General features: G+C 45.1%; 1 protein-coding gene across 1 annotated transcript; it reads right to left on the reverse strand.

Moving 5' to 3' along the window:
- Positions 1 to 8,894: 8,894 nt before the first annotated feature.
- On the reverse strand, positions 8,895 to 34,517 carry LOC120913178 (blue-sensitive opsin-like). Its single transcript, XM_040322940.1, has 5 exons — positions 33,991 to 34,517; positions 23,750 to 23,918; positions 19,761 to 19,926; positions 14,333 to 14,572; positions 8,895 to 9,664 (listed from the first exon to the last, which is right to left on the reverse strand). Exons 1-5 carry the CDS (start codon positions 34,376 to 34,378, stop codon positions 9,539 to 9,541), a joined length of 1,089 nt encoding a protein of 362 aa, XP_040178874.1. The 5' UTR covers positions 34,379 to 34,517; the 3' UTR covers positions 8,895 to 9,538.
- Positions 34,518 to 72,089: the final 37,572 nt, after the last annotated feature.

Raw genomic sequence — 72,089 nt, forward strand, 5'->3', positions numbered from 1 at the left:
AACCAGCCCATATGGGCAAAACATAGGTACACTTTTTACACAGGTTAGTTAGAATAGGTTTATTGGAGGAGGGGAAAGACATTTGTAAGACTAGTACGTGTTGGCAAGAATACTATTTTAAAGCTGAATTCTATGAATTTAGCAAAACGTGCAGGCACACTATAAGTTAACCCCAATTAGGTGCATGTCACCTCCACAAATTCACTCCTGCTTTGAGAGGAGGAAAGCACAGAGAGAGGCTATTCCAGCCTCTCCCCTGAGCTGCCCATTCACAGAAGCCTTTGTATTTTGTGAATAAGTTCACATAATACAAATGTTTCTGTGAATGGGCAGAAAGAGGGGGGGTGGGGGATGGAAATAGCAGTTCGAGGGACTCTGTTGGGGGAACGGAGACCACAGTGAGCAGCATCAGTTTATATTGCTAGCGCACAATAAACCTGTCAGATGAGAATAATAGATATAAGTCTACTAGGAGGCAGGCACCTCGTTAGACTTAACTTGTATGGCATGCCTGCAGTTTTTACAAAGTAGCTGAATTCCTGGAAAGAAGCTTGAAGACCATTTTAAACAAGTACAGAAAATGCTTGGTGATCTTGCCAGAAAAGCACTGTCACTGTCAATAACTATGAGCTTAAAAAAATAAAAACCCAAAAGAACTATATTATTAATATTGTGTAAACTACTAGTCCCAACAATCCCCTATGTAATTGAGATGAACATATGCAGACACTCTTGAAATCCAGCCTGTATGACAGCCATGGTTGCTACAGTGATAGAATAGAGAAATTAGTGTAGACATTAAGAGCCAGGTGAGAAAATGGGAAAAGGAAAGTTAATGCAGCTACCAGATCTAAGGACTGGTAAACTGAAATATTTAAACCACTATAGTTTCCCTTTAAGCAAAAGCTATTTTATCATGTACAATTTATTTATTGCCCACTTACCATGTGATGTTTAGTATATTACTTCACAGATGGTGAATTTTATACATATGGAATTATAAAGGGACACAATCATTTGTAACTTCAGATCATTGTGATCCCTGTTATGCTATAATACGGTAAATAAAAAGATACAACATCACATATGGCAGCCTACCAGCTTTCCTTTTTCTAACTAGTATCTAATACTGATATTAATATGACTAATATTAGCTAAATGCTAATATGTCACTGGTTGGCTCTTTGCAATATGCAATTGCAGTCATTTATTTTTTATGTAATTATCCTGTACTGTTTTTACTTTGTTTTAAAGTGCATCTCCATCTGTCTTCATACATTTACCAAACACAAATTTATAACAACTCCATATTTTTAACCAAGTTAATTAATACTGAAAAGTAATAGCAAAATAATACATATTAAGGGATGCAATAATGTTTTTTGGATAATTTTATTTAAATAAAAGATGTGTACAGCCTATTAATGTTAAATTAAAACATTAATAGGCTGTACACATATTTTATATTACGATTCTCATCATTCCTAAGTAAACTTTATTTTAGAAATAAAAATTTGATACCGGGTGCTTCCGAAACACTCAAAGAGAATTGAGGGTTTTATAATAAGATCACCCAGAACCAGTTAGTAACTTATAGACTGTCTCTCTCTAAATGAGACTCCACATGGCTCATTAATGAGCTAGAAGCAGGAATGGGGCTGTATTTCTCCTCTGAATCTTATTTAAGTATGTGTGTATTCTGTTCTCTGAACAGTAGATCCAAATTATAGGCTTCACAGCAGAGAAGCGAAAATGCTGGAGGTCTTGGCGGCCGGTGGACAAGTGCAGTAACACAACCCCCCTGGTTGGTCAGTCGGCGGTTGGTCAGGTGGTTCTGTTGCACTTGCCCCATCTATAGTGGGCAGCCCTGCATCTCCCGGGCTTCATCGGCAGCTTCCCTTTTTTGGCGGCGGCTGCTTTCCCTTCCCCTGCTCTCCACGGGCATTGCGGCGGCTTCCATTTCCTCCCTCCTTGGCTGCCTATTGGGACTCTTCTCTTTTCGGCCATTCAGAAAACGGGTCTCAGACCTGCTTCTGATTGGCTGGATTGAGGATCAGAGTTTCAATAGCGAATATTAATTCGCTGTTGTAACACCTGGGTGGGCTCCTGGCGCAATGCTCTGCGCCACAAGCGCCCACCCTATTTTGAAGCCTATTAGAGCCTCTGGCTCTAATCAGGTGCGTCAAAAAACATGAAACCCCCACCTTGCCGCTGTAATTCACATGCCTGGTGTCCTAAAGGGGCCGGACGCATGAATAGGGGGTGGCGGTGTCCTGAAAAATAGCGGCCGTGGATAGAGGGAGTGACGCTCCAGCGCCCCTAATGGACAGGCCGCCACTGCACAAGTACACCCTTTGCTGACAGTAAATTGGAAATTTTCATATCTATATGAAAGATTTCACATTTGCCAGACTTAAAAAAATAACTGCTTTAAAGCGTGACTCAGTGTTTGCCAAAAATCATCTGAGTTACCTGACATTATAAGATTTGTCAAAAAAAATATTGAAAACTGTACAGTGTACATGTAATTTCTATTGCAATAATAGTGTGTAATTATTATTACTATTATTAATAGGAAGAAGGAAAAATCCATTATAATTATTGTTCTGATAGCTCCACGCAGAAAACATTATTTTGGACAGTTGCAGTTTAGAGTGGGAGATAAAAAAACTTTAAAGCATCATTTGCCTATATGTCTTATCTTACCAAGTCAATTCTTTGTCATGTTACTGTTTTAGAGGACTGACTGCTTTTAATAGATTGGGGTGTTAAAGCTCTGAGTGAGATGTCTACTTTCTCTTTTTACATGTCACTTTCACATGGCTTTACCAAAAAAAAGACAGTATATTTTAAAATGTTTCCTGTTTCTGTCTTTCTTATCCAATGCCTTTTTGTTACTCCCAAGATAGAGTTGTTTTAAAGTGGCAAATTGAACACTCCTTCGAGTGGACATTCAAATGTATATACATATTCTCAACAAGCAATAAATATGCTTTAAAACAAGCTCTCGCTTACCTTTGTAGCTGCAGGCAGAAATTATTTTCAGTTTAATTTCACAAGCTCTTAACTCACCCTACTTCTTTTCCCGGCAGTGACATGGTAGACTGACAGCCTTCTAATCTGTAATGAAAACATAAACCATGTGCACAGGAAGAAAGGTTTGAGAATCAGAGTCACGAAATTCAAATTTAAGGAGTTTACTGTTTTGCTGTTCCTCTTTTGAACTGAGAATGAATTGCTCCACAGCGTTTGCTGCTACAGAGGCCTGTGGAGGTCGGTTTTTTAAAGAATATTTTTTGCTAATTACAATATTTAAATACGTAAAAAAATAACTAATATTAGATTAATCAAATTTTCAACAAAACGGTCTATGGGCTTTTATTGCATAAATATGAAGAGTCCAAGATAATTACTTATGGAATTTGTTCCAGGTTTGGAAAGCAAAGAGTGAGATTTTGCAAAAAAAACATATGTTACTTTGGTTATAGCTAGACTGTTTTAATTATATATGTTTAAATGTGATGTATCTGTATAATATGCTAGTTATATAGTCAGGGCTGTTGGCTGAATACATTTGATTAAACGTATTTTACTACATATCCAAGATTACATTCAAACGTTACCACCAATTTGTGATACTCCATAAAATCTTCATGTGATTAGTCTGGTTTATCGGTAACTTAACAGTTTCTTTATATAACCTTTCTTCTAGTCCTGATGAGATGGGGGTAGGGGTTGCCTTAGAACCTCTAAAATGCATTGACAGTTATTATTTGACTGTGATACTAAATAAAAAACAACTTCTGAACATAGCACAATGAGCTCCATATACAATATCCCTAACCATACTGATATGATAGCTAAGTCAAATGACCTAGTTTGCTTAGATATGCATTAAGAAATACCAAAACATGACCACAGATTCCCACAAAAAAAGGGGATTCAGAGCTCCACACCATTTTACACAACAATAAAATGTTGCCAATAGTTAGGACACTCTGGGCCAGATTCTGGTACATTTACGGCGGCGTAACGTATCGCATTTACGTTACACCGCCGCAAGTTTTACGGCAAGTGCTTGATTCACAAAGCACTTGCCTGTAAAGTTGTGGCGGCGTAGCGTAAATCCCTCCGGCGCAAGCCCGCCTAATTCAAATGATCGGGTAGGGGGCATGGATCGACGTCGCACCGACGTAATTTTTTGAACGTAGACGTGAGTTACGTCCTTTCCTATTCACGGACGACTTACGCAAAAAAAAATTAAATTCGATGTGGGAACGACGACCATACTTTAACATGGCACGTCTATCTATACGCCACGAAATAGCAGCTTTAACTATACGCCGGGAAAAGCCGACTTGCGATGACGTAAGAGAATGCGACGTCCGCGCGTACCTTCATGAATCGCCGGAAAAAGCTAATTAGCATCCCCAACGCGGAAAACTACAGAACACCACCCAGCGGGCGCCGAAGTATTACACCTACGATCCGAAGGCGTACGAAGCCGTACGCCTGTCGGATCGAAGCCAAAAGCCGTCGCATCTTGGTTTGAGGATTCAAACTAAAGATACGACGTGGCAAATTTGAAAGTACGCCGGAGTATCAGTAGATACTCCAGCGTACTTCTTCTGTGAATCTGGCCCTCTATTTAAAAAAAAAAATACATTTGTCTGGAATTGAGATTTAACAATTAACACACTTAAGCTTACCCTAAACCCTGTTGCCCAATTTATAGCTCTTTGGCATGTATTGTCCCGGAGACAGTGGTGTTTTTTACTTTCTTAGCTGCTTACTCAAGCCAGTGAAGGAAAAATATTCTTTTGACTGGCTTCCAGCATTTAAATGGCTTGGTTTATTTATTTCACACCATTTTCTGTGTTGTCCATCTTGCTAAGAGAAATTTCAAATGCATTTTTAAGCAGGCTGCACAGAACACAAATGTGAAAGCACTGATTTGTAAAGGGACAGTAATAACGGTGATCTCTCACAGTATCACATATTTATTTATATCTATTACTGGTTTTTGAAATGTGTCCCCAGTCTATGAATTGCTCCTACAGCATGTCCCCCAACTCATATTGCAAATTTGCTGTCTCAAACAATCTCTTGCACTGTGGTCTTTGACCATCCTGTTGCATGCCTGAAGTTTTTGACAGCTTTTCGTAGCATTACATTCACTGAATATTATGTGAGGGGCTGCAATTGAGGTCCCCTTTATCATGAGAGTTAAAGCTGATCTTCCTCTGATTGCATAAGGTAGAGAGGCGGGTAGATGATGCCACAATCTCTCAAACAGGTGCAGGTGTCAGATGGCCTTCTTTATGACCGAGGACATCACCAGTTGTTAGAATGCTGGTGGCTGGCCTGCACGGTCTCCACGGTTGTAATGTTGCACAATGAAAACCTGAATTATGTAGCAAAACGGCAGGCTTGATCCACCTAGTGACTTCTACACAATTTTTGGAAAATTTTTAGGCATTTTATCATGGCACCCCTGGCACCCCAGGATTCCTGGTTGAAAAAAGGCTGGTGTAGAAAATAGTTTATTTGGGCCAGCTTGGTCGAAACAACCAAGTTAAAGTGACAGTAAAGGTGGAGATCAGCTTTAACCACCACTACTCTAAACCCAGGCAAATAGTCTATACCTCCTAACATCTGACCCTTTCATTAACCTAATCTAACTCTAAAAAAACTCCTTATGCATCATACTTCCTTCATCTTTGCTGCTACACAAGCTACCCAGTGGCAATATCCTAAAGCTACTAATCCAAAGATAACATAACGCTCTAAAGTCCAACTCCAGGACTGGGATTTTCAATGCGTTTCTTATTTCAAACTGATAAGTCTTAATTTAAAAAAAAAATTGCCCGAGCTGCTCATGGGCTCCAAGCACACGTGAATGGCCTTTTGTAACAGTTACACTTCTTTTATCATGTGATCTTTTATATAAACTGACATTAGAGGCACCATTATACTGTATTTAACTTTACATACAAGGCAAAAAAAAATGGTTTCTTGAGTGTTGTAATCTCCCTTAGGAGCCCTCCACGTACATGTGATGTTACTGATTCATTTTTATTTAGTATTTTAGCATGCATGATAGACTTTATTAAGAATAACACAACTGTTTCTAGATTTTTTTTCAGAAGTTACAGAGTATGCTGTTACATGGACCCAGCAGAGACTACCTCTTTTTCTTTAATTAAAAATGTGTTGTTATCTTTCACCTATCTATACTTCTGTTGCAATGGGATAGTGGTCACCCTCTCCCAGGGGATCCAGGTAAAATGCCCTTTTATTATCTTTTTATTATGGTTGCCCTGGATAGAGCTCTAACATATATATTTGCTCTGTTCTAAAGCTCTAAGTTTTGTTTCTCTCTGGTGCTTCGTTCCTCTGTTATCATCTCAGAAGTTTTCCCAACACATGAAATAAAATTTGCGATGGGGAGGGAGCTCAGCACACAGCTTGTCTATTCACAACACAGCTCTGTATCCTTCCTTTGCTCCTATTTGCTGTATGGAGTTGAACTGCAGCTCTCCACCCTCTCCCCTGTGATACTAACAGATGCAGAAGGAGTTTAACATGATTCTGAAGAGAAGTGAAGACTGCCAATAAACAAGTAAAACCTATGTAGGAGGATTTGTTTCATCTCTGTGGATCATCTAAAGTCAGTTACCGGTACTTCATTGGGTGCATGAGAGGGTTTACAACCACTTTAACATTCTGGCCAATAGAATGCAATACTGCCAGGTGCGTGAACGTGTGATTTTACCACATTTTTCTGCTGCTAAACTCCTGTAGGAGGAAAGGAATCAAAGAGAATACAGTGTGCATGTGATCTTAAAGTCATCTGAGTGTTTACTATGTAGAGAAGAGTTGGACAAACAATGCAAGAGCCACTCCTTGGACTTCATTTTATGAACAAGTCATAAACAACAGGCTCGTTCAGTTTGAGAGCACATAGCATTATCTGTTAAGCCTAGTACACACCACTATTTTTTTTTTCCAGCAATTAGTACAGCAATCTTTCCTACTGAGCTATTGTGTTCTGACAGGGCACAATAGCTCAGTAGGGGAGATTGCTGTACTAATTGCCCCACCCCAGAACACTCCATTCCGCACTCTCATCCATTGGCTATTGGAGATCGCTGACCGAGAGGCGGTCGGCAGACCTTTTTCGGTCATGAGCCTTTCACAGAAGCCAGCCGAACTGCAGACTTCTGCTGGACGGCTGCCATACACAAAAGCCGAATTTCTGCTGGTTTCTATTGAACCGGCCGATGCCAACCAACATTCGGCCTGTGTGTACTAGGCTTTATAAATGTACTGCTAAGTGTTTAGCTGGGGTTGTGAAGGCTTTTTTTTATGCACAGAAAATGTATGTTTTCTCTATGCATGCATGCATGCATGAATTTCCTCTTGATGGTCCAATTTCTTCTCTAAACTATATTTATTTGACTTTAATAAATTTTGCTCATTGTGGGTTTATTTAGGAACAGAGGCTGACGTGATTCATATGCAGAAAAAATGTGCATGTACTAGTAAAACCTAATAAAATAGAGAAGATTAACAAGAATGGAAGAAACTCAGACAGCAGACAGCTAGCGTGACAGATGCATCTGATACGTTTATTTAATGAAATTACAATTTTTAGTCACTAAACTAGATCCTACAGAAAAAGAAATAGAGATGTAAGCTTGTAAGCCCTGAGCAAGAGTTTATTTACAGTTTTAAACATGGTATTTTTTTCTTGAGGTCATGCAGAACAGTGCCAGCATTACAGAAAGAGAAGGGTTATTACGATGGAGTAATGGTTCATCCTTGGCATATTATTACAATTGCCCCCACAAGAAAGGAGTAAATAGGAAATCTAGAAGTAGCATATATGCCATAAAAATGTCCTGAGCTGTTTCAGATGTAGGTGTGTTCATTGTGATTTCTATTCCATCATAAAAATAAGAATGTCTTTCCCAAGATGCAGCATATGTTTGGCTTTTTCTCTTCAATCATTCACAAAGCTCATGTGAATTGGTCAAACCTAACCTTGAATTGGTGTTCTTGGAAAAATCAATGCTCTGGTGGACGGTGAGCTGCACAGGTATGTAGTGCTAACATGTGGTGTCTGTCATCCAGCATTGATGTTTTGAAAGGATGGGAGCGCCACATCAGCTTGTATAGTCCTTTGAATATTTTGCAACAGGCTGTTGTAAAAAAAAAAATCTTTCAAAGGACTATACAAGCTGATGTGGTGCTCCCATCCTTTCAAAACTTTAGTGAACATCTCAGAAGGTCCAGCAGGTCCGCAGGGTTACTAGTTAGCAGCCTCTAGGACCACCAGCCACCCATCACGTTTTAATGTATAGTATCTCCATAGGGTTCAGCGCTCCTACATCCCCAAGATCGCCATCCAATATTAGCGATTGTTTATATTACAAGCTGACAATACATGTTTACATCAAGTCTCATTTTAGGTTTTTTGCATCACAAATTGTATCAGATACTATATTTTGCAGATATAAAGGCCAAATATAATTTCCATGTACGGTGATGATATATACTGCTCAAAAACAATGACTTAAATTGGTTAGCCATCTGTAATAAAGGGAAACAAAAAACTCTCCAGCGAGAGAGAAAAGCCCAGTGATGAGTTTTCTCTCCCTCAGACCTATTTAGAACCGATTCTGGTGGGTCAAGTGCATTTTATTTAGTGTTCTTCATTCAAGAAACCCCTGACTGTCCTTTACAATCTCTCTGAATCCAGATTAAGATCCCTGCTGCCAAACACTTGCCCCTTTTGACTGGCTTTTCCATTTATTCTTTATGAACGTGTAATTACTTTACACTTATGAGTATAAAAAAAAAAAGCATTATTAACATTCTTATTTTTTTGCCCTGTCTAGCCATCTGCTGTAGTTTTATGGAGCACCTCATCTTTGTAATAATTCCTTACCTAGTTAGATACATCTGGGGGTTTCACTACAATAGAACCAGTGCAGGACAGAGAGGCGTGAGTTGGTTACAGAAAAAAATAATAATGCCAAGTTAAAAACAATATATATAATGCCTCTGCATTTATTAAACCACTTCCCTTGCCGAAATCAGTCCTCAGAAATAACGTTTATCTTTAGCTCGAAGACCTCATATTGTGCTACATATAAAATCTACAAACCAAATGGAATGCCAAATGTGACAGCTTCATCTCATAGGGAGGGACATGAATTTTGGGACATGTGATAGCATTATATGCTTCAGAAATTGGAATGATTTCTAACTCATACTTCATGCCTCTGTGTCATTTTATACCTTCACATGGCTTATAACTCAGAAGCTTGGGTCCCATGTTTTCTGTTGACGAAGGTAAGGGATTAGGGAAGTAAATTATAAGGGGTTAATGGCTACATGGCTGAGCTGAGAAAATTATTTTAAAGTTCATGGAGTATGGGTTACTGGAGGATAGCGATGTCACCTGGAAGCATTTGAGGGCACATAACCGTGGCAATAAACGTGGTAGAACAGCAGCTGCATGTGTCTGACGTTATGCAGGAGCCACCTGGCTGCTGGACACAGAGGACACCTGAGTAGATCCAGAGGCAGAAGTGTCCTCATCATCGCCAAGTGGATTCTTTCCACAGAAGATCAGCTTCATCATACAGGATCGGAACTGGAGGAAGACAGCGTTATGAAGGGTAGTTACAAATATTTATCAGTTTGCATAACCTCAATGTATGTAAAGCAAGAGATACAAAAACATTTAATTTTCTCATTTCTATTATTATCTCTTTACTGGTGCAACTACTACAGCAGCTCTACACTGAGAAGCGTGTACTGGGTGAAATATTTTTGAAAAATAGATAAAAAAGGTTTAAGGTTAGCATTGTCAATGCAGTTTTGGATACACATGCTCAGATCCAAGTTCTACAAATTGGAACACATTCTACAAGTTTGGAATCATCTGTATATAGAAACATAGGGCCAGATTCTCGTAGACTGGCGTATCTTAGTGGTGGCGTAACGTATCCGATTTACGTTACGCCGCCGCAACTTACACGGGCAAGTGCTGTATTCTCAAAGCACTTGCTCCGTAAGTTGCGGCGGCGTAGCGTAAATCGGCCAGCGTAAGCCTGCCTAATTCAAATATGGAAAGGGGGGGGCGTGTTTTATGGTAATCTACTGTGACCCGACGTGATTGCCGTTTTTCACGAACGGCACATGCGCCGTCCGTGGAAATCTCCCAGTGTGCATTGCTCCTAATACGCCGCAAGGACGGATTGGTTTTGACGTGGACGTAAATTACGTCCAGCCCCATTCACGGGGCTGGACGTAATTAACTTTTAACTTTTTCAAATTTCGACGCGGGAACGACGGCCATACTTAACATTGGCTGCGCCTCATATAGCAGGGGCAACTATACACCGGAAAAAGCCTAACGTAAACGTCGTAACTTTACTGCGTCAGCCGCGCGTACGTTCGGGAATTCGCGTATCTAGCTAATTTGCATACTCAACGCGGAATTCAACGTAAGCGACACCTAGCGGTCAAAAAAAAAATGCAGTTTAGATCCGACGGCGTAAGAGACTTACGCCTGTCGGATCTAATGGATATCTATGCGTAACTGATTCTAAGAATTAGTCGCATAGATACGACGGCTCAACGCAGAGATATGACGGCGTATCTGGAGATACGCTATCGTATCTCGGTTGAGAGTCTGGGCCATATTTTTTTTTTAGGATATAATCTTTAAAAATATTTGCCCAGCCACAGCATCCAATAAGAAGATAAGTAATGCTGTAGCTGCTTGAGTTCTAAACACTGCTATTGCTGTACTCTAATTTCTCCATCCAGTTAGTGGGTTAAAAGTAAATGTAAGCCGCAATCCAAAACTTATCTCTTCTTTCTATATTCGTCAAAAGGTGCAAACTGCATATAATAAAATCTCCACCCAAAATCACCTTCCTTCACATGTTTTACCACTGCTGGCTTGCGCACAAGGATAGGGGAAGTCCTCCATCCCAAACTTGCTCATCCATGTCTTTATGGACCTTGCTTTCTGCACTGGTGTGCAGTCATGTTGGAACAGGAAGAGGCCATTCCCAAACTGTTCCCACAAAGCTGGGAGCATGAAATTGTCCAAAATATCTTGGTATACTGACGCCTTAAGAATTCCCTTCACTGGAACTAAAGGGCCAAGTCCAACCCCTGAAAAACAACCCCACACCATAATCCTTCCCTCCACTAAATGATTTGGACCAGTGCACAAAGCAAGGTCCATAAAGACATGGATAAGCAAGTTTCTGGTGGAGGAACTTGACTGGCCTGCACAGAGTTCGGACCTCAACCCGATAGAACACCTTAGGTATGAATTAGAGTGGAGACTGGCCAGGCTTTCTCCCCAACATCAGTTCCTGAACTTACAAATGTGCTTCTGAAAGAACGGTCAAACATTCCCATAAACACACTCCTAAACCTTGTGGACAGCCTTCCCAGAAGAGCTGAAGCTGCTTTAGCGGCAAAGGGTGGGCCAACTCAATATTGAACCCTACGGACTAAGACTAGGATGTCATTAAAGTTTACATGTGTGTAAAGGCAGGCGTCCCAATACTTTTGGCAAAATAGTGTACTTTCTCTAGTGGTTAATTACATATCAGAGCATGTGAATATCATCCTTGTTTAAAGCAGGCCTTGTACTAAAAATGCAAGTTCTGTTTATTTACTTGCCCATCACCTTCTATTTCTAAAATGCAGCTGACCTCTCCTAAAAAATGGTACTAGTCCGGCATGCAATGCTAATCCAATGTTTTTGGTACTTTCTAATCTGGAACAAATCTGAATGTCAGGAGTATTTCACTCTGGTTTTCTACTCTATGGGCTAGATCCACAAAGAAATTACGCCGGCGTATATATTGATACGCCGCGTAATTTAAAAATTCCTGCGTCGTATCTTTGTTTTGAATCCTCAAAACAAGATACGACAGCTTCTGGGTTAGATCCGACAGGTGTACGTCTTCGTACGCCTTCGGATCTAAGATGCAATACTTTGGCGTCCGCTGGGTGGCGTTTTCCGTGTCGGGTATGCAAATTAGGGATTTACGACAATCCACGAACGTACGTCGCATTTTCTAACGTCGTCTGTAGTCGGCTTTTTCCGGCGTATAGTTAAAGCTGGTATTTTGCGGCGTATAGTTAGAATTGCCATGTTAAGTATGGCCGTCGTTCTCGCGTCGAAATTTGAATTTTTTTTTTTTTGCGTAAGTCGTCCGTGAATAGGGATGGACGTAACTCACGTCTAAGTTAAAAAAATGACGTCGTTGCGACGTCATTTAGCGCAATGCACGGTGGGAAATTTAGGAATGACGCATTCGCATTTCATTCGGCGCGGGGACGCGCTTCATTTAAATGAAACCCGCCCCCAACCCGCCCAATTTGAAATACACCGCCAGAAATACACTACGCCGCCGTAACTTACGGCGCAAACTCGCTGAGGATTTGAAAATGCGCCAGGTAAGGTACGGCGGCGTAGTGTATCTCTGATACGCTCCGCCAATGTATTTCTTTCTGGATCTGGCCCTATTACTCTATATGATTGTTCCCAGTCATTGATGTAGATTAAACCTCTGATGTAAACCTCTGAAATGAAAAAATAAAAAAGCATATCCTTCTATAGTGTGTACTTGCCTCAAACCAAAACACCTAGTGTAAATCATGTCTGCTCTCCCCTTCCTCTGCTTTTTCCATGAATCACTTCTGACTGTTAATGTTGACACCAAGCAATCACGGGAAACGGCCCTGCCCCCCTCCCCCCCCCACACACACACAATACAGCAGGTGATTAACAGCCTCAGATGTGCATGTTTCCCTACGAGACTGTGTAGAGGGGGGTGTCCATTCCCTCCACTCAGGTCTCGGAATACTCACAACTCTATGGTCAGTGCTTTGAAATGTGTGACATCAGATCCCCCGCCTACCAGAAGTTTAAAAAAAAGCCTTTGATACATGAACGTTTAATGGTTCGCTAAAAGAGAGTAAAACTTATGTAGGAGGATTTGTTTCATCTATGTGCATCACCTAAGGCTAGTGACTTCAGTGGGTATATGTAAGGGTTTACAACCACTTTAAAGCCAAAGGGTGAGCCTAAAAGTCATTCAACTAGCATTTTTAAAAGGATGTCAACAATGCTAGCCCTTATATTTATATTTATTTTAATAAAGATTTCCTTTATTGACTGTTGAGATAATCAGAACTTTAGTTAAAAAAAAAAAAAAAATTGCAAGGAGATTAGAGTTTTCTTATTTTTTGTTGTTTTTCTTTAGCAGAAGCTTTGCATGTCTCTTCTGCTAAAAATAAAACCCTTTCCCCTTTTTCCATTTTTTTTTTTTAATTGTACACTGCCTGCGGGGCATGTGCAGTACAGTTTATACTCCCAGCCTGATGCTGGCATCTGTAAGATACCCAAGATGGATCCTAGAGTATTTTTTTGGGCGGCTGTGGCAAACAACCCCCCCGCTATTTGCCCCACTTACCCCACTCGTGACAGGTGGCAGGCAGTGTGGTGCAGCGCCTCGGCTCCAAATCCTCTCCTCCATGGCAGCTACCAGCACCTTCCCTCATCCTCCTAGGCGTCCAATAGGATTGCCAGTCCTTTCAGCCATTCGGGTGACCGGTGTCAAACTTCCCTTCCTGATTGGCCGGGAGGAGGATCAGTGTTACAACAGCGAATATTGATCCGCTGTTGTAACACACCTGGATGGTATCGGAGCGCACTCTCTGAGACCCTAACCCACCCTTAATTGAAGCCTATTAGAGCCTTTGGCTCTAATCCGTGCTTCAAAAAAACAGCCCCCCCTATTGGAATCAATGCGCCAGTGTCCTGAAAGGGGCCGGGCGCATGGACAGGGGAGGCGGCAATGGAGAGGGGGGGCGCTGCCCGTGCGCCTTAATGGATGGGCCACCCCTGGGAACCAGGCAGAAGATGGTGGTGGTGTATGGAGGGACAGTGAGGAATAGCTCTGATCTGTCAGTGCTGGAGGAGTGCAAACAAAAAAATGCTGCACGCTACAGACTGTTCATTTTGAATGTGAATCAATCTTTCTTGCTGTGTTTTTTTTTCCACCACAATGCACCACCATGAACAACGGAGTGCTGTGTGCTATAGATCCCCTGTAAAGGTGCATCTAGCTGCCATTCAAAATAAATGGCCACAACAAAGCAGTGTGAAAGAGCCCTCATGGTCTGCATGCAAGATATTCCTACCCTGTTTCCAGTATAATTTTTATTTATTTTTTTTATGAAAAATGAAGGCTAAACAAAGAGAACTAATGTCAGACAAACTCACCTGCCTGTTCATGAAAATATAGATGAATGGGTTGTATACGGTGGAGGCTTTTGAAAATACAGATGGAATAGAAGACATACGCAAGTCAAACGTTTCACCACGGTGAGTTACTGCCCATAGAGCAAAGGAGGCATAAGGAAGCCAGCACACCAAGAATCCAGCGATCATCATAATCACCATCTTGGTTACTTCCCGCTCAGCTTTCTGTGTGGAGGCAGACTGTTCCTGTTGCTTTGCAACCTTTCAAAAGACAAATACTGGCGGTAAGTTTGAAATATTCCAAAATACAACATTCAATCATTCTTTCATACTACATCAAATTGTATGTGGTTTTCTGCTAAAACAATGATTCTCAACCACGGGGCCACAGTTTTCCACTGCTGAGCCGTGGTTTTCTATCTATGTCACATAGAGAGAGCTCAGTCCTTACCCTCACTAAGGGCCAAATTCACATAGAAATACGTTACTCCACGGCAGTGTAACGTATCCCATGTACATTCTCAAAAATCTTACCTGTAAACTTGCGGCGGTGTAATGTAATTCCGATCGGCGCAAACCCGCCTAATTCAAATGGGGCGGGTACCATTTAAATTAGGCGCGTTCCCGCCCCAAACGTACAGCGCATGCTCCGTCAGGTAAATTACCTGACGTGCATTGTGCGAAATGACGTCGCATGGACGTCATTTGTTTAGACGTTAACGTAAATGGCGTCCAGCGCCAATCACGGACGACTTACGCTAACGACGTGGTTTTTTACATTTCTACGCGGGAACGACGGCCATACTTAACATGGCTTAGAACAACTAGGGCTCAGCCCTAATTTTACACAGCGTAACTCGACGGAAACAATGTAAAGTTAGATCGACGGGCAGCGCGGACGTTCAGGAATCGCCGTAACTAGTCATTTGCATATTCTACGCCGACCGCAATGGCCTCGCCACCTAGCGGCCGGCCTAGAATTGCATCCTGAAGATCCGACAGTGTAATTCAATTACACCTGTCGGATCTTCTGGCTATCTATGCGTAACTGATTCTATGAATCAGTCGCATAGTTAGGACGGCCAGAACACAGAGATACGACGGCGTATCAGGAGATACGCCGTTGTATCTCTTATGTGAATCTGGCCCTAAGCACCTACCACAGCAAAGAAGCTCATCTGTTGATGACTGGTCATGAAAGGTTTTTGAAGTCTTTACCAGGTCCTGGTCTCACTAAAGCAGGGGTGTCAAATTCAATTTCATCATGGGCCGAATCAGCATTATAATTGCCCTCAAAAGGGCCGGTTGTATCTGTAAGGTTAGATGTCCAGCGCATCCGCTCCCCTTTACATTAGATTTCAAGAGCCAACCAACCATTAGAAGTTGAGTCCCCCACTCTCCCTTACTTTACAGTGTACCCCCCTTTTACGTATGCTGCTGCTGCTGCTGCTGGGAAGAAGCTGGATGCATTGCTTGAAAGCAGAAAGTTATGCCCTGTACACACGATCGGTCCATCCGATGAAAACGGTCTGATGGACCGTTTTCATCAGTTAACCGATGAAGCTGACTGATGGTCAGTCGTGCCTACACACCATCAGTTAAAAAAACGATTGTGTCAGAACGCAGTGACGTAAAACACAACGACGTACTGAAAAAAACGAAGTTCGATGCTTCCAAGCATGCGTCGACTTGATTCTGAGCATGCGTGGATTTTTAACCGTGCCTACAAACGATCGTTTTTTTCTATCGGTTAGGTATCCATCGGTTAAATTTAAAACAAAACGAATTTTTTTAACCGATGGATAAATAACCGATGGGGCCTACACACGATCGGTTTGATCTGATAAAAACGGTCCATCAGACCGTTCTCATTGGTTTGACTGATCGTGTGTACGCGGCATAAGGGTGTGGAGTAGGACCAGAGGATTGCCATATGAAATGACCTGGAGGGCCGGATTCGGCCCGCGGGCCTTGTGTTTGACACCTGTGCACTAAAGGCTCATTTAGACGTGGTTGAAGGGTGTTAAAAACGTTTTTAGCATCCTCCTAAGAAGGGTGTTTACTTGCCGCAATCACAATGCTTTGCTTTATACCCACGGCAAAAACTATCACTCCTCTCATGTTCATCAGCCAGGAAGTCCTTTGAACTTGATCTATTCACATGAATGGGAAAGTGCCGCAAAACAATACACATGGTTGCACTGTATTGGTGCAACAATTATAGAGTTGAAGCAGACAGCGAGAAGGCATTACATCGCCCTCCACACTGCCTGCTAAATGCCTCTGCCAAACACAAATCACTTTTCAGAGGCATGGCAGTTTAGATGCAAGTTTAAACTTAGCTTAACCACTTGCATACTGGGCACCTTTACCCCCTTCCTGCCCAGGCTAATTTTCAGCTTTGAATGACAATCGCGTGGTCATGCAACACTGTACCCAAACAAAATTTTTATCATTTTTTCAAGACAGATAGAGATTCCTTTTATTATTGTATTGTATTATACAATTTTGTAAATAAGTAATATTTCTCCTTCACTGATGTGCGCTGATGAGGTTGTACTGATGGGCACTGATAGGCAGCACTCATATGCATCACTGAAAGGCGGCACTGATGGGTAGGCGCTGATTAGGCTGCACTGATATGCATCATTGATGGGCACTGATATGCATCATTGATGGGCACTGATATGCGTCACTGATAGGCAGCACTGATGGGCAGCAATGATAGGCAGCACTGTTTGGCAGGTATCACTGATGGGCACTGATCATCAGGACACTGATGATCAGTGCCCTGATTGTCAGTGCAGATGTCCCCTGTGTGGATTTGCCAGTTTTTGGCTCTCCTCTCCTCACGCGCTGTCAGCATAAGGAGAAGATTGCCAATAACTGGCAAATCCTGCTTACATCCGTGATTAGACATGGCTGATTACATGGTAAAGAGCTGCCACGATTGGCTGTTTACCATGATCAGCTGCATTCGAATAACTAAGTGATCACAGATCACTGCCAATGCATGCCACAGGTGGCGTGCAGGCAGCCCAAGCACAGGATGATGTCATATGATGCCCCTCCCGGCAAAGTGCGGCCGCGCTGTAGCCATCATTTGGCTATAGAGTGGTCGGAAAGGGGTTAAGGTTGATCAAGTTGATCCAGGGAACATCCAATTGCCTTTTGGGGGGAAGAATTTTTTTCCCCTCTGCTGGAGCAAATCAGATCATGCTTTGCTGGTATTTTTGATGTGGGTATAGGATTGTGTTTATTTTTTCCCCTTTTTATTGGTTGAACTAGATGGACTTGTGTCTTTTTTCCAACGTTGAGAAAACAATATGGTAGATAATCTGTTCAACATGTCAGGACTTTTTGCATGTATTTTTTAAACTGAAAGCTTAACTCCAACGAAGATATTCTGCAGCTCTTGGTGAAGAGAAAGAGACTTGAATCTCCTGCCAAGTTTTTACAGCCCTACATGACCATGAAGGAAAAATCTGCAACACTGCCAGCTGGCTTGCCTGGTTGCTGTTAGGAGCGGTCATTCCTGTTTTACTTGGAGAAGTGGATTTTACATTTACGGTTTTCAAAAATTGACCAGAGAGTGGGTGACACAGAAATGCTAAATAAAGTAAATTGTTTGGCTATGCTTCAGTTGTAAAGTCCACTTGGTATTCTATAATCCATTGCATCCACATTCAGCATCCCTTTCACTGTGTGGACGACAGGCTCCTTTTACATGGTTCTGAAGAAAACTGAATAGTTAATAAGAGATTAGATGGGAACAACCTTTATTATCCAGGAAGCAGTGGCGGTGCGTCGATAGTGGGCGCCGCCACTGAAGTCAACAATACATAGATTCATGCATTGCATGAATCTATGTATTGTCGCCGGCGACCACTGCTGCCGCCCACTATTCAGATGGCCGGCCCCCTGGTGAGCGCCGGCCATCTGAATAACAGCAGTTGGTTGGCTTTGGAAGTGTCTATCAGAGCCAGCGACTCTGATAGGCTTCTTGATTACAGCCTGGGGACTGTAATCGGCTTCCAAATAGTTAACTAGGGGACGCACGGTGTGTTTGCGTTCCCAGGTTAACACTGACACACAGGTCTGGTTACCGGTAACCTGATTGGCTGAAGCATCATCGAGGGCGGGAGAAGACATCGAGGGACAGTGGAGGGAGGATGGCTGACCCAAGAAAGGCAAGTGCCGGGCGGGGGGCAATATGTCAGCATTTTACAGGGCAAACTGGCGGTTTTTGAGGGGGCAAACTGGTGGCAATTGATGGGCACAGTGGCGACAATTGATGGCACAGTGGCTGCGTTTGATGGCATAGCAGAGTGGCGACAATTGATGGACACAGTGGCTGCATTTGATGGCATGGCACAGTGGCTGCGTTTGATGGCATGGCACAGTGGCGACAATTGATGGAACAGTGGCGACAATTGATGGCATGGCACAGTGGCGACAATTGATGGCATGGCACAGTGGCGACAATTGATGGGCACAGTGGCGACAATTGATGGGCACAGTGGCGACAATTGATGGGCACAGTGAGGCTGCAATTTTTTTTTTTTTCGTTTGCGCCCCCCAAAAATTTTAAGCACTAGCCGCCACTGCCAGGAAGAGAAAAGTCACAATCTTCCGTCACACTGGAGCTGCTGATAGTGTTCCTGACACATGGCAGGACCCTACTGCCAAACTGACACCCAAGTCCCACTTTTACATGTTCAAGGCTGCTCTCCCGATGTTATCTGCGGGTACTTAGCTCTAAGTTTAAAAGTTTGAAAGCCAGATTAACTTTGTTTAAGGTACAAATGTTAAAACCAGGCACAGACTTGAGCCTTCCCTGGCAACTGGTGTATGTTTTAAAACTGGAGCAAAATAGAGGGTCTAGTTTAGAGATTTAAGTGAGGTAGTAGGCAAATTCCATGATAAAGCCACTCTGACTTACTTTAAAGCAGTTGTAAACCGCATAAACTTTTTTCTTTTTTTCCCAAACCTGCAATGCAAAAGGCATAATAGGCTAGTATGCACCGCATACTAGCCTATTATGAAATACTTACCTCGGAACGAGGTGTGTACCACTTACCTGGTCCACGCCGAGCAGGATGTCATCTTGCTCCGGCGTGTCTTCCGGGTATCGCCGCTCCAGCGCTGTGATTGGCTGGAGCGGCGATGACGTCAGTCCCGCGCGTGCGCGCGGGAGATTTAAAATCGGCAGGGTCCGGCGGATGCCGGTCCTTCAGCCGTGGATTCCCCCCTGCGCATGCGCCGCCCGCATTGCGGGGGGAATATCTCCTAAACCGTGCAGGTTTAGGAGATATTCTCCTTACCTACAGGTAAGCCGTATTATAGGCTTACCTGTAGGTAAAAGTCCAAATAGTGGGTTTACAACCACTTTAAATAAGTTTGCTACAATGTTTTTTTTTTATTATTGATATCTTAGAGCAACACTTACAGCATGTAGTGTGAGGAGCAATCGTCCGTAAGAAAATACAATGACAGCCAAAGGAAACCCAAAGCAGAAGCAGAAGATGAACATTACGTAGGATTCATTGTTCCACTTGTTATTTGCAGTGTACCAGTCTGGCCCACAGGAACACTGAAGACCTTCTGGGATGTATCTGCAGAGACCAACAGAAAGGAAGAAAATTAAGAATTGTAATAAGATGTTTAACAGCTAATTTCCTATCACCTATGAAATATGAGAGACAGAAAAATACAACATAGATACAGTAGATTTGCCTTTATATATAAGGAGTTATCTGTGGAAACGAAATGTTTTTTTACCTCAGACAACATTGCTAAATGTAGACACTTTGTAATGCCTGCAGGTACCTATGTTGGTATTCAAATCCAAACCTGAGTTCTTGTGGAGCCACTTAGATCCTCGGCCAGTGGTCTCCAAACTGCGGCTCTGGGGCCGGATGCTTGCCTTTATCTGGCCCTTGGAGCAATATTCCAGTCACTGACACCAACAATGGGGAATAATTCCTACAACACCAATGATGGGGCACTATTTCTCCCACTAATACAAATGATGGGGCACTGTTCCTTCCACTGACACCAATATTGGAACACTATTCCTTCCAATGACATTTACTATTTCTCCCCAATATCAAAGATGGAGCATTGTTTACTCCCACTGGACACAGTTTGGCCCCCCTAAAGTCTAAAGGACAGTAAAATGGCTCCTTGTTTAGAAAGTTGAGACCCCTGTCCTATGCATAGGTTGTGTAGAGGGCTTTAAAAGGGAAGTATGGGTTTTTGCAGAATCATACTTACCTAGGTGGATGCAGCATTGGTAGGATGCTGTATCCGTCCCCTGCCGGTTCTAACACTGAGAACTGAGCGATCTAACCAGAGATTGTACAGTTCTCACAGTTCCCCGAGCAGAGAGTTGGTGACTGTCAGTAACCGCTCAATGCTCTGCCTCCTCCTCGCTCACCGGAGCGCTGGGCTGTGGAGGGGGTGTGAACAGCCTGCTCAGGCTCTCAGTGACTCACTGAGAGGCTGAGCCGAGTGTTGGCCCAGGCATGTGGGCAGATCCTGACCCTAGTGTGGCGATCTTGCCTGAACCTAGACTGGCTCTGTGACGTCAGCAGACAGCCCACTTCAGCCCGCTGTCTGCTGAAAACAGGTCACAGGAGTGCAAAACAAACTGTACTCCTGTGATCCACAGGAGAAGTAGAGCCAAACAAGCTTTGGCTCTACTTCTCCTTTAAGCCCACTTGTGGCATTGAGTGCTTGGCAAGACATGCAATGACAGATAATCAGTGTGCAGTTGAGGCTCTGGCATTAAACACTTGAAAGACAGAAATTGGGGCTTAGTGCTAGAATGGTTGTGGGTCATCTCTTCAGAGAAGTAATGACCCTGTGTATATCCAGGCCAAAGGATCCAGGCAGGTACAGAGGAAGATAGAGTCACACTTAACTGGTAGTGACTGACATAAGTATTTGCAGACAGCACAAGGGGCCTGCATTGCAGCAGCAGAATTATGTATGGTGGGCATAGTTTCTCCCAGGTGATTACAAAGGTAAATATAAAAGATGTGAGAATTTATAAAAGAAAATATTAAAAATTACTCTACAGCAGAGCTGAAAGCATGTCCAAATTCCAGTATAAATTAAAGCGGATGTCCGCTGAAAAAAAAATATTAAAAGCCAGCAGCTACAAATACTGCAGCTACTGACTTTTAATATTAGGACACTTACCTGTCCTGGAGTCCAGCGCCGTCCGCAACAGAGGACGAGCGATCACTTGTCACTCTGCTGCCCCCCCCCTGCCATCCTATGTGAGGGAACCAGGAAGTGAAGCGCTCCGGCTTCACTGCCCGGTTCCCTATGGCGCATGCGCGAGTCGCGCTGCGCCTTCTGATTGGCTCCCGCTGTGTTCTGGGAGCCGAGTGTTCCCACAAACACAACGGGGGGCGGGAGGTGACGTCCTGCCCGCAGTCTACCCGCAGACTGTGTGGCCGGAAGTGGGTGCAAATACCTGTCTTTAGACAGGTATCTGCAACCCCTCCCCCTGAAAGGTGTCAAATGTGACACCAGAGGGGGGAGGGTTCCGATCAGCGGGAGTTCCACTTTAGGGTGGAGCTCCGCTTTAAAGAGCAGGGGTGCTAAATCTGTGGGTCTGGAGCCCAAAAAGAGTTCCAGAAAACATTGTTGGGGTTCTCACAATTATTAAACAAAACATGAATTCCACTGGATAACAGTGGGCTCTCACTATCTTGGGGTCCAAAAATATTGCTCATGGGTACGCATACAAGTAAAAGCAATTAAATCTACACACCCTGAAATCAATCCTACTTTAGAACTTTTTCAAGCTCTAAAATAGAGCCTAATCATTGAGTGGGAGGTGATAGAAAAGAGGCATCTACACAAATTGATAGTCTCAGTAAATGACATATGTGCACAGATATCTACATTAGTTCAAGACCAATATAATAAGAATAAATCTGATATGACATTATATCACAAAAACTCCTTTACCCGTTGTATACTGTTTTTGCCACATAAAATTATATTGTCACATATTCAGGCAGATTGTGCAGCATATTGTAGCTCAGCCAAAGTTGCCTGCACTGTCCAGTTGTGTTCATTATCACCCCTAAAGAAAGACTTAAATGGACCAATGTGAATTCTAACTAAGGACTAGTAATTTTTGGACTTTGAAGGCACACGATAGGTATGGTAAAGAACTAGATCATTTATTTTAGAGAGATGTCATAAAAAAACAGTTACAAATATAAAATCAAAAAAATAAATTAATAACTGGTCCACACAGGTTATCACAATCATAATGCAATTCTACCATAGAAGACTCAAGAAAGAGTACAATCAACAGTTAACGGTGCAATGTGTAACCAGGCGGTGGGTCCAGAGGAAAAGGAGGGCTCGCTCTACATGTTACGTGTTTGAAAACAAAGCTTCCTCAGCCGGCTTTTTTTGTTTATTTTTGCTCTTTGTGTTATCGCACGCCAGCTGCTGCCTGGGGTCAGAGGGTTGGAGGGCACTAGCGCGGTTTCTTGTTTTTCCTTATATCGATATAGTTAACCGTGTTGAAGATAGACAACAGTCTGTATAATTACCCTAGCATTTGCCATGGTTTCAAAACCAATAATCAGCTAGTTTTTTTTTTAAATCATATAAATGAAGTTATGATGGCAATTAGCAGGACGATCATAAGCTGGTAAGGAGAGAACCGATCAATAGGGGGTACAGGGCTGGTCAAGCAGCAGTAACCATATTGTTAAGCCAAATAGCAATAATAAAGGGGGGTAAACCTGAATAGCAGGAAATTGGCTTGCAGCTTCCAATCCACTTGAAAGTGGGTTCAGGAAAAAGAGCCCTTTAGTAGCTTGCTGACAAATTGAGACCGCCGAGTGTTATCCCCTGATCATAGAGACCGCCTGTGCTAATTTTATATTATAATATTAATTTATTTGATTTTATATTTGTAACAGTTTTTTATGACATCTCCCTAAATTAAATTATCTAGTTCTTTACCATACCCATCGTGTGCCTTCAAAGTCCAAAAATTACTAGTCCTTAGTTAGAATTCACATTATATCGGGACGGTGGCACATTGGTACCAGTGTATCCTCAGTATTACCCTGCAGGGATATACGTTAAACTTAGTCCTTATTCTTAAATGGCCCAATGATCAATAGTATAACACTGGTTAGTCACATTGGTGACAATATTATCCCAGTTACAACGATCTTCAGTCTTTCTAGTTTGATTACCTAAATCAAATAATAGGAGTAAAGACTGAGGTCAGATAATACATATGTCTATGTGTTTCTTTGAGGTGATGAAATTTGCATAGAATTACATCACAGTTGTATAATATTGGAATGTTGGAAAATATGCTCTCGGGGGATCTTTTATTTTCAATAACTGAAGACTCAGAACCACAAAAACAATCGTAAAGTACCAAACCTGCTCCAGCCCAGCAGAGGAGGAGTAGCTGCCACAAACCCAATCACCCAAGTGAAGATACAACCCAAGATGGCATGGTTTTCTCTGAAGGTGAAGCTGCCCATGGGCTTACAGATGACCAGGAATCTTTCAAAAGCCACAACAGCTAGAGACCACAAGCTGACCATTCCTAAAAGAGAGGGTTAACCGAATAGTAAAAATTCAGCAGTTCAAGGAAAAGACGATAGCCTAATATTCAAATGTAAATACCTTATACTAATAATAAGATTACAATTTTGCTAAGAAAAGAATTACAAACAACATTTTAATTTAGAATTGTATACCCAATGGCAATAATTCAAGAATGCAAAGCACACACAAGGGGCCAGATCCACGTAGCACGGCGCATTTTTACGTCCGGCGTAGCGTATCTCAGATACAATACGCTGCCGTAACTTACCGTGTATTTTCCGTATCCATTTGCGCCGTAAGTTATGGCCTTGTAGTGTAAATGTGTCGGCGTAGGGGCGCGCAATTCAAATTACTAAGTTGTGGGCGTGTTTTATGTTAATACGTCTTGACCCCACGTAAATGAAGTTTTTTTTGAACGGCGCATGCGCAGTCCGTGGGGGTATCCCAGTGTGCATGCTCCAAATTAACCCGCAACAAGCCAATGCTTTAGACGTGAACGTAATTCTACACAAAGCCCTATTCGCGAACGCCTAAAGCAAACGACGTACACAAAAATTTGACGCTGGCCCGACGTCCATACTTAACATTGCGTACGCCTCATAGAGCAGGGGTAACGTTACGCCGAAAAAAGGCTTACGTAAACGACGTAAAAAAATGTGCCGGGCGGACGTACGTTTGTGGATTGGCGTATCTAGCTAATTTGCATACTCAACGCGGAAATCGACGGAAGCGCCACCTAGCGGCCAGCGTAAATATGCACCTTAGATCCGACGGCGTACTAAGACGTACGTCAGTCGGATCTAGCCCAGCTTCAGGCGTATCTTGTTTTGTGGATACAAAACAAAGATACGCCGGAGCAAACTAGAAGTTACGCAGCGTATCAATAGATACGCCAGCGTAACTGCCTTATGGATCTAGCCCAAGATCTTTTCTTTGGAAGTCAAATGTGTATGGGGTTTTTCAAATTCAGCAAAAACTGACAGCAAGTGGAAGAGCAATGAAAATTGAAAACCTAAAACTATCTGATAAGTTTTTTGAGCCAGTAGTTATTTGGTTATATCTCAGCCATAGAAATATGACAAACCATGAGTAGTCACATTTATTTAGTTACTCCCAAAATTTGTTTTTATTTATTTTGTTTCGTTAAAGAATACATTCGTCCGAAAATCTGAATTAAGTTTGAATCTGTCAATTGAAGGCTTATGCCACGTACACACGATCGGTTAAACCGATGAGAATGGTCTGATGGACCGTTTTTATCGGTCCAAACCGATCGTGTGTGGGCGCCATCTGTTATTTAACCATCGGTTAAAAAAAAGCCAACTTTTTTTAAATTTAACCGATGGATTCCTAACCGATGGGAAAAAAACGATCGTTAGTAGGCACAACCATCGGTTAAAAATCCACGCATGCTCAGAATCAAGTCGACGCATGCTTGGAAGCATTGAACTTCATTTTTCTCAGCACGTCGTTGTGTTTTACGTCACCGCGTTGGACACGATCGTATTTTTGGTCCATCGGTTTGTTCTCATCGGATGGAGTGATCGTGTGTACGCGGCATTATGGTGTCTGTCGAATGTTCTAAGAAGATTAGACGAAGCAGCTAAACCGTACGACGACGCAATCGTACATTTCCGGTCAAATGTTCCGCCCACAAGCTAAAGTAGAATTCTAATGTTGTATGACTAGTAATAATTATATTTATTAATTATTATTACTAGTCAACCAACATTAGAATTTTTCTATAGCCTATGGGCGGAGCATTTGACCCTAAATGTCTGCTCGCAGCGACTGCTTCGTCGAATCTTTTCTCTCTATGTCGAATAATCTTGGACTAATAGAGTTAGGTTAGGCACATTCAACCGCAGGTTCAATAGACACAGATCGCTATTGTCACCGTCATGTCGAATCTTCTATCTATATCGAACTGTTGTCACAACGAAACGAAAATAAAGTATTTTTTATGTCGGATCTTTCGGATATCGGATTCTGCGCGCGCGTTATAGTTTGTTAAAACGAACACGAAAATGCATTCAGACGAAATGACATGTCTACTGAGTACTAGATGTTTGAGAGGAACCATTTTGCTACAAAACACATCTACTTACTGAAGGTGCTGTACACTTTTTAACTGATGCTGTAAGCTTATACTTTTTAGGGCTCATTCATACAGTATACTATATATAATATTCAGCATATTTCTTCACCTTAAAGAAGTCAATGACAGGCTGACGGAGTGATTTGTACAGGCTGCTGTCCGAGGCTGTCCACAAACACTGGGTGCAGAAATGCAGAAGGCAGAAAACATTCCCATCAGTGAAGTATCTAGAAAAGCTGTTACCGCCAATTCATGCAAATGTCCTCTGTGTATGCCAAGCCACAATCCAGTCCTAGACATTATTTATGGCTTTAGGCACCTGCACATTCTATCTCTCTTACCTTGCTGGGTCAAAGCACAGAAAGAATTTCCACCATGAAATTTTAGTTTAGTGAACGCAAAACATTATCACCAAAGTAAGTATTCTGTCATACTCAATGAGTCCTTATTGTAACTCAAGGGTATCAGAAAGTGTTAACAATTCAGCATTTTGTGCTGTTATTAACTTTTATTTGCAAGAATTAAAAATACTACACATTTCCAATATACATTTTTAAACATATATGTACTTTAATACTTACTTCAGGTATCAGGGCCGTTTGAAGGAATTTGGGGGCCACAGGCAAAATGGACATGGAGGCCCCCAAACCCCAGAAACCCCTACCCCCCTCCCCCACACGCAAAGCCTACAGGAACCACAGCATATCGATACAGTTTAAGTTCACCCGTACGTTACATAAATAAAAAAGGTTTACAGTGCAAATACTGCTGTGGCATATAATGTGCATACAATTTGAACATTTTCAACAATTGAACATTTGCAAAAAACACCACTGTACCATAAAATCAATTAATATACATAAAAAAAGTGCACAATAACTAAATCCAACATACTTCTTACTCCCCCCTCCCACCCCAAATCAGGTGTCCCCATCAGAGCCCACCCGACAGTAGGTGTCCCCATCAGAGTCCCCCCACATCAGGTGGTGTCCCCATCAGAGTCCCCCCACATCAGGTGGTGTCCCCATCAGAGTCCCCCTTACTCTTCCCACATCAGGTGGTGTCCCCATCAGAGTCCCCCCCACATCAGGTGGTGTCCCCATCAGAGTCCCCCCACATCAGGTGGTGTCCCCATCAGAGTCCCCCCCACAGCAGGTGGTGTCCCCATCAGAGTCCCCCCCCACAGCAGGTGTCCCCATCAGAGTCCCCCCATATCAGGTGGTGTCCCCATCAGAGTCCCCCCACAGCTGGTGGTGTCCCCATCAGAGTCATCCCCCCACAGCAGGCTGCACACTCGGGACAATCAGGATACCCTGACACTTTGGCGCCCCCCCGCTCTGCGGCGCCGCAGACAGAGTGGACGGGTGTGCGGGCTCCTGCTTGGGGGCCCCAGGCCAGCTCGGGGCCCCAAGCAGTTGCTTGTATTGCCTGTCCTGTTCCGACGGGCCTGTCAGGTATAATGTTTTGAGTTCACTAAACAGATTAAAAAATGTCATGGTGGAAATTCTTTCTGTGCTGTGACCCAGCAAGGTAAGAGAGATAGAACGTGCAGGTGCCTAAAGCCATAAATAATGTCTAGGACTGAGTTGTGGCTTGGCATACACAGAGGACATTTGCATGAATTGGCAGTAATAGCTTTATTAGATACTTCATTGATGGGAGTGTTTTCACAGGGACCATTTTCTAAATACAACCTTCATAAGAGCAACTAATCTCACTTCACAGCTTTCAAAAGCCCAGAAAACATCTAGATGCACCAGGAGACCACAGTTAAACTTGCATGGGCAACCTGAACTCAGAGGTGAATAGTTATTCAGATCAAAGGCAGTCCCCTTGCATGGTATCTGTGGCACTACACCAGGCCTGTTTTTAGAAGATCTTTTTTCATGGAGAACGCCTTATAGACAAACGCCCGTTGTCACTTCCAGGCACCCTTTACTGATTCTCACCTGATTTCTTGGTACACAGCCCATTTACAGACTCAACCCCAGGAGCCAAATCTCCTTAACCCACAAGATCATAGCCTGGGTCACCCATTGCACCAAAACATTGATCTGCCTTCCTTAGGATAGGTGGCAGGCAGTGTAAGGCCCCATACACACGGTCGGTTTGGTCTGATGAGAATGGACCGAAGTTCATTTTCATCGGACCAAACCGACCGTGTGTATAGGCTATCGGTCTGGTTTCCTTCGGTCCAAAATTTCTAAACATGCTTCAAAACCGAACCGATAGACTGCTGCCCCATCGGACCAAACCGATGGTTAGTACAGAAAAGCATCGGTTCAAAACCCGCTCATGCTCAGAATCAAGTCGACGTATGCTTGGAAGCATTGAACTTCGTTTTATTCAGCACGTTGTGTGTTTCACGTCACCGCGTTATGACCCGATCAGATTTTGAACTGATGGTGTGTACACACATCAGGCCGTCAGGCCACTTCGGAGGTTAACCGACTGTATAACATTATTTACACTTTAATATCAGAAAAGTGTGGTGTGCATTTGTATTCAGCCCCCTTTACTCTGATACCCCTAACTAAAATCTAGTGGAACAAATTGCCTTCAGAAGTCAACTAATTAGTAAATAGAGTCTACCTGTGTGTAACTTAAACTCAGTATAAATACAGCTGTTCTGTGAAGCCCTCATAGGTTTGTTAGAGATCCCTATTGAACAAACAGCATCATGGTGGCCAAGGAACATACCAGACAGGTCAGGAATAAAGTTGTGGAGAAGTTTAAAGCAGGGTTAGGTTTTAAAAAAATATCCCAAGCTTTGAACATCTCACAGAGTTCTGATTAATACCTTCCCTTGCTTGGCAGCAGCAACAGCTTTCCCTTCCTCTGCTCTTCATTGGCATCGAAGGCTTCCTTTTCCTCCTTGGTGGCCAATTGTAAAACAGGTCTCAGACCTGCTTCTGATAGGCCAGATAGAGGATCAGTGTTACAACAGCGAATATTAATTTGCTGTTGTAACACCTGGGTGGGCTCATGGCGCAATGATCTGAGCCCCCCATTTTGAAGCCTATTAGAGCCTATGGCTCTAATCAGGTGCTTCAAAAAAACACCCCCGCTGCTGTAATTCAGGCGCCCGGTGCCCTGAAAGGGGCCCGGACGAATGAATAGGGGGTGGCCACGGCGGCCGTGAATAGATTCATGCTATGCATGAATCTATCTATTATGCATATAGGGGGTGGCATGGATAGAGGGGGCGCCACCCAGGTGCCAATAATGGATGGGCTGCCACTAAATTCAACATCTAAAAATAGAAAGCGTATGACACAACTGCAAACCTACCATGACATGACCGTCCACCTAAACTGAAAGACCAGGCAAGGAGAGCATTCATCAGAGATGCAGCCAAGAAGCCCATGGTAACTCTGGAGGAGCTGTAGAGACCCACAGCTCAGGTGGGAGAATCTGTTGTGCTCTCCACAAATCTAGACTTTATGGAAAACTGGCAAGAAGAAAGCCATTGTTGAAAGAAACCCTTAAGACGTCCTGTTTTCAGTTTGTGAGAAGCAATTGGGTGACAGAGCAAACATGTGGAAGAAGGAGCTCTGGTCAGAAAAGACCAAAATTGAACTTTTTGGCCTAAAAGCAAAACGCTATGTGTGGCGGAAAACCAACACTGCACAAAACCCTGAGCACACTATCCCCACCGTGAAACATGGCGTGTTGTGGGGATGTTTTTCGTCAGCAGGTACAGAGTTGATGGGAAGATGGATGGAGTCAAATACAGGGCAATCTTAGAAGAAATCCTGATAGAGTCTGCAAAAGACTTGAGACTGGGGCGGAGGTTCACCTTCCAGCAGGGAAACGACCCTAATGCTTTGTACACACGATCGTTTTTTCCGGCGGTAAAAAGTCAGCCGGGAAAACCGAGGGGAAAACAGAGAACCTGCTCGGTAGCTTTTTTCCCCATACACACGGCCGGGTTTCCCGACACTGAAAACTGCCATGACAGCTTTGGTCAGGAAACACGGCCGTGTGTATGCTCCACCACAGGTTTTCCCCATAGGGAAACCGCCGGCTTAAAAAACGCCGGGAATCCTCTTGCCTGCCGGCTTCCCGCCGGTTTTCCTATCGGGAAAACTGCGATGGAGCATACACACGGCCGGGATTCCCAGCCAAAAGCTCTCATGGCAGTTTTCCTGGTCGAGGCATAAACATACAGCCAGAGCTATAGTAGAATGGTTTAGATCAAAGCATATTCATGTGTTCGAATGGCCCATTCAAAGTCCAGACCCTAATCCAATTGAGAATCTGTGGCAAGACTTGAAAATTGCTGTTCATAGATAGATGCTCTCCATCCAATCTGACAGAGCTTGAGCTATTTTGCAAGAAGAATGGGCAGAAATGTCCCTCTCTAGATGTGCAAAGCTGGTAGAGACATCACCAAAAAGACTTGCAGCTGTAATTGCAGTGAGAGATGGTTCTACAAATTATTGACTCAAGGGTCTGAATACAAATGTACCCCACACTTTTCACATATTTATTTGTAAAAAGTGTTGAAAAAAGTGTTGAAAACCATTTATCTTTTTTTTTCCACTTCATAATTATGTGCCACTTTGTGTTAGTCACATAAAATCCCAATAGAATACATTTACGTTTTTGGTTGTAACATGACAAAATGTGTATGAATACTTTTTCAAGGCACTGTATACATTTGTAAACAACTATTTTTTATTTTTTTGGGAGACTATAAAATTTTTAGCCCCTTAATTGAATATGTTTAGTTGTGGATGGGCCCATATAGGGCAATAGAGGGGGATGTATACAATACAATATATGTTTTTACAGACATGATATTTAATACTGTATACCATATTTTATTTTATCTTGAATTTGGATCAATAAAATACTGGAATTGTATATGGAGTCTGTATAATTTTTTTGAGGGGACAACTCCTATAAAGTCCCTATATGCTACATCCTTATTTTTGGACAAAGAATCTCCTAGTAATTATGGGTGAGGTATCATTCTCTGATACCCAGGGCATATGTCTATCAACAGTAGACAAATAACAAATACAAAAACATGAGAAAACTAAAATACAAAGAACACCAAATTGAAGAAACAAAGCTACTCTAAACATAATCCCCCCACCAAAAAAAAAACAAAAAAACTAATACTGTCTAGCAAACGCCTAAGCAGTTTAACCACTTAATCACCGCCCCATAGCCGAATTACGGCTACAAGGCGGTTCCTTAACTCTGGGAGGACGTCCATGGACGTCCTCCCATAATCGCGCTCCCGCGCGCCCACTGGGGCGCGCACACGGAGTGTCCGGGACCGCGGTAAATTGCCGCTGATAGCGGCCGTTTACCACGTGAACGCTCCGTCCAATGACAGAGCGATCACATGTAAACAAACCGGCGTCATTTGATGACACAGGTTCCTCTCTCCTCTACCTGTACCGATCAGTACAGTGTGAGAGGAGAGAGCGGGTGTCAGCAGCGCTGTGGGCTGGATTTGTGACTATTGCAGTCACAAATCCAGCCATCCCTGCTCAGCCATCCCTGCAATACCCTGTGCAATACTCTGCAATACCCCTGCGCAATACTCTGCAATACCCCCTGCGCAATACTCTGCAATACCCCCTGCGCAATACTCTGCAATACCCCCTGCGCAATACTCTGCAATACCCCCTGCGCAATACTCTGCAATACCCCCTGCGCAATACTCTGCAATACCCCTTGCGCAATACTCTGCAATATCCCCTGCGCAGTACTCTGCAATACCCCCTGCGCAGTACTCTGCAATACCCCCTGCGCAGTACTCTGCAATACCCCTGCGCAATACTCTGCAATACCCCCTGCGCAATACTCTGCAATAGCCCCTGTGCAATACCCTCTGCAATACCCCTGCACAATACTCTACAATACCCCCGCACAATACTCTACAATACCCCTGCACAATACTCTACAATACCCCCTGCGCAGTACTCTGCAATACCCCCTGCGCAATACTCCGCAATACCCCCTGTGCAATACTCTGCAATACCCTCTGCAATACCCCCGCTCAATACTCTACAATACCCCCGCACAATACTCTACAATACCCCCGCACAATACTCTACAATACCCCCTGTGCAATACTCTTCAATACCCCCTGCGCAGTACTCTGCAATACCCCCTGCGCAATACTCTGCAATACCCCCGCACAATACTCTACAATACCCCCTGTGCAATACTCTTCAATACCCCCTGCGCAGTACTCTGCAATACCCCCTGCGCAATACTCTGCAATACCCCTGCACAATACTCTACAATACCCCCGCACAATACTCTACAATACCCCTGCACAATACTCTACAATACCCCCTGCGCAGTACTCTGCAATACCCCCTGCGCAATACTCTGCAATACCCCCTGCGCAATACTCTGCAATACCCCCCGCACAATACTCTGCAATACCCCCCGCACAATACTCTGCAATACCCCCCAACAATTTTCAGATATTGGCACCATAGCTTGTGGACTCTATAACTTTCACAAAGACCAAATAATATTCACCAATTTGTACTTATTTTTAACTGAAGATATGTAGCAGTATACATTTTGGCCAAAATTTATGAAGAAAAATTACAAATTTGCTAAATTTTATAACAGAAACAAAGAAAAATTCATTTTTTTTTTTACAGAATTTTCAGTCTTTTTTCTCTTATAGCGCAAAAAATAAAAAACCCAACGGTGATTAAATACCACCAAAAGAAAGCTCTATTTGTGGGAAAAAAAGGACAAAAATTTTATTTGGGTACAGTGTTGTATGACTGAGTAATTGTCATTCAAAATGTGAGAGCACCGAAAGCTGAAAATTGGTCTGGTTATTAAGGGGGTTTAAGTGCCCAGTGGTTAAGTGGTTAATTACCAAAATTGTGAAATAGACAAACAACAATCAGAGTATTGACATGGGTGCTGCTACATTTTATATAGTTATTTTATGCTTCGTACACATGACCCGTTTTTCCGTCGGGAACACTGCCATGAGAGCTTTTGGCCGGGACAACCGGCCGTGTGTATGCTGGCGAAAAAAAAAAAAAAAAAGAGAACCAGCTCTCTTTTTTCCCGCCGGTCTTTTTCCCGGCAGTTTTCCTATGTGAAAAACTGTGATGGAGCATACACACGGCCGGGATTCCCGACCAAAGCTCCATCGCAGTTTTCCTGTGGGGAAAACCTCTCGTGTGTAGGGGGAAAAACGTACAGAGCAGGTTCTCGGTTTTCCCCTCGGGATTCCCAGCAGACTTTTTAATGGCGGGAATCCCGTACGTGTGTACTTGGCATGACTTGGGCTGGCCATGCACTATACAATTTTCGTCTATAGATTTCCTTTAGATTTACCAAAACCATATAATAGGAGGTCAAATCTAAACACTTTCAAATTTGTGTGCAATCAGGCAGGCCCTTGTACTACACAATTGAAGGTATTGTAAATCTAAAGGAAACTGAATAAGAAAATTGTATGTATGGTGTATGGCCAGCTTAAGGGCCCTTTCACACGGAGCGGATCCGTTATTGATCCGCCCCGTGTGTGTCCGTCGGCTCAGCGGGGATCCTCCGTAAATCCCAGCTGAGCTGTCGGCGGACAGGGCGGTCCCCGCACACTGTGCAGAGACCGCCCTGTCTTTGCTCTGCTCTCCCCTATGGGGAATCGGATGAATACGGACCGTGTGTCCGTATTCATCCGATCCGCTCCGCCAGACGGAAGAAAAATAGGGTTTTCTTCCATCTGAAAAAAGCGGAACTTTGCGGACGTGGATCGTTACGGACGTTAGCGGATACATCATCCGCTAACGTCTGCAGTCCCATAGGGATACATTACAAGTCCGTAAACGGACTTGTAATAAACGGTCCGTTCGTCCGTACGTGTGAAAGGACCCTTAAGGACAGATTTGTTTCGAGAGCAGTATATCTCAGACAAATAATGTATACAGGTTGATGTATGCAAATAGATATTGATAAAAAAAAAACATACCTCCGAGGGTGGCTGTGAAACCTTCTATCTTGCATGCCAACGGACCCAGTGCGAAATACATTTGGGAGAAGCTGTAGAAGGCAGTGGTGGAGCCAAAACAGATGACTACGAGGTTGGCCACAGCCAAATTTACCAGGATGTAGTTAAGGTGGGAGCGCAGTTTCTTGTACTTGATAGTGCAAATGACGGTCAAAACATTCAGGGGAAAGCCAAAGATTATAGTGAACAGCATGAAGGCCGACATACTCATGAAAATGCCTGGGGTCCCCAGATGTGACTGGGGTACCAGGAATGGGCTAAGAGCAGTAATGTTAGTGGTTTCCAGAGGAATGGGGATGAAGAAATCATCTGGCATTTCCATCCTCATATCTGGTCGACCTTTGCTCATTTTGGAACTTAGGGGTGTTATCTAGTCAGCTGAAGAAAAGATGACTGCAAGCTCATGCAACTAGAACCCCCTGAGCTGCAACCGTCGATGGTCCACTGGTGCAGACAGAGGACCTTTCCCCTATAGTACAATGCACCTGACATAGAAAAGCGTCTTTTATAGTCCAGAAAAGAAGAAAAGGTCTGGCATGGGCCCCAGTTTTTAACTTTCTTTTTAATCTTATTGGATGGCAAAAAGCTGAGCTCAGTGATTTATCCAACTGCTATGATGGGCTTGCTTTGGAAGGTGGTAAGGGATAATCTTCAAGACAATCTCCTACAAAGCCACCTAATCACAGGCGGACAGTTTTAATCTAGTATTTTAAGATACTTATCGTGTTCACTCACACATGTATATAACTATACAGTTCATAAGTGAACCACATAGAGCATAAACATTTTGGCCCAGATTCTCGTAGAATGGAGTAAAACTACGGCGGCGTAACGTATCTCATTTACGTTACGCCGCCGCAAGTTTTACAGGCAAGTGCTTTATTCACAAAGAGCCATATGCTGGAGCCATGCCCCAAAATGCATTGGGGCATGGCAGGAACCAAGGCTGAGGTTGTCTCCTTTTACTACCATAGGACTCAATGGATGTGTGGCACCAGGGATCTTTCCTCTCTTCCTTTTAAAGATTTGGCAGATTGTCTGATCTATGGCAGTTTTTTTAAATCTGCATCCAAGTAAGAATCTTGTTGGGGTACAAAAGTCTTTCCTGGGAACAAAGATGAGTTTGAGGAGCAAAGCTAGAAGAATACAAGGAAAATACTGTGTTTGGGCTCTGGGATAATGCCCAAAGAGCCTAGTAGAGATCCAGCCTATGAGCAGTCTTTATAGTCAGTTATGAAGTAGTTTATCTCCAGAGGAGTAAATGTCTTGCAAAATAACAAAGAGTGAACCTTGTTATAAGCTTGCAACAGATTGCACCCACCAACCAAGGGGGTAATCCACAAAGATCCGGCGTAACTTAATTTTTTCCATTTAAGTTACACTGGCTTAAAATTTCTACCCAAGTGCCCGATCCACAAAGCACTTACCTAGAAATTTTTGGCTGTGTAACTTAAATTCCGCCGGCGCAAGGCGTTCCTATTTTCATGGGGGCGATTCCCATTTAAATTAGGCACGCTCCCGCGCCGGCCGTACTGCGCATGCTCGTGACGTCATTTTCCCGACGTGCATAGCGCGAAATTACGTTACGCCGAGCTTTGTGGATTGCGACGGGTCAATAAAGTTGCGTCGGGGAAAAAAAAAAGATACGGCGCGAAAAAAAAAATTCAAAACAAAAAAAAAAAAACGCGTCGCTGGACAGAAGGGTCTGTTTTTACAAGGTGTAAACAGTTTACACTTTGTAAAAGCAGCCCTAATTTTGCGTTTGCAAACTAATACTTACGGAGAAAAAACTAAGCTGAAAAGCTTTGTGGATCTCCGTAAGTGCTAATTTGCATACCCGAGGCGGCATTTCGACACAAAATGCCCCCAGCGGCGGATGCGGTACTGCATCCTAAGATTCGGCAGTGTAAGTCCCTTACACATGCCAGATCTTCTGCCTAACTATGGAAAACTGATTCTGTGGATCAGTTCCATAGTTAGAAACAGGGATACGACGGCGTAACAGCAGTTACGCCGGCGTATCCCTTTTGAGGATCTGGCCCCTAATTTATAATGTAAACGCAGAGCAAGTGCACAGGAAGAGGGGGAGAGCAGAATGCAGACCTAACTTGAAGGACTTTATTGCTTCATTTGTGAACTTTGAGGATGCTATAGAGATCCGAGAGGGCAAGAGAAGCAATAAAGCTTGTTTTATAGGATAAGTTCATCTTAGGGAAACATGTTACATGTTCCACCCGTTTTGAGGGTGGAACATGTAACCTGTTCCTGCATCTGCAGTTTCTCACCGATCCCCATTGTAATTGTGACAGCGGGCCAGGGATCTTCTCCCTGCACCCGCTGTCACAATTTGAAAAGAACTCAGCCGTGCGGGACTTAAAGTTTTATGAATAAATGAACTACAAGTACTGTCAGTCTTTGTGGCTGACGGCTTGTAGATGTCAATGAACTACCACTTCAGCCCCGGACCATTTGTCAGCTTAAAGACCGGAGGTCTTTTTTGTGATTTGTCACAATTGCGTGGCTGACAATAACTGACAATTGCGTGGTCGTGCGACATGGCTTCCAAACAAAATTGACATCCTTTTTTTCACGCAAATAGAGCTTTCTTTTGGTGGTATTTGATCACCTCTGCAGTTTTTATTTTTTGCACTATGAACAAAAATAGAGCGAAAATTTTGAAAAAAAGCAATATTTTTTACTTTTTGCTATAATAAATATCCCCAAAAAATATATAAAAGAACATTTTTTTTCTCAGTTTAGGCCGATATGTATTCTTCTACATATTTTTGTAAAAAAAAAAAAAAAAAAAAGCGCAATAAGCATTTATTAATTTGTTTGCGCAAAAGTTATAGCGTTTACAAAATAGGGGATAGTTTTATGGCATTTTTCTAATATTTTTTTTTTACTAGTAATGGCGGCGATCAGCGATTTTTATCATGACTGCGACATTATGGTGGACACATCGGACACTTTTGACACATTTTTGGGACCATTGTCTTTTTTACAACGATCAGTGCTAAAAAAATGTGCTGATTACTGTGAAAATGACACTGAAAGTGAAGGGGTTAACCACTAGGTGGCGCTGTAGGGGTTAAAGTGTGCCCTAGTGACTGATTCTTACTGTAGGGGCAATGGGCTACACGTGACAAGACAGTGATCACCGCTTTCGATTACAGGAAGCGGTGATCACTGTCATTGTCACTAGGCAGAGCAGGGGGATGCTTGTTTTCAGCATCTCCCCGCTCTTCCTTACCGTGAGACGATCGTGGGTATCCCCACAGCGATCAAGACTGCGGGACCCACCGTCGGGCTCACGGAGCTCGTGGCGGGCGCATGCGCGCCGCACGTGCGCCCACAATGCTGCGATCTTAAAAGGGGATGTACAGGTATGTCCTTCTGCCTGTCTGAGCCGTGCTGTCGACGTATATCGTTGTGCGCTGGTCGGCAAGTAGTTAATGCCTCCTGTCATTCAGGAACTTCATGGCCATACGAGGTACAGGCAGACAGCTACACGGACAGTTTTAGGAGCCTGAGACTGCACCTGTGATTTGCTTATTGCTGGTGAAATGCTTTACAGGCTCCTAAAAAAAAAAAAAAAAATTTTTTTTACCTGCAAAAAATGTGCATGTATTTTTTTTTTTTTAGAATGGTGAACTTATCCTTTAGGCTTTATTTCCACTGGCGTTTTTACAGCCACTTTTCTGAGCATTTTTTACAGCTTAAAAACGCCTGTCCATGTTATTCTATGGCATCATTCCCACATAGGCGTTTATGAGCTGCAAATGGCATAGGCGTTTTTGAGCTGTAAAAAAAACGCGGGACCAGGGCGTTCTGTGGCTCCAGCAATAGAGCTGTAAAAACGCCAGACATTAAAAAACGCGAAAACGCGCAAAAACGCTACCGCATCGTTTTTGAGCTCCAGCTGTAAAAAAGGCTAAAGAAAGTGGCTGTAAAAACGCCAGTGGAAATGAAGCATTAAAGCTCATGAATTACTTGTTAAGAATATTCAAATATTTGAATATCTATTAATATGAATGCTCATGCAGCATAGTGGCTAATTGGTTAGCACTTTTGCCTGGAAGCACTAGGATGGTTGGTTTGAATCTCAAGCATGGCGCCAGGGGCAGCCCCTTTATCAGGGTGCACGGGCACAGCCCCCTCTATCCACGCCACCCCCTATATGGTTAATGGATAGATTCGCGCATAGCGTCCAGCCTCTTTTAGCGGCAGTGGTATTTTTTTAAGCACCTGATTAGTGCCATAGGCTCTAATAGGCTTCAAAATAGGGTGCACTCAGAATGCAGAGCATTGTGCTCGGAGCCCACCCAGATGTGTTAGAAAAGCAAATGAATATTCGCTTTTCTAATACTGAATTGCCTCTCCGCCCATCATGAAGTGCGGGTCTATTATCTGTTTGGCTGAAAGGTCAGGCGATCCTGTTGGATGCCTAGGAGGAGGGGAGGAGATGCACGGCGGAAGCCTCTGTGATCTCAGAAGGGATTAGGACACAGAAGACTCCCGCCGCCGCAGCCTGTCCCCCTGCCTGATGTGCCCGTCGATCCCTGATGTGCCCAACAATCCCCGCCACCAATGGGGTAAGTGCCGGTGGACCTGCAGACAGTGGAGGGGGGGAGGGTTTGAGGTGGTTGTCCACCCCCCCCACAAAAAACACCAGCTGCCACTGCACGGCACTACCTGCCTGGAGTTTGCACGTTCTCCCAGTGCCTGTGTGGGTTTCCCTCCACGTACTCCTGTTTTCTCCCACACTCAAAAAACATGCTTTATATGTAAAGCGCTGTGTAAATTGACATTGCTATATACCCTGTTTCCCCAAAGATAAGACCTACCCTGAAAATAAGACCTAGCGTTATTTTCCAGGAGGGCTGCAATATAAGCCCTACCCCAAAAATAAGCCCTAGTAAAAAATGCTTGTAATATCCTATAATCCACTCTATTACAGTAGTTTATAATGTACAGTGTGTGTTTTTCTGTAATATAATTGCGGGGAAGAGAGGTCCGGTGGGTAACAGAAGTGCAGAGCGGCGCTATAACAAATGTATTTGGCACAAATATATTACATAAACACACACACATTGTACATTATATAATACTGCAATAGAGTGGATTATAGGATTTTACAAGCATTTTAACTCAGTTTACACTGGGGATTCCTGACAGGCAGGGAGGGAGAGGGGGAGAGAAGACAGCACATTACATGGTAAGACCTACCCCGAAAATAAGCCCTACTGTGTCTTTTGTTGGCATAATTAATATAAGACCCAGGCTTATTTTCAGGGAAACATGGTAAGTACCTGCAATAAAATAAATAATGCAGTAATACAAGTGAGCTCATAATGTGCATTTACATGAATTTAAAGGGGAAGTCCAGCCTGAGCTTGTTTGGCTGGGCTTCTCCTATGGGTCACAGGAGTATAATTCGTTTTGCACTCCTGTGACCCATTTTCAGCAGAGTGGTCTGAAGTCCACTCTCTGCTGAAGTCACCAAAATCAGTCCAGGCACTGCGTCATCCTGACTTAGGCGTCTCAGCCTCTCAGTGAGCCGATGAGATGGCCGCTCCCCGCCCTCCACAGCTCAGCACTCCAGTGAGCGAGGAGGAGCAGAGCAGGAGAGCTGCTAACTGACAGGCAGCATCTCTCCACTCAGGGAGGTGAGAGAACCGAGCGGTGTTTGTGGCTCGGTTCTCAGTGAAGACGGACGCTGCATCCACCTAGGTATGAATATGGAATAAAAATAAACCCCATACTTCTCTTTTAGGTAGAACTAAAAGCATTTTTCAAATTCATTTTGGAGAGAGCAATGGAGAGCTATAACTCCGTCCATTCATTTTTTTGCCATCTTTGTCCCATTGTGGAAATTTCCCTTCACTTCCTTTCCCAAAACAGAAAGTAAGAGGAAAGCCCTTCAAAATGAAGGAACTCCTGGTTTTCACCACCAGAACTGGTGTCCCCAAGAGTTCCTCTCTAATCCTGTTCTGGAGAAAACTCAAACGTTGGTATTGTCTTTCACTTTCACTATCAATGATAATGGTAAACAAGACAAATAGGGTAAATCTCCCTAATGGTAGGGTTGCCACCTGTCTGGGATTCACCCGGACAATTTGGGTTTGGAATCACGCGTCTGGGTTTCAGACTGCCGGTAACCCAGACACATGACTCAGACTGGACTATGGCCTCCCAGCAGAGTTGCTGGCTGCAGTTGTCTAAGCTGAGAGTGTCTGTTACACTCTCTTTCACACTGCCCAAAGCCAGCAATAACAACCCCCCCCCCCCCAACACACACAGATGGGAGAGGAGAGAGGGCTCAATCTGCACCGCTTCCTCCTAACCCTACCCCTCTGTGTCTGCCCACACTCCAATCCCCGACACTGTGCCTCAGAAAAGGAACGTGGGGGCCAGAAATTTGAAGTCCAGCAGCCTCAGATACATCTGGATGAGAGGTGCTGACTGCCAAGGGGTGATTGCGCTCACCATCCATCCCTGTCTGTGACTGAAGTCTCCCCCTTCTCTCTCCTGCCTCTGAGTGATCACACAAGGCAAATCAGGGCTCTCAGAGCACCCCTTACATCAGAATTCCCCTTTACACCAAAGGCAACGGTGTTCCCTCTTACATCAGAGTCCTCTCCGTACATCAGAGTTCTCAGTGTTCCCCCTTAAAACCTCCGCTTGCTCAGCTGGGATCGCTCCGTTGATCCCCGCTGAGCCGGCAGATGACAGGGCGGTCCCCGCACACTGTGCAGGGACCGCCCTGTCTTTTCTCCGCTCTCCCCTATGGGGGGGTCGGATGAACACAGACCGTCTGTCCGTGTTCATCCGATTCGATCCGCCAGACGGATGGAAATGTAGGTTTTTCCTCCGTCACACTTTGGCGGATCGGATGTCAGCGGGCATGTCATCCACATGTCCTCCACAGAGGAGCACGGATCGCCCGTACAGGTCCGCCTAAAAAACTGGCAGGCGGATCTGAATGGGCCGCCCGTGTGAAAGAGCCCTTAGGCCCCGTACACACGATAGAATTGATCCGCGGATACGGTCCGCCGGACCGTATCCGCGGATAAATCCTCTGCGGATTTTAATCCGATGGAGTGTACACACCATCGGATTGAAATCCGCGCCGAATCCCCATCGCGGTGACGAGTCGCGCCGTCGCCGCGATGATGACGCGGCGACGTGCGCGACGCTGTCATGTAAGGATATCCACGCATGCATCGAATCATTACGACGCTTGCGAGGGATGGGATGAGTCTGTACAGACCACCGGATCGATCCGCGGGAGCCAATTCAAGACGATAGATTTGTAGACATGTTTACAAATTTTTATCTGCTGGAATTGGGAAATTTCCGCGGATAAATATCCGCTGGAATGTACACACCATAGAATCTATCCGCTGAAACCGATCCGCTGAGATTTTTCAGCGGATGGATTCTATCGTGTGTACGGGGCCTTACAGTGAAAGGAAACTCTTCGAGTTCAGGTGTAAAAGGGTAACTCTGTGGACTCTGATGTAAAGGGTAACATCCGCTGACACCTGATCTCGCCCGCCTCTGCATTCCTCCGATTCTACAGATGGAGGAAAACCCTATTTTTCCTTCCGTCTGCGGATCGGATCGGATGAACACGGACAGACGGTCCGTGTTCATCCGATCCCCCTATAGGGGAGAGCGGAGAAAAGACAGTGCGGCCCCTGCACAGTGTGCGGGGACCGCCCTGTGATCCGCCGGCTCAGCGGGGATCAACAGAGCGACCCCCGCTGAGCAAGCAGAGGTTCACGGGGCGGATCATTACTGATCCGCCCCGTGTAAAAGGACCCTAATTGTTCATGGAGACTGTTCCAATTTGCAATTTGATGAAATAAGAAAATGGTCACAGTCAGGGGTCAAGTCCTGGGGAAAAAAGTGTGGGAACTCCCACCCAAGATCCACTCCCCCACCAAAAAAAATGATATGCTCATATGCATAATTACAAAACCGCATGGGTTTTTCATATGTATAATTACAAAACCGCATGGGTTTTTTTTCCGATCCACTGTAAAGGTACAAGTTCTTTCTAGATCCCGTGATAACTCGCGGCAGACCTCCGCAATGTCTCCTGGGAACAATGACAAAAGCTCCCAGGAGACATTGCGGCATCGAGGAAGTGACGGAATACCCGCACACTACCCGATGAATCCTTATATAGGAAGCGGCCAGTAACAAAGGATTACTAAGGTTCACCTGCCCCTGACAGTGACTCGAGCTGGGCATCGCCGCTTAGTGAAGGATTGGCTCGGGCGGCTCGGCTGCTCTAGTCCTGCAAAGGGAACTGAGTTCCTGCTGTGAAAAAAGTGCAGGGACTCCGTTCCCACGCGTTCCCGCAGGACTTGAGCCCTGGTCACAGTGTATTTTTTGCTGTAACACTGAAATGCACCCAACAATGCATATGATATATATGGTTTTGCTTTTTTAACTGTCCCTGTAGTTAAAACAACAAAAACATATACTACACTCATAGGCGTGCGCACAGGGTGTGCCAGGTGTGCCCGGGCACACTATAATCATCCTGTGCAGAACAGATTCCCCCTTCTGACCTGGCTCCCTCCTTCCCACCACAGCACTGCCGACTTCCCTCCTCCCCCAGCGGTTGTTACTTTGGATGTTTTAGGATGAGTGGGGGAAGGGGCCAGTAAATATGCCATTTACTGGCCCCGTCCCTTTCTGAATGAACATCGTGAGTGATCGGTAGAGTATGTTTGAGCTTTGGGGTGCACACCCTAATGCCAAAGGCTGCGCCCACCTATGACTACACTACAAGCTGACGTGTACAGACCCTTATACAGCAACCTGAGCACTGTGGGGTTAATTTACTAAAGGCAATTAGGCTGTTCACTGTGGTTTTCCCATAGTTTAGTAAATGAGGCGAAGCTCTGCTAACTTTCATCACCCAATCACTTGCAGGGAATTTTTTTCCCCCTGTCATGAATTACCTCGGCCACCAGAGGGCGCTAGCGGCGCACCAACTACTCCTGCTTGATCCAATCCAGATCCTGATACCCGGCTTGTCTTTGTTGTTCCTGTCTTCCGCCTGCCCTGACCTCGGCTTGTTCTGACCATCCTTCTGCCTGATCCCTGGTACTCCGCTGACCGCCTGTTGCCGACCCGGCTAGTCGACCTCTCTGTTACCTGGGCCTCTCCTGCTTACCAGTCTGGCTGCTCCTGCTTCTTCAGTCTTCTGGGACCCTGTTCAGTCTTCTGGGACCTGCTGCGGCCAGACTCTCCGAATACCTTCCTTTCCGGCTTTCCTGCTGTTCCAGTGTTCCTGCATCCAGGCTGCTACCTACCGACCTGCACCTTCCCTTCAGAGACTTCCTCAGACTTCGCAGAAGCTCCATCTGGCCCCTGCACCAGCGTCATCCCTGGCGCTTGTGCGACTCTGCATTCCCGCTCCCCCTGTCTACTCTACCAGGGGTCCGGGATCAGAGGAGCAACAGCAGCCACTTCCTGCACGTCGGGCTCTCCCTCAAGGTACGTGACAGTACCGGACAGCCATGTCCGAGCCCGCGCAGGGAGTGGATCCGATGCAGGAACTCTGCCGCCATTTGGAAGGACTAACCCAGGCCGTCCGAACCCTGCAAGAAGGTTATACACGTCTGGAAAATCGGGTTCAAGCCTTGTCCACTCCTGCCACAGCCTCTGCGACTTCAGGGGCATCCACTTCGCCATCAGTAATAATGCTGCCACCTGAACCTAAAGTTCCCATGCCCGAGAGGTTTGCAGGAGAACGTAGCAAATTCCGAGCCTTCCGCAACGCTTGCGACTTATACTTCGCTCTTCAACCCCGGACTTTCTCCCTGGAAGCCACTAAGGTGGGCTTCGTCGTTTCGCTACTGTCTGGCGAACCGCAAACCTGGGCTCATCGCCTCATGGAGAACAAGGATGAATCACTTGACAGCTTAACAGCCTTCTTCCAGGCTATGTCTCTGCTTTATGAGGACCCGCATCAGACCGCCACTGCAGAAGCTGCATTACATGCTCTACAACAGGGTCGCAGACCCGCAGAGGACTATGTGTCCGAATTCCGCAAATGGTGTTCTGACACAACCTGGAATGACTCGGCTCTTTGCTACCAGTTTCGCCTTGGCCTGTCCGAACCGATAAAAGATGAGCTGGCCCGGGTAGGAGTTCCTGGGACCCTGGATGCTTTAATCAACTTGACCATCCAGATCTATCGGCGCCTGAGGGAGCGCAGGACTGAAAGGACCACTGTCCCATCCCGCCCGGTCTGGATGATGCCACGGGTACCTTCCACGGTCAATCCACCTCCACCAGCTCCCACAGTCTCTTCTATCCCTGATACTTCAGAGCCCATGCAGCTAGGCCTCCTCCGCCCTTCACTTACGCCGGAGGAACGACAACGCCGTAGGGCCAACAACCTGTGCCTGTATTGCGGGGAGTCCGGACACTACGTGAGGACCTGTCCTGCCAAGCTGCGTAAGTGTCAATCCTTGTCGTCTGTATCCCTACCTGTCCTTCCAAGTAATTCCACTCATTTGGCTATCCTTGTTTTATTCCAGCTTCCAGGAAGAACTATACAAACCAGCGCCATTATTGATTCAGGAGCCTGTAGCTGCTTTTTGGATCAATCATTCGCCTTCAGATATCAGATTCCTCTCCGCCCCAGGTCTACTGGACTCTCTGTGTACTTAGCAGACGGCTCGGTGTTAAAATCTGGTCCCGTCACCCAGGAGACCCAGCCTCTTGCCACCACCATTGCCGATAACCATCACGAACTCTTATGCTTGGATGTGATCAACTCCCCCCTGTTCCCTGTCATACTGGGAGTACCATGGCTCCAAGTCCACAACCCCCAGATTGACTGGGCCACTGGTAAAATTGACTTTAACTCTCCATTCTGCCGACAGCATTGCCTGCAACTACCGTCTCCACCTCTGCCATTACTCTGTTCGGACTCTGACATTGAGACTCGTCAATCCGTCCCAGAAATTTATCATGACTATCTGGATGTCTTCAGCAAAAAGGGGGCCGAGACCCTCCCACCTCACAGGGCCTATGACTGCCCCATCGAACTCCTTCCTGGTGCCGAAGTCCCCTTCGGAAGGATCTTTCCCTTAACCGGACTTGAACTTGAGACCCTGAAAACTTATATCGATGACAGCTTGAGGAGGGGGTTCATCCGTGCCTCCACGTCACCCGCAGGTGCGGGCATCTTTTTTGTTGAAAAGAAAGACCATTCCCTTCGCCCCTGTGTGGACTACCGGGAACTCAACAAAATAACTATTAAAAACAGATACCCTCTCCCCTTGGTACCCGAACTATTTCAGCGTCTGGGGTCCGCGGTCATCTTTACTAAATTGGACCTCCGAGGGGCCTACAACCTTGTCCGCATACGCGAAGGGGATGAGTGGAAGACCGCCTTCCGTACCCGTTTCGGGCACTTTGAATATCTAGTCATGCCCTTTGGGCTCTGCAATGCTCCGGCAACATTCCAACACTTTGTCAATGACATTTTTAGAGATTATCTGGACCTCTTTGTGATCGTCTATCTGGATGATATCCTAATCTTCTCCCCTTCCCTAGAGAAACACCGGGTACATGTGAGGAAGGTGCTTGAACGTCTCCGTACCCACGGACTGTACGCAAAACCCAGCAAATGCGAGTTCGAGCGCCCCAGTATACAGTTTCTGGGACTTATCATCTCTGTAAGGGGCGTAGAGATGGATCCTCAGAAAGTTTCCGCAATTCTTGACTGGCCAGCTCCGACTGACAGAAAAAGTGTTCAGCGATTCGTCGGGTTTGCGAATTTTTATAGGAAGTTCATCAAAGCCTTTTCCAACATCATTTCTCCTATAACGGACTTGACTAAACTGTCTGCTCGGTTTCGCTGGACACCAGAGGCCCAAACAGCCTTCGAAACCCTGAAAGGCTTGTTCACCTCGGCATCCATCCTGAGACATCCCGACACAAGCCTGCCCTACATTCTTGAAGTGGATGCATCTGAAACCGCGGTTGGCGCAGTCCTCTCTCAGAGGCAGGGTCCCAAGGCACTGCTATATCCTGTCGCATACTTTTCCCGTAAACTATCTGAAGCAGAGAAAAATTACGATGTTGGGGACCGGGAGCTGCTGGCCATAAAAGCCGCCTTGGAGGAGTGGCGGTATCTCCTGGAGGGCGCAGCGCACCCGATTTTGATTTTTACAGATCACAAAAACCTGGAGTACCTGAGGGTGGCCAAGAGACTTAGACCACGCCAGGCCAGGTGGGCACTTTTTTTTACGAGATTTTCATTCCACATCACGTACAGGCCAGGGTCAAAAAATGTCAAGCCGGATGCTCTTTCCCGCATGTATGCCAGTTCGGAGCCTCCCAATCCTCCGGATACTATTCTGTCATCAGGGAACTTTTTGTTACTACAAAGAGACTTGGTACCCCGGATCAGGCAGGCATCCGCTGGCATTTCTTCTCCACCTGATCCGGAGCTACAATCCAGGGACGGTTTGCTATGGTACCGGGATAAGATCTTCGTACCCGAGGGGCTGCGAGTTAGTGTTCTGGGCTCCTGCCATGACCACAAGCTGGCTGGGCACTTTGGGATACAAAAGACCGCTGAACTTCTGCAACGCACCTTTTGGTGGCCCCAACTCCTGAAGGACTGCAAAGATTATGTGGAATCGTGCACTACGTGCATTCGAAACAAAGGTAGTAAACTCAGAGCCTGGGGGCTCCTTAAGCCATTACCCGTACCGGAAAGACCTTGGAGAAGGATCTCCATGGACTTCATCGTGGAACTTCCCCCATCAGAGGGCTTCACCACTATCTTTGTGGTAGTGGACAGGCTGTCTAAGATGGCACACTTTGTCCCCTTAAAGGGCACACCCTCGGCTCCAGAGACGGCTAAAGTCTTCATCAGAGAAATTGTCAGACTCCACGGCATTCCTGCGGATATTGTGTCCGATCGTGGAGTACAGTTCACCTCTAGGTTTTGGAGGGCACTTTGCAGTAGTCTCGAGATCGGCCTATCGTTTTCCTCAGCATACCATCCTCAGTCAAATGGGCAGACGGAGAGAACGAATCAGACCCTTGAACAGTATCTCCGCTGCTTCTCGTCCTTTTCGCAAGAAGACTGGGTTTCTCTGCTGCCCTTGGCGGAGTTCGCTTATAATAATTCTATCCATTCGGCCACCAAACAGTCTCCTTTCTTTGCCAACTATGGGTTCCATCCACTGTTCCTCTCCAATTCTGTTCCAGAAAGTACGGTACCCGCCGTTCAAGACACCTTGGATTTCTTTAACTCAAATAACAGGATCCTGCAGGAAACAATGACCCAAACACAGGAACGCAATAAGGAAATCTTTGACAGGAGAAGAAGGGGGGAACTCGACTTAGTACCCGGAACTAAAGTTTACTTGTCCACCTTGAACTTAAGGCTTGCATGCCCTACGAAGAAACTAGGTCCTAAGTTCGTGGGTCCCTTTGCTGTCAAGAGAAGGATAAATGAGGTGGCCTACGAACTTGACTTACCAGAGTCCTTTCGAATCCACCCGGTGTTTCATGTTGCCCTGCTCAAACCGGACGTTCCCAACTCCTTCCCTGGACGGGATACCGATCCCCCAGAACCAGTATTAGTCGATGGTGAGGAGGAATTTGAGGTGGAATCTATCCTGGATTGCAGGAAGAGACGCAACCAAATTCAGTTCCTCGTTAAATGGAAGGGGTATGGGCCGGAGGAAAATTCATGGGAACCGGAGGACAACATACACGCCGAAAGACTAATTCAGTTGTTTAAAGACTCTCACCCGCTGAAGATGACTCAGTTGGGCATCCGGAGGCTGCCCCTTGGGGGGGGGCAATGTCATGAATTACCTCGGCCACCAGAGGGCGCTAGCGGCGCACCGGCACGCGCAATGCGCGCGCAATCGCGGCAGCGCGCTCGTGCACGCGCGCACCGGCGGTAACGGCGCGCGGGCACGTGCAGGCGTCCATCTGGCGCCAAAACAAACCTATTTAAAGTGTCCTGGGAGCCTGGCCCCTTGCTGTCCGGTCTGCAGCGTTTCCTGAGACCACCTGTACCTGTACCTGTACCAACTACTCCTGCTTGATCCAATCCAGATCCTGATACCCGGCTTGTCTTTGTTGTTCCTGTCTTCCGCCTGCCCTGACCTCGGCTTGTTCTGACCATCCTTCTGCCTGATCCCTGGTACTCCGCTGACCGCCTGTTGCCGACCCGGCTAGTCGACCTCTCTGTTACCTGGGCCTCTCCTGCTTACCAGTCTGGCTGCTCCTGCTTCTTCAGTCTTCTGGGACCCTGTTCAGTCTTCTGGGACCTGCTGCGGCCAGACTCTCCGAATACCTTCCTTTCCGGCTTTCCTGCTGTTCCAGTGTTCCTGCATCCAGGCTGCTACCTACCGACCTGCACCTGCCCTTCAGAGACTTCCTCAGACTTCGCAGAAGCTCCATCTGGCCCCTGCACCAGCGTTATCCCTGGCGCTTGTGCGACTCTGCATTCCCGCTCCCCCTGTCTACTCTACCAGGGGTCCGGGATCAGAGGAGCAACAGCAGCCACTTCCTGCACGTCGGGCTCTCCCTCAAGGTACGTGACACCCCCCTTGCGTGTGATTTGGTATTGTTTGCAAAGAAAAATTTCACCACATTTATTAAAGCGGAACTTCAGGCATTTTTTGATCTTTCCATCTATTAAATCTTCTGCCCTTGTTGTTGTTTTAACTTTGGATAGTAAAATATTATTTTTCTGACAGTAAATACGTTATACAGCCCACTTCCCAATTCTTGTCTGGTCATTAGCCTAGGCTTATGACATCATGCACAGCTCTCTCTCTCTCTCTCTCTCTCACTCTCCTGAGAGTTTGCCAGGAAGGGAGGGCGGATGAGTCATAAGAGGGCCAATGAGAGCTGCAGAGCTGGAGGTGTGCCTCTGCATAGCCAGGAAGTGAACAGGCAGCAGCTTCAGCTGCCCACAGTTAAAACGGATGCAGCCAGACTCAGTGGAGGGAGATTCCTGCAGCATATTTGGCAAGTACAGAATCACATTGGCCTAGATTCTGAAAGGGCTTACGACGGCGCACATTGCGTTGCGCCGTCATAAGCCCTTTGAGAATCTGGGCCGTCGTATCTATGCGACTGATTCTTAGAATCAGTTACGCATAGATAACCATTAGATCCGACAGGCGTAAGGCTCTTACGCTGTCGGATCTTAAATGCAATTTTTTTTTCCGCCGCTAGGTGTCGCCTCCGTCGTTTTCCCGATCGAGTATGCAAATTAGCAAGATACGCGAATTCCCGAACGGACCCGCGGTCGACGCAGTGAAGATACAACGTTTACGTTAGATTTGCGACGCATAAAGTTGCCCCTGCTATATGAGGGGCAACCAATGTTAAGTATGGCCGTCATTCCCGCGTCGAAATTAAAAAATTTACGTCGTTTGCGTAAGTCGTCCGTGAATGGGGCTGGACGCCATTTACGTTCACGTCGAAACCAATGACGTCCTTGCGACGTCATTTCGCGCAATGCAGTTTGGGAAATTTTAGGAACGGCGCATGCGCAGTACGTTCGGCGCGGGAACGCGCCTAGTTTAAATGATCCAAGCCCCCTACCCGGATCATTTGAATTAGGCGGGCTTGCACCGGGGGATTTACGCTACGCCGCCGCAACTTTACAGGCAAGTGCTTTGTGAATCAAGCCCGTAAAACTTGCGGCGGCGTAATGTAAATGAGATACGTTACGCCGCCGTAGTTTTACTCCATTCTACGATAATCTGGGCCATTATATATAAAATATGCAAAGTGGTTGGATGGAAGCTTCAGAATGGCAAAGATGTTTTTATTACAAATGATGTGAGCAGACTGCAGTTCCTCTTTAAACTGTCGGTACAATTCTCTTGAAAAGTGAACATCTTTGGAAAATTAAACCCTGTGAGGTCTTGAATCAATTTCCTTCCGTGTACACTAGGTGGAAGCAAAGCCTCAAATATATAGGAATTGTTACCGTATTACCATGTAAGGTAAAGAAATACAGGGGCTGGGAGAGGGGCAGCCATTGTTAACCGTTTTGTGAAAATGCTAGTTTCCTGATCAAGAAGAGAAGAGTGTGCAGAAGTCCTTTTCTGCACACAGGGGGCCAGATTCACGTCCAGCGGCGTATCTTTGAGCGGGCGTAACGTATCCGAATTACGTTACACCTCCGCAACTTAGACGGGCAAGTGCAGTATTCTCAAAGCACTTGCTCCGTAAGTTGCGGCGGCGTATCGTAAATAGGCCGGCCTAAGCCCGCCTAATTCAAATTGTAAAGAGGTGGGCGTGTGTTATGTAAATTAACCATGACCCGACGTGATTGACGTTTTTAACGAACGGCGCATGCGCCGTCCGTGGACATATCCCAGTGTGCATTGCTCCAAATACGCCGCAAGGACGTATTGGTTTCGACGTGAACGTAAATTACGTCCAGCCCCATTCACGGACGACTTATGCAAACAACGTAACATTTTTAAAATTTGACGCGGGAACGACATCCATACTTAACATTGGTACGCCGCATGTACGCCTCATATAGCAGGGGTAACTTTACGCCGGGAAAAGCCTAACGTAAACGGCGTATCTGTACTGCGTCGGTTAGGCGTACGTTCGTGAATTTGTGTATCTAGCTGATTTACATATTTCTAGGCGTAAACCAGCGTACACGCCCCTAGCAGCCAGCGTAAATATGCAGTTAAGATCCAACGGCGTTACGCCGGTCGGATCTAATAGAAATCTATGCGTAACTGATTCTAAGAATCAGGCGTATAGATACGACGGCTCAGACTCAGAGATACGACGGCGTATCTGGAGATACGCCGTCGTATCTCCTTTGAGAATCTGGGCCAGGGTCAGCAATATCGTCCTTCATGTTACTCTCCTATCAGCTTTACTTTAAGCCTAGGTCCACGCTAGTGAGTGCAAAACGCTGCATGTGATTCGCACATCACATGCAATGTCTGTGCGGTGCGAATTGAGCCATACAATTCGAATTGAGCCATTCAAATCGCATGCACACCAAAATGGTGCCTTTCTTTTCCCCGCACAGGAATCCCATCACATTGGTGTTCACACCTATGCGATCTGTTTCGGGCGTTGTTAACCACTTAACCATTTAAGCCCCGGACCATTTTGTAGCTAAAGGACCAGCCCCTTTTTGCGATTCGGCACTGCGTTGTTTTAACTGACAATTGCGGTCGTGCCACGTGGCTCCCAAACAAAAGTGATGTCCTTTTTTAAAATAGAGCTTTCTTTTGGTGGTATTTGATCACCTCTCCTTTTTTATTTTTTATTTTTTGCGCTATAAACAAAAATAGAGTGACAATTTAAAAAAAAAATGCAAGATCTTTTACTATTTGCTATAATAAATATCCCCAAAAATATATATATAAAAAAAGTTTTCCTCAGTTTAGGCCGATATGTATTTATTTTTTTTTAAAGATATTTTTATTAGGTTTAAAACAAACCAACAAACAGAAAGAAACATACAAAAAAAAAAAAAAACAATACCACCAGACAACCTGGTCGTCGATACGTATTCTTCTACATATTTTTGATTGGTTTGCGCAAAAGTTATAACGTCTACAAAATAGGGGATAGTTTTATGGCATTTTTATTAATAATTTTTTTTTTCTAGTTGTGGCGGCGATCAGCGATTTTTATCATGACTGCGACATTATGGCGGACACATCGGACGCTTTTGACACTATTTTGGGGCCATTGTCATTTTTACAGGGAAAAGTGCTATAAAAATGCACTGATTACTGTGAAAATTACACTGGCAGTTAACCTGTAGGGGAGCGCTGAACAGGGCCGATCCTAGGGTCACAGGCGCCTGGGTGCAGAAATATTTCTGGTGCCCCCACATGGGCGTGGTCATTTTACTAACTCCTCCTCTTTACAAATGTTTCTATGGCAATGATTTAAACACAGAGATTCTCCCGCATGAAGTCTTCATTAACCTGGGATCCTTACATGATCTCTTAACAATAAACAAAATACAGGAAGAGAAGCAGAGTACTTTATTGGGACCTGGAGTTGAGCCTCTCTGATGGACACAGAGAGGGCTTCTGTTAGAGAATCTGTTAGAAAGAGCCCCCAGACATACTACAGACATGATACAGGAGATGGTCAGAGACTGTAGACATGATACAGGAGATGGTCAGAGACTGTAGACATGATACAGGAGATGGTCAGAGACTGCAGACATGATACAGGAGATGGTCAGAGACTGCAGACTTAGTACAGGAGACGGTCAGAGACTGCAGACATGGTACAGGAGACGGTCATAGACTGCAGACATAGTACAGAAGATGGTCAGAGGCTGCAGACATAATACAGGAGATGGTGAGAGACTGCAGACATAATACATGAGATGGTCAGAGACTTCAGACACAAGGAGATGGACAGGGGCTGTGTATCCTATGCCATCTATCACGCCATAAAACATCTAGAGCAGGGGCAGTCCAGAGCCCGTATAAAGGGATTCTGGGGATGTCATCCCCCAGCACACTGAGCACTGTGGGCTAGATTCTGGTACATCCGCGCATCTTTGCGGCGGCGTAACGTATCCGATTTACGTTACGCCTCCGCAACTTAGACGGGCAAATGCTGTATTTTCAAAGCACTTGCTCCGTAAGTTGCGGCGGCGTAGCGTAAATCGGCCGGCGTAAGCCCGCCTAATTCAAATTTGGAACAGGGGGGCGTGTTTTATGTAAATGTTGTGTGACCCGACGTGATTGACGTTTTTCACGAACAGCACATGCACCGTCCATGGAAATCTCCCAGTGTGCATTGCTCCTAATACGCCGCAAGGACGTATTGGTTTTGAGGTGAGCGTAAATTACGTCCAGCCCCATTCACGGACGAGTTACGCAAACAACATAAAATTTTAAAATTTCGGCGCGGGAACGACGGCCATACTTAACATTGGTACGCCGCACTTACGCCACCATATAGCAGGGGTAACTATACGCCGGGAAAAGCCTAACGTAAACGGCGTAAATGTACTGCGTCGGCCGGGCGTACGTTCGTGAATTCGCGTATCTAGCTAATTTGCATACTCGATGCAGGAAATTCGACAGGAGCGCCACCTAGCGGCCAGCGTAAATATGCATTTACGATACGACGGTGTAACACAGTTACGCCCTGTCGGATCTAAGGGAAATCTATGCGTAACTGATTCTAAGAATCAGGCGCATAGATACGACGGCGCAACTCAGAGATACGACAACGTATCTGGAGATACGCCGTCGTATCTCGGTTGTGAATCTGGCCCTGTGACTCACCTGGTTCTCTCTCTGTGCAGCTCAAGATAGAGATGGGAGGGGGAGGCATTCCAACTGGAGTTGGTGGAGACAGTGCGGGATACAAGACTCCCAGTGCGAGGAATTCATTCCTGCACATCAGCACTCAGCAGCCACTGAATACAAGAACCCTCGTGTCAGGAAGAGAAGCGGCCCCTCCCCCGAGCACTGCAAGGCTGAATGGGCTGCCCTATGCTCACACATCAGTTCTGGACAGACACACACCTATGCTCAGAGCACTAGTTAGGACGGACACAAACAAGGATAGAAGGAGGGAAGGGAGAACTCTGGCACTTAGGTTCCCCCACCTCTGCAGGCGCCTGGGTGCAAATCACCCTGTGCACCCTGCCTAGGATCGGCCCTGGCGCTGAAGGGGTTAAGTGTTTCCTAGCCGGGGGCCGGCCATCTGAAAAGTGGGCGGCAGCGACAATACATGGATTCATGCAATGCATGAATCTATGTATTGTTGATCAGTGGCGGTGCAGGAGAGGGGGCGGCGCACCTGCGCCCTCTATGGATGCACCGCCACTGGTACTGATGTATAACGACGGCAAGCAGTCCGGAAGTGGTTACTCTAACATTGACACCCGCAGCAGATCGCATGGACGCAGCGAATCTTGTGTGTTTACCGCATTGCATCAGTGTGAACTAGGGCTAAATCTGAACGGCGGGTATAATTCAAGCTCCACCTTGCAGTGGGGTCCTCTCGCACTGGACTGGTTAACCTCCCTGGTGGTACGATTATGTCAGATTTTTGCGTCTCAAAGTGGTACAATGTTTTGCATCGAAATTCGGCATTTTATATTGTAGGCCTGTAATTCTCAGTAATAACTCACTTAAATCTGCCCAAACAAGAGTCTAGTAGACATCTCGAGTATGATAAAGTTTGAAACACGAGATCGTAAATTATAATATAATAACTAAAAAAATATCAAAAATAATAATATAATAATAAAATGTATTCAATAATGTAATCAAATCGAAAAACACTGAAATTTGCTCAGTCGCAGAATTGTCGATGTCGTCACTTTCGGTGTGTGATGACGAATTTCCCCACAAATCGCTATCGCTCAATTCTGAAAGTGATTCTAATTTATTATCTCTGTTTTCTAGCTGCTCTAAACCTGCATTTTTTGGATGCCATGGACAAGCTCAAGTTTCAATGGGAAGGAGCAGTGGAGGAGCGGTAAACACACCGCTCCAAAGATGCTGCTGGCAGGACTTTTGGAGCGGTCCCACCAGCGCATTGCCTACGGGCTTTCACACTGATAGCTAGATTCATATAGAGCGCCGTAGCGCATCGTATTTACGCTACGCGCCAAGTACTGTATTTACAAAGTACTTGCCTCCTAACTTATGGCGGCGTAGCGTAAATACGGCCGGCGTAAGCGCGCCTAATTCAAATGAGGATGGGGGGGCGTGTTTCATGTTAATTACTCGTGACCCGACGTGATTGACGTTTTTTACGAACGGCGCATGCGCCATCCGTGTACATATCCCAGTGTGCATTGCTCCAAAGTACGCCGCAAGGACGTATTGGTTTCGACGTGAACGTAAATTACGTCCAGCCCCATTCACGGACGACTTACGCAAACGACGTAAAATTTTCAAGTTTCGAACGACGGCCAAACTTAACATTGACTACACCTCCTAGGGGCATCTTTATCTTTACGCGGCGTATCTCTTACGGAAACGGTGTATCTTTACTGCGACGGCGCACGTACGTTTGTGAATCGGCGTATCTAGTCATTTACATATTCTACGCCAAACTCAACGGAAGTGCCACCTAGCGGCCAGCCTAAAAATTACACTTTAAGATACGACGGCGTAGGAGACTTACGCCGCTCGCATCTTAGCCTAATTTAAGCGTATCTGGTTTCCAGAATACGCTTAAATTATCGCCGGCGTTGATTCAGAGTTACGACGTAACTCGCTATGAATCTGCCTATGAGACTCCAGGGCAGGAGTTTTTCAGGTGGTATTTAGGCGCTAGTTTTAGCGCTAAACCGCCTAAAAAACTCCTCAGTGTGAAAGGGGTCATATTCTCCACCTCTGGGCTGGAGAATCTGTATGGAGATATTTTACAGAGATGGCCAGTGAGATCTTTAGATCTCACTGGCCATCTCTTCAGATCTCTTCAGATCTCACCTTCATAAACTGGTCATCTGTGTAAAAGTGAATGACAGAAGGGTGTGTCCTCTGATGAGAAGTGAAAACCATGTTCTCCACTCCTCATCTCAGCTTCATAAACTGGTACACCTGAGAGATCAGACGTGATCATCAGGATCTCAAGCTCTTCTCTGTTTGATAAACATACATGGCCAGATTAACCAATTAAGGACCTTGGCTGTTTTTCAGATATGGCGTTTACAAGATAAAAACATTTTTTTTTTGCTAGAAAATTACTTAAAACTCCCAAACGTTATTTATTTATTTTTTCTAACACCCTAGAGAATAAAATGGCGGTCATTGCAATACTTTTTGTCACACCGTATTTGCGCAGCGGTCTTACAAGCGCACTTTCATTGGAAAAAATTCACTTTTTTTAAATAAAAAATAAGACAACAGTAAAGTTAGCCCAATTTTTGGGAATATTGTGAAAGATAATGTTACGCCAAGTAAAATTTTGAAGCGAGTCACGCTTCAAAATTGCGCCCGCTCGTGAAATGGCGTCAAACTTTTACCCTTAAAGATCTCCATAGGCGACGGTTAAAAAATTCTATAGGTTGAATCTTTTGAGTTACAGAGGAGGTCTAGGGCTAGAATTATTGCTCTCGCTCTAACGATCGCGGTGATCCCTCATTTGTGTGGTTTGAACACCGTTTTCATATGCGGGCGCTACTCACGTATGCGTTCACTTCTGCGCACAAGCTCGTCGGGACGGGGCGCTTTAAAAATATTTTTTTTTGTTTTCTTATTTATTTTTATTTATTTTATTAATTTTTACACTGAAAAAAAAATTGATCACTTTTATTCCTATTACAAGGAATGTAAACATCCCTTGTAATAGAAAAAAGCATGACAGGTCCTCTTAACCTCTTGACCACCGCCCCATGTCAAAAAGACGTCCTCCTTTTTAAAGTTGAATATCTCGATAACGGCAGCAGCTGCTGCCACAACCGAGATATTCATCTTTTCAGGGGGCGGTGGTGTACACGATAACGGCGGTCTCCGCGGCGGATTCGCCGCGAGATCGCCGTTATCGGTGGCGGGAGAGGGCCCCCCCCCCTCCTGCCGCTCTCCCGCGCCCTCCGCCGCTTACCGGAGCCGTCGGTAGCGGCGGAGGGGATCCGATGTGTCCGGCAGCTGAGCGGGGACGGGACTGAAGGAGAAATCTCCTTCACCCGTCCTCCTAGCTCTGCTGGGCGGAAGTGACGTCAAAACGTCAGTCCCGCCCAGCCTCTTAAAGAAACATTTTTTTTTTTGTCATTTGAAAAAATGACATTTTTTTTTTTTAATTTTTTTTTTTGCATTTAAGTCTAATTATGAGATCTGAGGTCTTTTTGACCCCAGATCTCATATTTAAGAGGACCTGTCATGCTTTTTTCTATTACAAGGGATGTTTACATTCCTTGTAATAGGAATAAAAGTGATCAATTTTTTTTTTTTTTTTTTTTTCAGTGTAAAAAATTATAAAACTAAATAAAAATAAATAAGAAAACCCCAAAAAATTTTTTTAAAGCGCCCCGTCCCGACGAGCTCGCGCGCAGAAGCAAACGCATACGCGAGTAGCGCCCGCATATGAAAACGGTATTCAAACCACACAAGTGAGGTATCGCCGCGATCGTTAGAGTGAGAGCAATAATTCTAGCCCTAGACCTACTCTGCAACTCAAAAAATGCAACCTGTAGAATTTTTTAAACGTCGCCTATCGAGATTTTTAAGGGTAAAAGTTTGACGCCATGACACGAGCGGGCGCAATTTTTAAGCGTGACATGTTGGGTATCATTTTACTCGGCGTAACATTATCTTTCACAATATATAAAAAAATTGGGCAAAATGTATTGTTGTCTTATTTTTTAATTAAAAAAAGTGATTTTTATCCAAAAAAAGTGCGCTTGTAAGACCGCTGCGCAAATACGGTGTGACAAAAAGTATTGCAATGACTGCCATTTTATTCCCTAGGATGTCTGCTAAAAAAAAATATATAATGTTTGGGGGTTCTGATTAATTTTCTAGCAAAAAAATTGTGATTTTCACATGAAGGAGAGAAGTGCCAGAATTTACCTGGTGGGCAAGTGGTTAAATATGAGATCTGGGGTCAAAAAGACATCAGATCTCATATTTAGACTTAAATGCAAAAAAATAAATAAAAAAAATGTGTCATTTGAAAAAATGACAACAAGAAAATATTGCTTTAACCACTTAAGACCCGGACCTTTAGGCAGCTAAAGGACCCGGACAGGTTTTGCGATTTGGCGCTGCGTCGCTTTAACAGACCATTGCGCGGTTGTGCGACGTGGCTCCCAGACAAAATTGGCGTCCTTTTTTTCCCACAAATAGAGATTTTTTTTGGTGGTATTTGATCACCTCTGCGGTTTTTATTTTTTGCGCTATAAACAAAAATAGAGCGTCAATTTTGAAAAAAAGCAATATTTTTTAATTTTTGCTGTAATAAATATCCCCCAAAAATATATAAAAACATTTTTTTTCCCTCAGTTTAGGCCGATACGTATTCTTCTACCTATTTTTGGTTAAAAAAATCTCAATAAGCGTTTATCGGTTGGTTTGCGCAAAATTTATAGCGTTTACAAAATAGGGGATAGTTTTATTGCATTTTTATAAAAAACATTTTTTACTACTAATGGTGGCGATCAGCGATTTTTTCGTGACTGCAACATTATGGCGGGCACTTCGGACAATTTTGACACATTTTTGGGACCATTGTCATTTTCACAGCAAAAAATGCATTAAGAATGCATTGTTTACTGTGAAAATGACAATTGCAGTTTGGGAGTTAACCACAAGGGGGCGCTGAAGGGGTTATGTATGACCTCATGTCTGTTTCTAACTGTAGGGGGGTGTGGCTGTAGGTGTCATGTCATCGATTGTGTATCCCTATAAAAGGGATCACACGATCGATGCCGCCGCCACAGTCAAGAACGGGAAGCTGTGTTTACACACAGCTCTCCCCGTTCTTCAGCTCCGGGGACCGATCGCGGGACTCCAGCGGCGATCGGGTCTGCGGGTCCCACGGTCCCGGAGCTTCGGACCGGGTCGCAGGCGCGCGCCCGCGACCCACGGCTGGGTGCTAGCACAGGACGTACCTGTACATGCATGTGCCCAGCCGTGCCATTCTGCCGACGTAAATGTGCAGGAGGCGGTCCTTAAGTGGTTAAGAAGCATGGGCGGAAGTGACGTTTTGACATCGCTTCCGCCCTGCTATGCTATGGGGACGGGTGGGAGCCATCTTTCCCTCACTCGCATCCACAGCAAGCAGGAGAGAGGACCCGATCGCCTCCGCCGCTGCCGACGGCTCCAGTAAGTGGCGGAGGGCGCGGGAGAGCGGCGGGAGGGGGGGCCTCTCCCGCCGCCGATCTCGCGGCGTTTACAGGACCGCTCAAATAAAAGATGGATATCTTAGTTGTGGCAGCAGCTGCTGCTGTTACCGAGATATCCATCTTTAAAAACAGGACGTATATATACGTGAGCGGGTCCTTAAGTGGTTAACAGGTGAAAATAAAGGAAAAATGCTTGAAAAAAAGGAAACTAATGCAGCTTTCAATATTTTTTTTTTTTTATATTCGTGGCAATAAACTTGAGTGTATATGGACTTTATGCCCTCACCATATACACTCATATGTCTATGGTGAGGGCATTTGACATTTACTGTGGTTTTATTTTGTCAAGAACTATTTTATCTTCTTGCTGTAATCAACATATTATTTACCATCTAATACTAGAGCTGCACGATTAATCGTTAAGAATCGAAATTGCGATCTTTTTCCCTTCCTGATCTTCAAAACAGAGTGTCACATTCTTTCTAACAAGTGTAGAGAGTTCTCACAGCTGAAAAAAAACGAAATCCAGGCAGTCTGCCAAGTTTTATTACAACAAGTAATAAGTAGAAACTTTGGGGCAGATTCACGAAGAAGTTACGACGGCGTATCTATTGAAACGCCGCGTAACTTCTATTTTGCTCCGGCGTATCTTTGTTTTGTATCCACAAAACAAGATACGCCTGAAGCTGGGCTAGATCCGACTGGCGTATGTCTTAGTACGCCGTCGGATCTAAGGTGCATATTTATGCTGGCCGCTAGGTGGCGTTTCCGTCGATTTCCGCGTTGAGTATGCAAATTAGCTAGATACAGCGATCCACGAACGTACGTCCGGCCGGCGCATTTTTTTACGTAGTTTCCGTAAGGCTCTTTTCGGCGTATAGTTACCCCTGCTATATGAGGCGTATCCTATGTTAAGTATGGCCGTCGTTCCCGCGTCAAATTTTGAAAATGTTACGTCATTTGCGTAAGTCGTTTGCGAATAGGGCTTTGTGTAGAATGACGTCACCGTCGTAAGCATTGGCTTGTTCCGGTTTAATTTCGGGTATGCGCACTGGGATACTCCCACGGACGGCGCATGCGCCGTTAAAAAAAAACGTAATGTATGTCAGGTCACGACGTATTAACATAAAACACGCCCCCATCACATACATTTGAATTGCGCGCCCTTACGCCGCCTAAGTTACACTACGCCGCCGTAACTTACGGCGGGAATTCTTTGAGGATACAAAAAAAATGTAAGTTACGGCGGCGTAGTGTATCTGAGATACACTACGCTGGACGGAGAGAAGCGCCGCACTTCGTGGATCTGGCCCACAGTATCTTTTCCTTCTTTTATTAAAGGAATGAACTCCAGCGTGTAGATGAAGGAAGTTTAACCATTTAAAGACCAAACCTTTTCTGACGTTTGTTGCTTACGAGTAAAAATCATAATTTTCTGCTAGAAAATTACTTGGAACACCCAAACATGATATAATTTTTTTTAGCAGAGACCCTAGAGCAGTGGTCTCCAAACTGCAGCCTGGGGGCCAGATGTGGCAATTTGCTTGCCTTTATCTGGCCCTTGGAGTACTATTTCACAACTGACACGATTCCCCCTACCGACACCAACAATGGGGTACTATTTCTCCCATTGATACCAACAATGGGGTACTATTTCTCCCATTGATACCAACAATGGGGTACTATTTCTCCCATTGATACCAACAATGGGGTACTATTTCTCCCATTGATACCAACAATGGGGTATTATTTCTCCCATTGATACCAACAATGGGGTACTATTTCTCCCATTGATACCAACAATGGGGTACTATTTCTCCCATTGATACCAACAATGGGGTATTATTTCTCCCATTGATACCAACAATGGGGTACTATTTCTCCCATTGATACCAACAATGGGGTACTATTTCTCCCATTGACACCAACAATGGGGTATTATTTCTCTAATTGATACCAATAATAAGGTACTATTTCTCCCATTAAACAAATGATGGGGCATGTTCTACTCTCACTGGCCACAGTCCGGCCCCCCCTAAAACCTGAAGTCTAAACTGGCCCTTTGCTTAGAAAGTTTGGAGACCCTGCCCTAGAGAATAAAATGGTGGCTGTTGCAATATTTTATGCCACACCGTAGTTGCGCAGCGTTTTTCAAACGTAATTACTTTTGAAATAGTACACTTTAATGAATAAAAAAAAAAAAAAAAAAACAGTAAAGTTAGCCCAATTTTTTTCATTTGTATAATGTGAAAGAAGAGAATGGTGATCTTGATTCTAAGCAAAAAAATTGTGACTCATTTTAGCCAGAATCGTGCAGCTCTATCTTTTACACAGTAGAGCTGAACAAGTACATTCTTTTACAAGCACAACTGTATATACTATGCTACATAATATAGTGGAACCTCGGATTGTGAGTAACGCGGTTAACACGCGTTTTGCAATACAAGCACTGTATCTTGAAAAAGCCTGACTCGGTTTGCGAGTGTTGTCTCGCAAAACGAGCAGTATTTAAAGAGGAGTTCCACCCAAAAATGAAACTTCCTCTTAACCCACTCCTCTCCCCCTTACATGCCACATTTGGCATGTAATTTTTTTGGGGGGGAGTGGGGGCTTCAGGAGAAGGGGACCTCCTGTCCCACTTCCTCCTTCCGCCGAGGGGGCTGCAAAGGCGATTAAGCTTAATCGCCTTTTGGCAGCCCCTCCCTGTAGGCGATCGCCTAGGACACGTCAGGTCCTAGGCGATCGCCTGTCCAATCAAACAGCGCAGCGCCGGGCCGCGCCGCTCGCGCATGCGCAGTGGGTGCCCGGCCGTGAAGCCAAAAGCTGTCACGGCCTGGTGCCCACAGTGATAATGAAGACGCCGGCCGGGGAGGAGGGGAGATGAGCGGACCCCCGGCTGGCGCGTCGCTGGAACGCTGGAGCAGGTAAGTGTCAGTTTATTAAAAGCCAGCAGCTACACTTTTTGTAGCTGCTGACTTTTAATAAACTTAAAAAATGGGTGGAAAACCCCTTTAAGTCAAAGCAGTGTGCAGTACCGCGTTTGGCCTGAGGTGGGGGGCGCCAGAGCCGATCGGAGCCGTTCGCAAATGCTTGGAAAACTTTGGATATACTCTGTTTCTGAGCCTTTCCGAGTTCAGTCGAGCTGTCCTCGGGCCTTTCTGGTGTTTCCGAGGCTCTCCGGCGCCCCCCACCTCTGGTCACATGCGGTATTGCACGCCATTGAAGTCAATGCGGAACAAATTATTTTCGTTTCCTTGACTTCTATGGGGAAACACGCTTTTATATGCGAATGCTTTGGATTACAGGAATGGATTATGCTCGTAATCCGAGGTTCCACTGTACGCTTATAAAAGATTTGTTTTGTAGAAATTTCAGATTTTACTCTGATTTGAACTGCAGACCAAACCAAATCATGCATTAGAAAAAAGGATACATTGTTCTGTCTTGTTCCTTTCAATGTCAAAACAATCTGATTAATGAAAAAAGTAAGAACAAGTTTCCTAATACCACATTTCCATGAAGGCCTGCTGCACATCTGGAGCTTATTCTGTAACAGATTTATGAGATACATTTGCACGGTAACGCTTCCCTTCAATGTCAATCATTCATGGCCGTTAGTTTGCAGTAGATGAAGAATTATTCATTGTGATAGTACAAGGACTATTTAGCACTTAAATACATTTTATTGAATAAAAGACAATCTGGCACCAAAACAGAGCATGTAGCAGTTCATTGAACTATACTTCAGGAAGTAACACTAGAAAAGGCACATTTAACCACTTCCCGACGGCCGTACGACTTTGTACGGCCGCAGGGTGGTTCTACTTCTCTGACTGGCCGTGTTTATACGGCCTGCGCGCGCAGCCGGCGGCGGCGCGCGCGTGCTCGCCGCATCGCTGAGATGCCGATGCGAGTGCCTGGCGGCCGTGATGTCCGCCAGGCACTCGGGACCGGCGGCTACAGGGACAAGACGTGGAGCTCTGTGTGTAAACACAGAGCTCCACGTCCTGTCAGGGGAGAGAGGAGACTGATCTGTGTCTCTTGTACATAGGGACACAGATCGGTCACCTCCCCCAGTCACCCCCCTTCCCCCACAGTTAGAACACAATTTAGGGTACACATTTAACCCCTTCCTCACCCCCTAGTGTTAACCCCTTCAATGCCAGTCACATTTATACAGTAATTAGTGCATATTTATAGCACTGATCGCTGTATAAATGTAAATGGCGCCAAAAATGTGTCAAAAGTGTCCGATGTCTCCGCCATAATGTCGCAGTCACGAAAAAAAATGCTGATCGCCGCCATTAGTAGTAAAAAAAAAAAATTATTAAAATGAATAATAATTCTGTCCCCTATTTTGTAAGCGCAATAACTTTTGCGCAAACCAGACGCTTCTTGCGAATTTTTTTTTTTTTACCAAAAATTTGTAGAAGAATACGTATCGCCTAGACTGAGAAAAAAAAATATTTTTTAAAAAAAATTGGGCTATTTATTACAGCAACATGTAAAAAATATTGTTTTTTTTTTCAAAATTGTCGCTCTATTTTTGTTTATAGCGCAAAAAATAAAAACCGCAGAGGTGATTAAATACCACCAAAAGAAAGCTCTATTTGTGGGGGAAAAAGGACGTCAATTTTGTTTGGGAGCCACGTCGCACGACCGCGCAATTGTCAGTTAAAGTGACGCAATGCCACAAGCTGAAATTTCACCTGGTCAGGAAGGGGTATATGTGCCCAGTAAGGAACTGGTTAAGTGTCTCGATTTTTTTATATAATTACCGTATTTATCAGGGTATACCGCGCCCCGGCGTATAACATGCACCCCTAGCTTAGCAAGGTAAAAAAGGAAAAAAAAGAAAACTTACATTTTTACCCTGCGTCCATCAGCGGCCTTGTCCGGCGTCCGTCTGCGGCCTTGTGGGTGTCCATCTGCGGCTTCCTTGCACGGGGTCCGTCTGCGGCTTTGGAGGTGTCCGTCTGCGGCCTCCATCCAGGTGTCCGTCTCTGTCCAGCGTGTCCGTCTGCGGTGTCCGTCCAGCGTGTCCGTCTGCGGGCCTCCATCCAGGTGAGCGTGTCCGGTGTTCGTTTTTGGATTTTGACGCGAGCCGAGAGGACCCGGATTTCCTGTGTGTTCGGCTCCTCTCGCGTGGCCTAGTGCGCAGTACGCTCGGCTCTCGGTGAGACAGCGGAGTTTGGCGTATATCGCGCACCCACAATTTTCCCCTGATTTTAAGGGGAAAAAAGTGCGCGGTATACGCCGATAAATACGGTACATTTTGTTTTGTTTAATTTTTTAGCTTTGGACAGAGTGGAGAGGTATTAGAACACTAGCCATGTTTTTACTGTTGTCTGTGCCCTGCCACTGTGTAAATAGAGGTAAAAAGTGACACAGAGTTCACACTAATGCAAAACGGAGGGCTCTGCTGGAATCCCGGTTTTGAATGGAGAAAACAGTTTTTTTTTAGTTATCTATGGGTTTTGGTTTTTCCCAGATTGGGTTCTGGAGTTCAGAGGCTTTAAACAGCTCTGGCAAGGAGGAAACCTCCAACCCAGTGTCCATCTCTTGCAGGAGACCAACAGGGTGTGTGTACACAGGGCCGGTGCTACCTGCTGCCTAGGGCACCTGGCTACTGGTGTTACTACTCACAACTCTCTGCAGCAAGCAACTAAGTCTCAGCATCAGCAGGCAGCTGCCACTCCGTTCGCGCATTGTGTCAGCGGCGGAGGACTGTGTCTGTGTCCCGACTCCCGAATGAATGGAAGCAAGCAAACATTCATTGCTGGGCACTGGTAGGCTGCATTTGATGGGCGCTGGTGAGGCTGCATTTGATGGGCGCTGGTGAGGCTACATTGATGGGCGCTGGTGAGGCTGCATTTGATGGGTGCTAGTGAGGCTATATTTGATGGGCGCTGGTGAGGCTGCATTGATGGCCGCTGGTGAGGCTACATTTGATGGGCACTGGTGAGACTGCATTGATGGGCACTGGTGATGCTGCATTTGATGGGCGCTGGTGAGGCTGTATTTGATGGGTGCTGGTGAGGCTGCATTTGATGAGCGCTAGTGAGGATGCATTTGATGGGCACTGGTGGGCTGCATTTTAAGGGCGCTTCATAAAAAAGGTGGGGTTTACATCGGCAGGGAAAAGGGGAATGAGAAAACGGAGTGGGATCAGGGGTGGGGCCAAGGGGTGCTGCAAAATTATGTTTTGCCTAGGTTGTCAAAAATCCTTGTACCAGCCCTGTGTGTACAGGTGCACATAGTTAGTCAGGTTGAAAAAAGACACAATTCCATCAAGTTCAACCAAGAAAAAAAAATACAATCCCATATACACAAACCTATACCAACAGTTGACTATATAAGGCTAATGATGTCATGGGCATGTCTACCCCTTTGTGTACATGCAGTTGCAAAGAGTGGAATTCCCTGCCCAGCACATCGCGTGCTTGGCGGCCGGAAATCGAGGCCGCCAGGCACGCGTATCGGCACCTGAGTGACGCGGTGGGCGCGCTCCCCCAGCGGCGGGAGGCCAGAGGCCATATATTGACGGCCTCCGGCATTTTAGAGCCACCTTCTGGCCGTAAATAGTTGGCGGCCGGATGGCAAGTGGGTAAAGGAACCTATTTGGAAAATGAAAAACGAACCTTTAATATTTTCTATTGTCTTCCTTATTCTCCTCCAGAGCCAATCAGGAAGCGGGTCCTGAGACCAGATTGGCCAAGGAATCTTAGGACTCCTGGCCAATCAGGTCTTAGGACCCACTTCCTGTTCAGCTGGGAGGAGACGCAACGGCCCCGATGCAAGGAGTAGCAGCAGCTACCCCAATCCTTGTCATTTACCTCCTAATGTAAGGAGGCCTCTGATCGCAGCCTTTCCACCTGTCTCCCGTAGGGTCGAGGGACCAGCACCTTGCCGTCCGTCTCCCGCGGTGGGGTATGCCACCTTCCCATCCATCTTTCGTGGGTGGTTTGCGTTGGCTTGCTGCCCCCCCAAAAAAATATTGAGCACCAGCCGCCACTGGCGCCCACACTTCTTTTGTGAAATTGTCGAACGTTGGTAGCCCATTTAAATAAATGGTCTGCCCTAAATGTGACGCACCAAATCGCACCTGCATAGCCTAAGATAAAATACACTAAGCATTGTTTGAAGTCTGCATTTTCTAATTTGTTAGTTTGGGTATAGTGGTTGTGGGGTGGATTGTACAACTGCTAAAATTTGTAAAAAATAAAATACAAAATTATTTATGTTTTTTGTTTTGTTTGTTTTTTTGCTACTACAAACATCAATAAAATCTTTCAACTGCTTTAAAATTGTAAATAAAGCAATTCCTCAATGAATGTATCAGACACAGAGGGCTAGATTCAGAAAGATAAGCGTATCTTTCTGCAGGCGTAACGTATCTCGGATACGTTACGCCGCCGTAAATTAGGGCGCAAGTTCCGTATTCAGAAAGAACTTGCGCCCTAAGTTACGGCGGCGTAACGTATATGGGCCGGCGTAAGCCCCGCCTAATTCAAATGGGGATGATGTGGGCGTGTTTTATTTAAATGAATGGTGACCCCACGTATTTTAAGTTTTTTACGAATGGCGCATGCGCCGTTCGTGAAAGAATCCCAGTGCGCATGCTCGAAATTCCGCCGCAAATCATCATTGCTTTCGACGTGAACGTAAATTACGTCCAGCCCTATTCGCAAACGACTTACGCAAACGACGTAAAATTTTCAAAATTCGTCGCGGGAACGACATCCATACTTAACATAGGATACGCCTCATATAGCAGGGGTAACTTTATGGCGGAAAAAGCCTAACGTAAACGACGTAAAAAATTGTGCCGGGCGGACGTACGTTTCTGAATCGGCGTAACTACCTAATTTGCATATTCCTCGTGTAAATATACGGAAGCGCCACCTAGCGGCCAGCGTAAATATGCAGCCTAAGATACGACGGTGTAAGACACTTACGCCGGTCGGATCTTAGGGAAATCTATGCGTAACTGATTCTATGAATCAGTCGCATAGATACGATGCCGCAACCCAGAGATACGACGGCGTATCTGGAGATACGCCGTCGTATCTCGTACCTGAATCTAGCCCAGAGTAAACATAAAATGAACTCAGATGACTCTTGCCCTGGTCAGATATATTTAGTATGTTTCTTTTCACCCACAATGGACAGTCCTTTCCCTAAGGTTACAAGAGATCCTGAAAACCGTGTTCTCAGCGCTCTGGTGTCCTGCTTTTACTTGGCACTGAAAAACATAATCACCCTAAGCTCCTGCCACTGATTTAAAAGCTTGTCTCAGCTCCCAAGGTGAATCTGTGTCACTGTCAGATCCTGACGCCCTTTCTTTGCCTCCTTATTTTTTTTATAGGCTGCTTTATATGCGCTGATAAATACAAGTCTGTGTATGATAAAGTTATGCAGGAGAGAACATAGTTTTCCATGCAACAATGGATGAAAATATCCGAAAAAGTATAAATGAAGAATAAAAAAAAAAGATGAAAATATCAGCAGCAACTTGACGCAACAAAGGATAAAAAACATTTGAAAACAGTATTTAATAAAGGGTCACTATAGGAATTATTTTTTTTCTTTAAAATAACAAACATGTTATACTTACCTCCACTGTGCAGTTCGTTTTGCACAGAGTGGCCCCGATCCACGTCTTTGGGGGTCCCTCGGCTGCTGTCTCTGGTCCTCCCCGCAAAAACTCACCACATTCATGCGAGAGAGCTCGCATGTTGGTGAGTCCTTGCAGGCACTATCCCATGATACAGCTCACTGTATCACTCGGCCCCGCCCCTCGGCGCGCCACGTCACTGGATGTGATTGACAGCAGCGCCAGCCAATGGCTGCGCTGCTCTCAATCCATCCGCTCTAGCCAATCAGCGGCCAAGCTGAGCGGCGAAGAGGATCTCAGGACCGAGCGTGGTACTTTCGAGGGGTCAGGTAAGGCCTCTTTCACACGGAGCGGACCGTTTTTGTGTCCGTCGGCTCAGCGGGGATCCTCCGTAATCCCCGCTGAGCTGTCGGCGGACAGGGCGGTCCCCGCACACTATGCAGAGACCGCCCTGTCTCTCCTCCGCTCTCCCCTATAGGAAATCGGATGAAGACGGACCGTCTGTCCGTCTTCATCCGATCCGTTCCGCCGGACGGAAGAAAAAAAGGGTTTTCTTCCGTCCGAAAAAACTACGGATCCCGACGGACGCGGATGGTTGCGGACGTTATCGGATGCTCCATCCACTAACGGACGCGATCCCATAGGGATGCATTACAAGTCCGTAAACGGACGAACGGTCCGCTAATGTGAAAGGGGCCTAAGTGAAACGGGGGCTGGGGGGGCGGCATCTTCAGATGTTTTTTCACCTTAATGCATAGATTGCATTAAGGTGAAATTTATTTTTTTCGTTTACAACTCCTTTAAGAAAAAATATGGGCGTTGTTTTTAAAACACATTGCATTAGCAAACTAAGTACATTAGCAAACCCAGTTAGGCTCCATTCACACTAATGCGTTTTTTGATGCATTTTGCAGAAATGCAGGGACATTTTTTAACATGGTTTCCTATGGAACATGTTCACATCAATGCTTTTTTGTGCCTCTGCGTTTTTGGAAAGGGTCAGGGACTTTTTTTCCTGCAAAAAGCAGCGTTTTGCATGCAATAGAATTTAATGGACCTGCATCAAAAACACGTTTTTTTACCTGTTTATAGATGGTTGTTAAAGGAAATGTAAAAAAATAAAAATTACTGGCTAAAAAAACGCAAGTCGCGGTAAAAACGTACGTCAAAAAACGCAGCAAGCACCGCAAAAAGCATTGCAAAACCCTCAAAAGCAACATGCATAGGTGTGAATCGAGCCTCAGGGGCAAAGAGCTACTTTAAATTAGCAAGCTTTTGACAAATACAAATACTGATCTTCTAGCATCCTGGCAAGAGGTGACATCCAGGCATAAGTGATGGCGTTAAAGCTAAAGCCCCGTACACATGGGCCAAATGCCTGGCGACTTAGGCCGGTTCATTAAAAACTGACTGACATTCAGCCCGTGTGTATGGCAGCTGGTCTGACAGAAGCCAGCTTCCGTTGGACGAGCATGCTGGAAAACCAACAGCTGACAGGCTCCCGATCAGCGCTCACAGCCAATCACTGAGAGAACTGATCGGAGTGTTTTGGGGTGGCCCTCTCGCTTAGCGGGGGAGATCGCTGTACTAATGTTGGATCGTTAGTACAGCGGATCCGACACTTTTTTTTCCGCTGGGTTGAAAGGAAAAAAACTCATAGGTGTACGCTTATCTAACAGAGAAGAGCCGAGATCCTGATGATCACGTCTGATCTCTCAGGTGTACCAGTTTATGAAGCTGAGATGAGGAGCGGAGAACATGTTTTTCACTTCTCATCAGAGGACACACCCTTCTGTCATTCACTTTTACACAGATGACCAGTTTATGAAGGTGAGATCTGAAGATCTCACTGGCCATCTCTATAAAATATCTCCATACAGATTCTCCAGCCCAGAGGTGGAGAATATGGGTGAGAAGCTGCTGTGATGTGAAGGAGGGTTCTTTCTTCCTAATATCAGCAATAACAAGCTTAAAGGGGTTGTAAAGGTACATGTTTTTGCATTCTATGCATTAAGGTGAAAAAACATCCAAGGATTAGCGGCCCCCCAGCCCCCCGTTCACTTACCAGACCCCTCGAAAGTCCCGCGCCTTGAACACGCAGGCTTCTCGGCTCATTCATTGGTTGATTGAAAGCAGCGCAGCCATTGGCTCGCGCTGCTGTCAATCACATCCAATGACGCGGCACGCCCGAGTGATACAGTGAGCGGCTATAGCACGGGAGCGCTGTTTTACAGTCTTCCTTATTGTTTCACATATATTTAGCGCTACACTTTTTTTGTCTCACATAGCACGGGAGCCGCCTGCAAGAACTAACCACCATGCTCGCTCACTCGCATGAAGGTGGTTAGTTCTTGCGGGGAGGAGCCGAGACAACCGCCGGGGGACCCCAGAAGACCAGGTTCGAGGCCACTCTGTGCAAAACAAGCTGCACAGTGGAGGTAAGTATAACATGTTTGTTATTAAAAAAAAACAAAAAAAAACATTTTTACCTTTACAACCCCTTTAACCACGTGTCCACAGGAGGACGTCATATGACGTCCTCGACTTTGTGCGGTGATATCTGAATGATGCCTGCAGCTGCATCATTCAGATATCATCGTCTTCAGTCGGCGATTCTGTGCACAATAAGAATGATCAAAGCGGCTGTATCACGGGAGCGTGACTGCAAGAACTAACCACCATGCTCGCTCACTTGCATGAAGGTGGTTAGTTCTTGCGGGGAGGAGCCGAGACAGCCGCCGGGGGATCCCAGAAGACCAGGTTCGGGGCCACTCTGTGTAAAACAAGCTGCACAGTGGAGGTAAGTATAACATCTTTGTTATTAAAAAAAAACAAAAACATTTTTTTTACCTTTACAACCCCTTTAACCACTTGTCCACGGGAGGACGTCATATGACGTTATGACCGTTTTTTAGAACAGGTAGAGGGCTTTCCAGGGATAGCAACCGATGCAGCTAAAGCCGCTTGGCTGTTATACCAGAGGAGCGGGAGGAGACATCCCCCTTCCGCCGCTCTTACCGGGCCTCCCGTTCCACCGGGAGACCCGATCCGCGATGCGCCACTTCCCGGCTCCTAGAGACAGACTGGTACAAACCCGGAAATGGCTTTGTTCCAGTCTGCTGAATATAAACACGGAAGCGACGTCACTTCTGGTTTACTCAGGTGCCAATGGCGCCAGTTTAAAAAAAAATACAGTATTCAGAATCGCCGTTTTTTAATACTTTGAAGTGCAAAGGAGGGATCGGGGGTCTTTTAGACCCCTATCTCTCCATAAAGAGTACCTGTCACCACCTATTACTGTAATAAGGGATGTTTACATTCCTTGTCACAGCAATAAAAGTGATCAAAATTATAATTTTTTTAAAACACAATGTAAAAAAATAAGAAATGTTTTTTTTTTAAAGCGCCCTTGTCCCCGCGAGCTCACATTATACAAACAAAATAGCTAATTTTACCTAAGTTTCGTTTTTTTTTTTATACGTGAAAGTGTCTTTTTCCCCCACAAATACTGTGTGACATAAAATATTGCAACAATGGCCATTTTATTCTCTAGATGTTCTGCTAAAATATATATCTGGGGGTTCTAAGTAATTTTCTAGCAAAAAATACGGATTTTAACTTGTAAGGCTGGCCATACACTATATCATTTTCTTGTTCAACTTTCCTTTGGATTTACCAAAACAATATAATATGAGGTCAAACCTAAACACTTTCTATTTGTATGCAATCAGGCAGGCCCTTCCACTACATAGTTGAAGGTAAATCTAAGACCCCTTTCACACTGAAGCGTTTTTACAGCGTTTTAGCGTTAAAAATAGCGCTGTTAAAACGCTCTCCATGCATCTCAATGGACCCTTTCACACTGAGAACTGCAAGCAGCATCTTTGGAGCAGCTTTTGGGCGCTGAAAAAAAACGCTCCAAAAACGCCCCTCTCCATTGAAATGAATTGAAAGCGCTGTAAAAACGCCTTACCCTTTCACACTGAGGCACTGCAAAAACGACCTAAAACGTTAGGGTCTTAGCGGTGCTTTACCAGCACATTGGGATTGCAGATGAGGCAACGCTCGAAAAACACCCCAGTGTGAAAGGGGCCTAAAAGAAATTGAATAAGAAAATTGTATAGCCAGCCTCAACAACAAATGAGAAAAGAGAATAGAAAATAGGCTTAGTGGTGAAAGGGTTAAAACTCGGCGGCTCTGTAATCACACAGGTGTATCAGGAGATCACAGGCAGCCCCTCCTTCTTCTACTCAGATCTCAGGTGTTCTCAGAGGAAAAACTTCTCCTCTCATCTCCTTCTGAGAACAAATGTTCTCCACTTCATAAACAGGGTGCCAGAGGGGAAGATTTTTCTCTGAGAACTGAAATGAGATAAATTATCAATGTTTGATAAATATACACCAAAGTGTGTACCAGGCTTAACCCAGGATCCTTTGCTTCAAAGACACCTTATATACAGTGAATATAAAAAGTCTACACACCCCTGTTAAAATGTTAGGTATGTAGCTGTGTTCAGATATAAAGCGGAACTCCACCCCAGAGTGGAACTCCCGCTGATCGGAACCCTCCCCCCTCCGGTGTCACATTTGACACCTT

Source organism: Rana temporaria, chromosome 9 (genome assembly GCF_905171775.1).
Source record: "Rana temporaria chromosome 9, aRanTem1.1, whole genome shotgun sequence".
NCBI lineage: Eukaryota > Metazoa > Chordata > Amphibia > Anura > Ranidae > Rana > Rana temporaria.

Excerpts from the sequence above, each read along its gene's own strand:
- LOC120913178 (XM_040322940.1), bottom strand. The coding sequence starts at position 34,378 with ATGAGCAAAGGTCGACCAGATATGAGGATGGAAATGCCAGATGATTTC. Across the intron at positions 23,919-33,990 it reads TTTCACAGCCACCCTCGGAG|GAATGGTCAGCTTGTGGTCT; the intron begins GTATGTTTTTTT and ends CCTCTCTTTTAG. Across the intron at positions 9,665-14,332 it reads ATATTTTCATGAACAGGCAG|TTCCGATCCTGTATGATGAA; the intron begins GTGAGTTTGTCT and ends GTCTTCCTCCAG.